General features: G+C 39.0%; 3 protein-coding genes and 2 non-coding genes across 9 annotated transcripts; 3 read left to right on the top strand and 2 right to left on the bottom strand.

Moving 5' to 3' along the window:
- Positions 1-27,687: 27,687 nt before the first annotated feature.
- NDUFS1 (NADH:ubiquinone oxidoreductase core subunit S1) lies at positions 27,688-55,932 on the bottom strand. 5 transcript variants are annotated; one of them, XM_049615069.1, is made up of 19 exons: positions 55,627-55,932; positions 51,427-51,491; positions 50,808-50,899; positions 49,001-49,108; positions 48,243-48,319; positions 47,091-47,172; positions 46,869-46,999; positions 46,241-46,426; positions 44,549-44,683; positions 43,755-43,869; positions 42,375-42,520; positions 41,531-41,659; positions 40,441-40,570; positions 37,792-37,952; positions 32,607-32,761; positions 30,478-30,653; positions 29,793-29,927; positions 29,619-29,691; positions 27,688-27,779 (listed from the first exon to the last, which is right to left on the bottom strand). In XM_049615069.1, the coding sequence occupies exons 2-19, from the start codon at positions 51,485-51,487 to the stop codon at positions 27,688-27,690; spliced, it is 2,184 nt and encodes a 727-aa protein (XP_049471026.1). In that variant the 5' UTR covers positions 51,488-51,491; positions 55,627-55,932. The 5 variants fall into 5 exon arrangements, with proteins under 5 accessions (XP_049471026.1, XP_049471025.1, XP_049471027.1 ...); XM_049615068.1 differs by having other exon boundaries at positions 55,701-55,932; XM_049615070.1 differs by having other exon boundaries at positions 55,785-55,932.
- Positions 55,933-56,366: 434 nt separating this feature from the next.
- On the top strand, positions 56,367-59,032 carry EEF1B2 (eukaryotic translation elongation factor 1 beta 2). The gene is made up of 6 exons (XM_049615073.1): positions 56,367-56,536; positions 56,986-57,108; positions 57,750-57,876; positions 58,132-58,198; positions 58,601-58,726; positions 58,834-59,032. Exons 1-6 carry the CDS (start codon positions 56,457-56,459, stop codon positions 58,986-58,988), a joined length of 678 nt encoding a protein of 225 aa, XP_049471030.1. The 5' UTR covers positions 56,367-56,456; the 3' UTR covers positions 58,989-59,032.
- LOC125912006 (small nucleolar RNA SNORD51) lies at positions 57,974-58,051 on the top strand. The gene has a single exon (XR_007454574.1). It is a non-coding gene; the product is annotated as a small nucleolar RNA SNORD51 (small nucleolar RNA).
- On the top strand, positions 58,340-58,472 carry LOC125912009 (small nucleolar RNA SNORA41). The gene has a single exon (XR_007454576.1). It is a non-coding gene; the product is annotated as a small nucleolar RNA SNORA41 (small nucleolar RNA).
- Positions 59,033-65,413: 6,381 nt separating the features above from the next.
- Positions 65,414-70,100, bottom strand: CMKLR2 (chemerin chemokine-like receptor 2). Its single transcript, XM_049615072.1, has one exon. It carries the CDS (start codon positions 69,581-69,583, stop codon positions 68,516-68,518), a length of 1,068 nt encoding a protein of 355 aa, XP_049471029.1. The 5' UTR covers positions 69,584-70,100; the 3' UTR covers positions 65,414-68,515.
- Between the last annotated feature and the right edge of the window lie 1,607 nt (positions 70,101-71,707).

Raw genomic sequence — 71,707 nt, 5'->3', positions numbered from 1 at the left:
AGGGCCGTTCCATGGACTACTAACCTTACACTAAGGAAAACAACTCTCTAACTGAAGTTACGGTTTAGGTAATGATTAGTAAACAGAAATACCCAAAAGCAGTATTAATGATTGGATTTGAGTAGAATTATAAGTGATGGTCAACCTTTGCTATAATTTCAAATGAAAAACTGTCCCTAAAGTGGTGGTTAGCTAAAACATTGTAGTAAGAAGAGAAGTCCATAGAGCCCTCAGAATAACAAGCAAAGGTCAACACGAAGATTACAGTGTTCGTTTCTGCTACATTCCTGGGTAAGGGAACTTTTGTAGACCCAGTGGGAACTTAACCACTATTTCCATGGGAAAATAAATTCCAGGTTCCAAATAGCTCATCTACAATGATGTTCTGGAACATGTCCATTAATTAGTTTGGACCTGCTACACTATGACATCTTTGTCATATATTTGTTATAGAATGCCAGAATTCAATAGTAAGGTTGGAGAAAGGGGGGAAATTCTCTCATTCAGTTAAAGTAAGGAGTAACTAGGGGCCCTTGGATGGCTCAGTTGGTTAAGCGACCGACTCTTGAGTTCGGCTCAGGTCACGATCTCATGGTTTGTGGGACTGAGCCCCGGGTCTGTGTTGGCGGTGCAGGGCCTGCTTGGGATTCTCTCTTGTTCTCTCTCTGCCCCTCTCCTGCTCACACGCCCGTGTGCTCTCTTTCTCTGTCAAAATAAATAAGCGTTACAAAACAAAAAACTTCCTATCTTCTCAGTTTGTTTAAAAATATAAATAAGGGGTAACTGTTAACACAATTCAAACAGCTGATTCAAATTCAGGTGAGGAGGATGATCAAATTATAAAACGGTAAGGCCAATTGTACACCAGGAGGAAGACCTCAGTAACCAAAAGTTGTATTTTCACCTTAGCTGCATACATTGGTGTTTCTGTTTTATGCATATCTGGGTGCTATATGAGCTTACAAGTAGGTGTTTGCTTTTTTTTTTTTTTTTTTTAAAGTTTATTTTGAGAGAGAGAGCGAGGACGAGCCGGGGAGGGGCAGAGAGAGAGAGAGGGAGAGAGAGCGAGAATCCCAAGCACGGTCTGTGCTGGCAGTGCAGAGCCCAACACAGGGCTAGATCACACAAACGCATGAGATCATGCCCTGAGCCAAAATCAAGAGTGGGTCACTCAACCGACTGAGCCATCCAGGGGCCCTGCATTTTGTTTTATTAAGGAAAACCAGAAAGAGAAAGAAATGGACAGAAGTAGATACGATTCTACTAAAAATTACCCAACCTCATTCTTCTATTAGGTCATTGCTGTTTTTTTCCCCACGCCGCAAGCCACGGCCATTCTTGTCTTCATGCCTCCGTTCTGAGCTCTGCCAGTTAAATCCTTGAGTTTTCTAGGTTTTGTTTGTTTCGTTTGTTTGTTTGTTTCCACATGTGTTCCTCTTGTGCAAAAGGGCCTGATGTGGTTGGGAGTTCAGCCATCAATCAAGGCTATCTGGTTCAGGAACTTGGCTTTACCACTTTCCTTGGTAGTGTGATCCTGGGCAAGCTACTTAACCTCTCCGTGTCCTCCTTTGTCAAAATGAGGATTACAGAGTTGTGAGGATTCAGTGGCATAGTGCATGTAAGGCCCGAGGCAGGGTCTCCTGCACCTAGTAAGTGCTATGTAAAGGTCAGCTGCTCTTTTTGATTGCTTGCCAATAAACACTTTACAGGCAGTACGGCTCAAGGTCAGGGAGAACTGTTTTGTTTTTGTTTTGTTTTGAAACACTACCAAGACAGTGGGCTTAGCAGCACTAGACACAAGTTGACCTCAACACAGAAAAAGATCAAAGACTATGATTATGGTATACCAAATACCTGCATTAAAATATAAACAGTCCATTGACTTTTTTTCCAGATAGTGTTGAATACCCAGGTAAGTGACAGTCTGCAATAAAGAATTTTAAGTTTAGCTGAGATTTTTGGTGTCCTTCAGACTCCATCAAAGTGTTAAGAAATATAAAATGGGGTACAGGAAGAGTACACACAGAATGCACAACAGGAGAATATGGTCACCATTATTAACCCCTCCATTAGCCATCCTAAAGAATGAGAAATGCATTTCAGCTTCAATATGAGGTATTGAAGAAGAATTTGCTGACAATGAATCATAAAAAAGATGATGAAACATCTTCAAAAAGAGCCATCCCACAAAGGACCGAGTAGATGTTTGATGTGTAACATTTCCAACTAACTTGTTTTAGCGGGCAGGTATTCGTTTTAAAATGCAAATACAGTTCAGGGTTAAAGTGTGGGGTTTAGATCAGAAAACCATGTGTGAATCCAATAGCTAATATTTATTTACTAGCTATGCAAACGGGCAAGTTCCCTAGTCTCTCAGACCTCAATGCTCTCATTCTTAACACCATTGCTTGAATAAGATGATTTATAGGACCATCTGTGGTATAATATCTGACACCTAACAGCCACTCCACAACTGTCCATTCCTATTTCTTTTCTCTGAATTCATAGAAAGCAACTGGAATCAAAGTAGGACTTTCATTAGAAAATGGAAAGGGGCCAGAGGGCGCCTGGGTGGCTCAGTTGGTTAAGTGGCTGACTTCAGCTCAGGCCATGATCTCGTGGTTCATAACTTTCAGCCCTGCGTCTGGCTCTGTGCTGACAGCTCAGAGCCTGGAGCCTGCTTTGGATTCTGTGTCTCCCTCTCTCTCTGCCCCTCCCCTGTCTCTCTCTCTCTCTCAAAAATAAAACATTAAAAAAAATTTTTTTTAAGTATTGAACAAATACCACATTAATTAGAACCCTATTTACATATTTATTATTTGCTTGGAAGATTTATGTGAGATTTCTCTTTGAAGTTATTAGTGGTCTTGATGAAATGAAAGTTTAATTTTAAAAACCATGATTGAACTATACATTTTCACAGCGAGAACGGATTCAGCCAACACAAAGCCACAAGTGTTTTATTCACTCAGCTATGTGCCAGACTGATAGGCCTTTACCTAGAACTTGGCTCCAATGGAAAATGATCACAGGGGTCTTCCTTTATAGGGTACTAGGTGATATAATGCCAAGAGAACTCACCTCAACTCTGTGGCATATTGTGTTTGAAACAGGGAACTTAAGAAATCAACTTCGCAGCTAATGACCTACTAAAAAGAATAGAATGATAGAACGGAAAATATCCAGAGTCATTGTGGTCAAAGTTTATTTCACGGAACCGTTCCCTTCAGTTACATGCGCACGTATGTGCTTTTATGGTGAACCTGAACAAAAAGTTTTAGAGCTACTGCTGTGTATTCTGAGGCTGAAATTTGTAGCGTCCTGCAGGGGATAAGTAGTGAACCAGACAGGCCTTGTCCTCGTGGGCTTTACAGCTGAAGCGTAGGATAAAGGTCTGAACTGGCCTAGATTGAAGACTATAGGGAGAGGTGGAGCCGGAGAGGCGCATGAGACCAGTGGGCTTAAAAATATTAAGTTTCTTTTTCTCTTTTCTCAACTGCTGGCCAAACATTCTGGGGGCAAATCTGCTGGCTGATGAGAGAACACGTGACCCTGGATAGGTTATCTCATGAAAATGCAGTTTGTCCACGCAGTTTAGCTTGCCGTATCTCAAAGACGTTGTGTGGTCAAGGATGAAAGAAAACCTGGAAACACTAGGACTTCTGTGCTTGGAAAATATGAACAGGGTTGTGATTAAAGTCACTGAAGGAAGTAGATCAGCTGAACATTAAATCGTTTACATAAAGTCAAAGATAACTAAAATCTCAGGTGAAGTATTTAAGACTAAAAGGAAGTATTTTTTCACCCAGCAAGCTCTGACCATGTAAAACTTAATTCAAAAGGCAGAATTTGTGGGGCACCTGGCTGGCTCGGTTCAGAGATTGTGTAACTCTTGATCTTGGGGTTGCAAGTTCAAACCCTGCATTGGATGCACAGGTTACTTAAAAATAAGGTCTTAAAAAAAAAAAAAAAGATAGAATTTATTGCAAAGGTTAACTTTGTAACAGTTGAAAATAGGAGACTCAGCCCAAATTGGTTAGCCTTCCTTCAATTAGGGAAATATTTATTGAGAGCTTGCTGGGCACGGCACTCGGACTCTGTGGGGAAGTAGAAGATAGTACATAGTTGGGCACAGGGAGCTTACAGTCTAGCTGCAAAGATAAATAACATCCTGGAAGCCCTGGAGACAAGCAAGGGCTCACAGTAGGGAACCAAAGGGGCAGAGTAAGGAGAGAAGGCCAGGTCCAGGCCCTACTGGGTAGCTCAGTGACCCTGGGCTGCTCTCAGAACTCTGAGCTTCTTTCGCTCCTTCTAAAAACCTGCGACTGTGCTTGTGTACGTTCAAGAAAAGATGTGAAAATCTATAGCACAGTCCTGGCACATGGAAGATCCTAGATGAGTGTTTGTTGAACCTAAAGGGAGAGGGTTTTTATTTATCTGGGACAGAGGAAGTGGTATGAGGTAAAGCAAGAGTACTGTGTCTTACAGTATCACAAGAGTGTGCTGAAAAATAGAAATTAAAGACGAAAGGTAGGGCCCGAGTGAGAGAACTTCGAAAGCCAAGCTGAAAAATCTAAACAGATACAATAGGCAATAAAGAAGCATTATTTGTACTTAAGCAAAAAGGATCTTCTGCTATTTAATTATTCAAGGAATACCTATTAATCATTTATAGTGTGCCGGGCACTGCAGTTAGGATACTGGGAAAACAGTAGCCCCTGCCCTCAAGTGGCTTCACTCTGGCAAGAGAGAAGAGAATTATTGTTTTAGAGATGTTTTAGTTTATACAGATCCCACTCTAAAAAATGTAAGTACCATGAAGGCTAGGGTTTTTTCCTTTATTATTCTTATTTTTTATTTTAAAAGTTTTTTTTAATGTCTTATTTTTGAGAGAGAGCAAGAGTGGGGGAAGGGCAGAGAGAGAGGGAGAAGCAGAGAATCTGAAGCTGGCAGCACAGAGCCCAATGCAGGGCTCAAACCCATGAACTGTGAAATCATGACCTGAGCCAAAGTTGGACACTTACCCAACTAAGCCACCCAGGCACCCCTTAAATTTATTTTTCTTTATTCATTTTTAAAGTAGGCTTCATACCCAATGTAGGGCTTGAACTCATGACCCTGAGATCTACTGACTGAGCCAACCAGGCACCCCTCCTTTTTTTTTTTTTTAACCTTTTTTGTTCACTAAGCGTCTAGAAAAGTGCCTGGCACAAAATTTGCACCATAAATATTTATTAACTTAATAGTTTAGATTTTGAATTCTTAAATAGTACAATGTCTTCAAGACTATTACATAATTAAGACATGGCTATTTGAGGGCACCTGGGTGGCTCAGTCGGTTAAGCATCCAACATCAGCTCAGGTCATGATCTCGCGGTTCACAAGTTTGAGTTGACAGCCCAGAGCCTAGAGCCTGCTTCAGATTCCGTGTCTCCTTCTTTCTCTGCCCCTCCCCTGTTCGTGCTCTGTCTCTGTCTCTCTCAAAAATGAACATAAAAAAACGTTTTTTTAAAGATATGGCTATTTTATAGGTTGAATGAGAAGAGTTCTGAGGAAGCAAATGTGGACTTTCAATCTCACTAAGAGTCCCAAGGTGATTAGTAAAATATCTGTACAATTCTAATGATGCCAATATATTCCAATTGTCCATATTATAGTGTAGGCTAAAAAATCTGGGAGCAGTGGAAAGTATGCTACTTTTTTCTATTGGCTTATTTCTCTTGTACATTTTTTATTGCCAAAAAAACCTTTAAATGTATGCATACTCTATTTTTAAATGATTAATGCCACATCATATTGAAAACTCTACAGGTTAAAAAGTAATATAAAAGATCACCTGAAATAAAAACAAACATACAAGAGAAGAAAAATATGGTTTTATGGGGCACCTGAGTGGCGTAGTTGGTTAAGTGTCCGACTCTTGATCTCAACTGAAGTCATGATCTCACAGTTTGTGAGTTCGGGCCGCACATCGGGCTCTGCACTGATGGTGTGGAGCCTGCTTGGGATTCTGTCTCTCCTTCTCTCTGACCCTCCCCTGCTTGTGCTCTCTTTCTCTCTCAAAATGAATAAATAAATAAATCATTTTTAAAAAAAGAAAAATATAGTTTTAGTTACAGCCTTTTGTATGGAAACTCTGTAGCATACTTGAGGAAAGATCTTTAAGTATTCCCTTCCCCCATTTTGTAGGACATAATCAATTATTCCATCTGCTCTTCTGGGTAACTTAGCATCTGCTAATTGACTAACATTCTTCCCTGAGTTTCCTGTAGCCATAGATGGTTCTAGAACATAAAAACAAAAGATATCTAAGAATAGCTTTCATAATACAAGTTTCCTTTAAATTATAGAGGAAAAAGGGAGGGGGTGGAGGGATGGGTTAAATAGGTGATGGGGATTAAGGAGTGCACTTGACGTGGGGAGCACAGGGTGATATATGGAATTGTTGAATCACGATATTATACACCTGAAACTAATATGATACTGTATGTTAACTAACTGGAGTTTAAATAAAAACTTTAAAAATAAATAAATAAATAATAAAGTATAGAGGGGGGAAAAAAAGAATCATTTTAGTTTTCCCAGAGATTTTATGATGTTTTAAAGTATTAATATATAAAGCAGAAGCAATTAAGCAATTTAATACCAACAGAATTTATACTTCAGATGGGGGAAGAATGGATCATCTCAGTTTGTGGTCAGATACACAGATGCTTCCTGTTAATCTGTCCAGAACGATGTTAACATTAACCTCGGAGGAGGCCGTTAAGCCAGTCTTGAGCTGGAAATGGTAAGCATTGTGTTTCTCTCTATGGAGGAAGGAGGGAAGAATTATGTTACCTAAAATGTACAAGCAGCAAAGTTAGAATACTTTATACAGTTATCACTGATGATGTGATAAAGCATCATTCAATCCACACCATATGTGTCCATCTCTCTGAAATAAAGCTGACAAAAAATTATAGGGGAAGAGACTCATGATACCATACTTAGAAAGCTCATGGAGGGGCACCTTGGTGAAGCAGTCAGTTAAGCGACTAACTCTTGGTTTCGGCTCAGGTCATGATCTCATGGTTCATAAGTTTGAGCCCCGGGTCCTCTGCACTGACAGGGCAAAGCCTGTTTGTGATTCTCTCTCTCTCTCCTCCTCTCTCTCCCCACCCTCCCCCTGCTCATGCTTGCTCTCTCGAATTAAATAAACTTTGAAAAAAAAAAAGAAAGCTCTTGTAAATACTCCATGTAGTCCATTTGTCCTTTTTTTTTTTTTTTTTTCCTATTAGAAGGGGGTTTCTATCTTGTCTGAATCAAACTGCTTGAATGGTGTGTTACTGAATTATTTTTTGGTTGCCTCTCTTTATCCTGACTTGAATTCAGAAAATTTCTGAAATGTTCATTCTTTTAAACCGTAAAAGGATTTTGTGTATTTGTTGTTTATGCCAACTCTTTAATTTGAAATAAAAAGAAAATTCAAAGAGCAAAGCAATAACCGCAAAAAGCCTCCACAATGTACTAAGTTGTCCAGATTTTCATTTTTGGATTATATCCATTCATAGTATTTGCTTTCATTAATCTGTATCAGCACATCAAAATCATTACAATGTTAAAGCACACTAAGTCTTCCAAAACATACCAACTCTTCCAAAATTAAGCTTTCTTAAAGGAAAATAGAACTACTAAAAAACAAACAGTAAGCGACTATTTCAGCTAAGAATCTGTTATTTATTTTTTTTAAAGTTTATTTTGAGAGAGAGAGAGAACATGAGTGGGAGAGGGGCAGGGAGAGACAGAGAATCCCAAGAGGACTTCATCATGACCTGAGCTAAACCAAGAGTCAGACACTTAACTGACTAAGCCACCCAGGCGCCCCTCAGCTAAGAATCCTAAAGTACCACTACAAACTCACTGTTTGTAACAACTGGAGAAACCAAGTTCTAGCAAGTGATTTGTTTCCGGTTACATAGCCTAGCCAGTTCTAGAGAGAAATGACTGTGTTTTGTTGTAGTTTTTGTTGTTAACTGCAGATTTCACCAGTTTACCACTAAAGTCCTTTTTCCACTCCAGACACTCAGTCTTTCCTTGTCTCTCATGATCTCAACTGTCTTGAAGAGTACTAGTCAGGCATTTTGTAGAATCTCTCTCCATTTGGGTTCCTCTTATGTTTTCCCATGATTAGATGAGTTAATTTATTTTAGGCAAGAAAATCTCGTATGCGATGTGTCCTTTTCAGAGCACCCTATTGGGGCATGATGTTGAGATATGTTATGGCTGCCTGTATAGTTTTCTTCCACTGCCAGAGTAAATCACCACAGACCCAGTGCGGTAAGACACCACCCGCTTATTATCTCATGGATTCTGGAGGTGAGAAGTCCAGGCAAGTTGAAGCTGGGCTTCCTGCTCGGGGTCTCACAAGGCCGAAACTGAGGTGTCAGATGGCTGCATTCGCATGTGGAGCTCGTATCCTTCTTCCCAGTTCATGCAGGTTGTTGGCAGAATTCAGCTTCTTGGTTATAGAACTGACCTGTCTTCTGGCTATCTGGCAGCCAGGGATCACTTTCAGTTCCTAGAGGCCACTCTCAAGTTCTAGTTGTGTGGTGCCTCCACCTACAATGGTAGCAGGAGCACCTCCCAGACAATCCCTCTCACACCTTGAATCTCTGACTTCTAGGCCAAGATTTAAAAGACTCAGAAAGGGGCACCTGGCTGGATCAGTTGGGAGAGCATGGGACTCTTGATCTCCGAATTATAGGTTTGAGCCCCATGTTGGATATAGAGATTACTTAAAAATAAAATCTTACAAAAAATAAATAAGTAAAATAAAAGGCACATATGATTAGGTCAGGCCCCAACCCATCATCTCCCTTTCTTAAAGTCAACAGTGTCACATAACATAACCTCATTACAGGATTTAAATCCATTATATTCACAGCCTGGAGGCAAGGCATATATATCAAAGGTAGCAAGGACAGAGGAAGTGAGCAGACATCTTAAAATTCTGCCCGCCACACTAGTGATTATTGATCTTGATTACTTGGTTAAGCTTCTTCTAGATTTCTCCACTGTAAAGTTATAATTATATAAAAAAAATTGTAATTTAAATATATCATGGGAGGGGCACGTGGGTGGCTTGGTCGTTTAAGCATCCAACTTCCACTCAGGTCATGATCTCATGCTTTGTGAGTTTGAGCCCTGTGTTGGGCTCTGTGCTGACAGCTCAGAGCCTGGAGCCTGCTTCAGATTCTGTGTCTCCCTTTCTCTATGCCCCTCCCCTGCTCATGCTCTGTCTCTCTCTGTCTCAAAAATAAATAAAAAACAAAAAATTTAAAAAATAAATTAATAAATAAATAAGACAAAAAATTTTTTTTAATGTTATGGGAGACTACTTTGAACTATGTAAATATTCTGCTTTTCCTCAAACTTTCTCACATTAATTTAATTTTTTCCCCCACATTAACATTCTTCAATGGAATTGTCCACTCTCCTCCATTTATGTATTTATGTATGTATTTATTTTATTATGGACTCATGCATATATATTTATACTTAATTTGGGGAGTTATAATCCAAATTATCATTATTTTGTTGTTCAACTTCCAGCTTTAGCCATTGATACCTTTTTCAGGTAGTGTCTGTACCCTTTTGACATACCCTCAATCTTTTTTGAGCACTTCTTCACTTTCTGATACCAAAAGATGCTCTAGATTCAATTATATTTTTTCCTACCCCAGCCCTGGAATAAATCACTTTTCCAAGGATAACTCCAGTTTTGTTTTGTTCATTTTTTCATTTTATTTATTTTTAAAGTAGATTCTATACCCAACATGGGGCTCAAACTTATGCCCTAAGATCAAGAGTTGCCTGCTCTACCGACTCAGCCAGCCAGACACCCTAAGATAACTCCAGTTTTAATCCAAGAGAACTAGAAGTAAATTTCAGTTTGTACTGACTACAAATTAGTGTCTCCGTAAGTTAGGTGCAGATTAATGAATGTATAATAGAAACTTGCTGTCCTAACAAAGTGCCACAAATTTAGTGGCTTACAAAAACATGGTTTAGGGTCACCTGGGTTGCTCAGTCAGTTAAGTGTCTGACTCTTGATTTCAGCTCAGGTCATAATCTCATGGTTTGTGAGATCAAGCCCCACATTGGGCTCAGCACGGAGAGCATGGAGCCTGCTTGAGATTCTCTCTCTTTTCTTCTCTGTCTTGCTCTCTCTTTCCCTCCCCCTCCTTTCTCTCTCTCTCTCTCAAAAAATAAACTTAAAAAAATACAATAAAATGAAAACAACATAGATTTTTATCTTACAGTTCTGTGGGTCAGAAGTCCAAAATGGGTTTTACAGGGCTGAAATTAAGCTATCAGCAAGGTTGCATTTCTCTGGAGGCTCCAGGGGATATAATCTGTTTCCTTGCCTTTTCCAGCTTCTAGAAACTACCTGAATTCCTTGACTCATGATCTCTTCCTATATCTTTAGAACCAACAGCACAGTGTCTTCCAGTCTCCTCTGTCTCTTGTCCTTCCTCCTGTCTCGCTGTATTAGGATCCTTCTGATTACATTGGGCCCCCACTCAGATAATTCAGAACAATCTCCCCATCTCAAGATCCTTAACTTAATCATACTTACAAAATTGATTTTGCCATGCAAGGTAACATATTCATATGTTCAGGAAATTAAGACACAGACATTTTGGGAGCCATCATTCAGCCTACCACATGAATATATTTAGACTAATTAATATATATGGGCTAATGGGACAATCAGGCCACATAAATCAAGCAAAAGGGAAATATCTCTTTAATAACAGGTCCCTTTTTATTTTTTCATAGCTCAGTAAGTCACTTTTTTAAAAATTGCAGTACGGGGGAGTCTGGGTGGCTCAGTCGGTTAAGCATCCGATTTCAGCTCAGGTCAAGATCTCACGGTTTGTGAGTTCAAGCTCCGCATTGGGCTCCATGCCAACAGCACAGAACCTGGAGACTGCTTTGGATTCTGTGTCTCCCTCTCTGTCTGCCCCTCCCCCACTCACACTGTCTCTCTCTTTCTCTCTCTCTAAAAAAAAATAAACAAACGTTAAGAAAAAGTACGAAAACACAAAATAAAATGTATTTAAAAATTTTTTTCAATAAAAAGTAAAAATTGCAATATGTTTGTAAATATGTCTAAATCCTTCATAAAAGTAAATGTCGGTAATCTTCCATTGGTAGGACATTGGTTTTGATTTGTCCTCCAGCAGGAGTGAAGAACTCTTGCTGATCCATCTATCTGTCTTCCTCCTCCATTTGCCACCAAGAGCACAGAATTTTACAGGATCATACACAGTTGTAAAAGCAATGATTATAATTTCCTATGATGCATTACTCTGTGGACCAAAGAGCTTGATTCATATAACCTGTATGCACTTTGCTGGTTGGGAATTACATTGCTGGAACTGAATGAAAAAAAAAAAAATTAAACATTCTCTTCATACTCTTGGCTTTAACTGTGAATTTACTTTTTATTCATGTATTTATTGAGCTAATGTTTGAATGCCTGACTGTGCAAGGCACTGCAATAGGTACTGGTGATGACTACTACTGGGCATGTAATTTCATGATTCAAAATAGGGGATATTGCTTTTAGTAGCTAAACTTCAGGGAGTAATCCAGGTATCCAATATTTATATACTTATTTTCTGTCTGGAAGTTACTTCTAAAGACAAGGTTTCCCCATTCTTATTACTTTGAACTGACTAGAAATAAAATTTTTGATATAAAGCATTATGTAGAAAAAGCCATAAGGCTTTCTACTCTAGTCCTAAACTATAGATGGGTTGCATACTAAATCACAGACTTCTAAACACACATTTTTTTTTTTATTTTATTTTTTTTTTAAGTTTATTTATTTTTGAGACAGAGAGAGACAGAGCATGAACGGGGGAGGGGCAGAGAGAGAGGGAGACACAGAATCGGAAGCAGGCTCCAGGCTCTGAGCCATTAGCCCAGAGCCCGATGCGGGGCTCGAACTCACGGACCGCGAGATCATGACCTGAGCTGAAATCAGTCGCTTAACCGACTGAGCCACCCAGGCGCCCCATAAACACACATTTTTAAAAAAGTAATCTCTACACCCAATGTGGGGCTCAACTCACAACCCCAATATCAAGAGTTGGATACTCTACCAAACTGAGCCAGTTAGGCATCCCTAAGTATACATTTTCTTTCTTTCTTTTTAAAGGATGAAATAACAACTAACACTTATTAAGCACTACTCTTGCTTAGTGCTTTATATATATTATTTAGTTAACTCTACGAGGCAGGTGTAATTATCCTTGTCATTTCCATTTCAATAGGTAATAGTAATAGAAATGACATAGCTGATAAGTGGTCAAGCCAAGATTCAAATCTGGGCAATTAACTGATTCCAGAACTTTCTTTCTTAACACACAAATCAGTGTGTACATTAAAAAAAATTTTTTTTTAACATTTATTCATTTTTTGAGAGAGAGAGAGAGAGACAGAGTGCGTGCAGGGGAGGAGCAAGAGAGAGGGAGACACAAAATCTGAAGCAGGCTCCAGGCTTAGCTGTCAGCACAGAGCCTGACGCAGGGCTCAAACTCACGAGCCGTGAGATCATTAGCTGAGCTAAGTCGGAGCTTAACCAACTGAGCCACCCAGGTACCCCACAAATTAGTGTGTACATTATCACATAGTGCTGCCACCCAGTAAATAGTGTTGGATATAATGACTGCCCCAAAAAGAGTGAACAGAAATTTTAGAAACAGCTTCAATGCTGCAAACGCTTAGTAAATCAAAGTCTTGTTGAGTACACACGCAATAACTAGAACTTAAGTTCATCATTGAGTTCGTTGTCTATTCGATAGCATGACTCAGAAAATATAGGTCCCAGCACAGTTATTCAGAATAAAGTAGAACTTCATACTAGTATCTGTTTTGCATTGGCAATTACTTTCCCATAACTGAGGAGGACTGCTGTCGAGTTGGGTATTTGTTGATTTATTTGTTATGATTTATTCAAACATTTATTTGAATGCTTGTGTCCCTTCAAAAATTATATGTTGAAATCCTAATGCCCAGTGTAATGATTTTAGGAGGTGGGACCTTTGGGAGGCGCTTCAGTCATGAGGATGGGGCTTTCACGGATGGGATCAGTGCTTTTATGAAAGAGACCTCAGGAGCCTTGTGCTCCCTTCTACCTTGTGAGGCACCGTAGGAGGTGGCAGTCTGCAACCTGGAAAGGGCCTTCACCAGAACCTAACCATGCTGGCACCCTGATGGTGGACTTCCAGGCCCTGGAACTTTGAAAAATAAATTTGTTCATGAGCTACCCAGTCCGTGGTATTTTTTTATAGCAACCCCAACAGACTAAAACAATATTATTTTTCCAGTTCTTGGTAAAATCCTGAAACTCTTGAGTATAAAAATTTTGGCTGCTTAGTGATAAATTCTTTAAAAATATTCTAATCTGGGGCACCTGGGTGGCTTAGTTGGTTAAGTGTCTCAGGTCATGAGCTCACAGTTCATGAGTTGGAACCCGTGTTGGGTTCTGTGCTGACAGCTCAGAGCCTGGAACCTGCTTCAGATTCTGTGTCTCCCCTCTCTCTCTGCCACTCCCCCCCTTGCATTCTGTCTCTCTCTCTCTCAAATATAAAAAAATTTTAAAATATATATATATATATATATATATATATATATATATATATATTCTATCTATCCCTAATTAGAAAGAATGTTTTTCATGTTTATTTCTACATTTGAGTACATACATGTGTCATTCATAGAAAGGTATAGTTTTCTATTCCAAAACACCTAAGTGTAAAATATTTTCATATTAGGAGTCTGGGTGGCTCAGTCAGTTAAGTATCCGACCCTGGATTTTAGCTCAGGTCATGATCATACAATCATGAGGCTGAAATTGGGCTCTGCACTGGGCATGGAGGCCAAGATTCTCTTTCTCCCTCTGCCCTTCCCCTGTTCATACATGTGCTAAAAATAAATAAATAATATTTCCATGTTGAAGTTGGTAGATATTTCCTAACTTAGTTTAAAAAATATATAAATCTAGGGGTGCCTAGCTGGCTCAGTCAATAGAGCAAGCAACTCTTGATCTCAGGGTCGTGAGTTTGAGCCCCAGTTGGGCATAGAGCTTACTTAAAAAAATAAAATAAATACACACACACACACACACACACAAAGTTGGAAAAGGGGGAAAATGGATTCAATTTATATCCACATTTGTACAAATATTTGAAATATGGATACACTCAACAAGAAAGAACATTATTCAAGATAATTGAAAGTTTTAGAATAAAATAGAAGATGAAATTTATAAAAAGTGACTTATATAGTCCAGTAAAATACACATAATCTAAGATATAATTTGAAAGTTTTGTCAGCATATATATGACTACATATGACTAATTTCTACTAGATTGCTAATCACTTGGAAGTGATTCACAAATAGGGTTGTCTATCAACAAATTTAAAGAAATGGAAGATAGTATCCTGAAGGACCAATAAATTATACAGCATAAGGGTTACTAGTTAATAAATGGATTATTTTTCTACATTTTTCTATTTTCCAAATTTATAGAGAGGCAGTTACTCAACATTTGACAACCTAGATAACTTCAGACTCTGCTCTGGGTGATTTGCTTATTAGTTTACCCAAGACCAAAATTTAAGACCTTAAGCCATATTATGAACATAGTTCTCCTAAAGAAGACATAGATATTCATTATTTAGGGGAAAAACAAAGTGCTAAAAATTCTTTTCTTTTTTTTTTTTTTTTTAAAGGACGTTTGTATTAGCTTTGGAAAATTGATGACCAGCATTGGAAACTTTGTTCAGGGCACTTGGGTGGTTCAGTCAGTTAAGCATCCAACTCTTAGTTTTGGTTCAGGTCATGATCTCACAACGAGCTCCATGTCAGGCTCTGCACTGACAACAGGAAGCCTACTTGAGATTCTCCCCCTTCCTCTCTCTCTGCTCCTACCCTGCTAGCTTGCTCTCTTCCTCAAAATAAATAAACTTAAAAAAAGAAAGAAAACTTTGTTCATTAATTTATTCATAAAATATTTATAGTAAGCCTACCTGATAAAAGTATACTAAGACTTATACAGATGGTCACACACAATAAATGGTTGAGAAATTATTGTCTCTGCCCGAGTTTCTAATGCACATGTATGAGTGAAGCACATGTATGCATTTAGTGACCCAAAAGATACCAGATCTCAATTTCCTAATGGGCCCTATAGTTCTCTCCCCTGGTTCCTAGATAGGTATCCCTCCATTATAAGTGTTCTTAATGATACATATGAACAATGTATACATTCATATTTGTGTCTCTAAACCCATACGTGGGAGATAAAGTAAGTAGTACTTAATGTCCCCATTTTACAGATCAAAAAAAAAAAAAATCAAAGACCTTGTCATTTATTTATTTATTTATTTTTTATTAAAAAAAAATTTTTTTTAACGTTTTTTTAATTTATTTTTGAGACAGAGACAGAGCATGAACGGGGCAGGGGCAGAGAGAGAGGGAGACACAGAATTGGAAGCAGGCTCCAGGCTCTGAGCCATCAGCGCAGAGCCCGACGCGGGGCTCGAACTCACGGACTGCGAGATCGTGACCTGAGCTGAAGTCGGACGTTCAACCGACTGAGCCACCCAGGTACCCCAAAGACCTTGTCATTTAATTCAATCACTGAACTACCATGACCCAGGCCCCAGTCTAGGGCTCTTCGGCTTGCAATTTACTTGTGTGCACTCCTAATCAAATAACAGCAATGATAGGAGGAAAGGACCACTTAGATAATCACTCCCTCAGATAAAGGACTAAGATGACTTTCTAGTACTTCTGCTAGTAAATTTTTATTTTATTTTCTATTTTATTTTTTAATAAGATTTATTTTATTTACTTATTTTTAAATTGTTTATTTTTGAGAGAGAGAGAGAGAGAGCAAGCAGGGGAGGAGCAGAGATAGGAAGACAGAGGATCCAAAGTGGGTGCTATGCTGATAGCAGGGAGCCCGATGTGGGGCTCCAACTCATGACAAGATCACTAACCTGAGCTGAAGTCAGATGCTCAACCAGCTGAGCCACCCAGATGTCCTGCTAGTAAAAATTCAAATACCGTAAGAGGACAGCATGTTGCCTCTGATAAAAATGCTGCCTCCCCCAAACAAATGATACATTTGGAGGAGAAACTTTTCCTGTTCAAATAAAAGTGTGTTGCTCTTTGACCTCATAATGTCATTTCAAGGAATTTGTCCTTACTGATATACTTAGAAAATGGGGCACCTGGGTGGCTCAGTCAGTTGAGCATCCACCTCTTAATTTCAGCTCAGGTCATGATCCCAAGGTTGAGGGATCAAGCCTCACATCAGGTTCCATGCTGAGCATGGAGCCTGCTTGGGATTCTCTCTTTCTCTCCCTCTATCCCTCTCCTGTAGTCGTGCCCTCTCTCTCTCAAAAAAAAAAAAAAAAAAAAAGTAAATATTTATGTACTAGGGTATTCATTACTGCATTATCTATATTAAAAAAAAAATCTGGGGCGCCTGGGTGGCGCAGTCGGTTAAGCGTCCGACTTCAGCCAGGTCACGATCTCGCGGTCTGTGAGTTCGAGCCCCGCGTCAGGCTCTGGGCTGATGGCTCAGAGCCTGGAGCCTGTTTAAGATTCTGTGTCTCCCTCTCTCTCTGCCCCTCCCCCGTTCATGCTCTGTCTTTCTCTGTCCCAAAAATAAATAAAAAACGTTGAAAAAAAATTAAAAAAAAAAAAATCTAAAGGAATCTAGAGAAAGGCCTAAATATCCCATCAACAGGGAAGAACTATAGCATAGTGGTTAAGAATTGCCTAGATTCCAATCCCATCTGCACAATTTACTAGCTATGTGATCATGGACAAATTACCCCACTGTGCTTTTGGTTTACCAAAAGCTAATAATAGAATTTACTTCATTGGGCTATGATATTTAGAACAGTGCCGAACCCACAGTATATGCTCAATACATTTTAGCTATCATTATGGATAGGAATTGGGATAAATTTTGGTAGAGGCACACAATGGATGACTAAGTAACTAGTAAACTAGTAAAGAGAACCCTATATACTCTACTTAACCAGAAAGCAATCTCTGCCAACTTAGTCTCCCTCCAATGCCTAAGAAAAAAATTTAGCTAAACTTAAGTTGGCTAAACTTAGCACATATATACTGAAGAACAAAGAGTAAATTCTTTGAACTCTGGTGGAAAAAGCATTTGGGGGTTTTGGAGAAGGAAGGTGAGAAGCTTTGGAGAAACTGGAGTGTGAGGAGAGAAGAGGGTAGCCAACATTTTTGATGCATTAGCTTTGTGAGTGGGTTCAGGAGAGAAAAGCGACCAGGGAAAGAACTAGGGGCCTTATTAGAAATTGAGATTGGTATCTTTTTGGTCACTAATTGCATCCATGTGCTTTACCGCATCAGAAACTCTTAGCAGAGACAATAATTTCTCAACTGTTTATTGTGTGTAATCGTGCTGAGTCAGAGAGTGAGTCAATGCAGCTCTCTGGGAGGGAGGTACTCACATGGGAAAAGGAATGACCTCTTCTGGGCAGATAGGCCAGTTTAGGAAAATTCCTTGCCCATGCCCTAATCATTGTATCTTGGTGCCCGGGAAAAATTACCTATTATTCCCAAGAATGAGCAGTTGAGTTGTTCTACTCACCCTTGAGGATCAGGCATAATAACTCAAGTTAACATCAGATGTTCACATATACAGAGCACGTTGGGTACTGCCCAGGGAATAAAATTGAATAGGCACAGTTCTTGCCTAGTAACCTTAATTGTCAAGCTATTAAGGATATTAGCAGGCGACTGTTAAAAGCACAGAAGCTCCTAATAATCTCTTTAGTAGTTCACCTGGCAGAAAAGTTTCCTACCCCTCTTAGGGTGTTTTTCATTTTCCTTGTTAAAATTGCTTTTCTTGGGGCACCTCTGTGCTGACAGCTTAAAGCCTGGAGCCTGCTTCAGATCCTCTGTCTCCCTCTCTCTGCCCCTCCCCTGCTTGCACTCTGTCTCTCTCTCTCTCTCAAAAATAAATAAACATTAAAAAAAATTTAATTGCTTTTCTTGCACAGGAACTTAATGAACTAAACCATAAAACATGAATGGAAGAACTAATTCTCATCAAAAAGTTCACAGTAGAATAAGATGTGGATTCTTAAGACTCAAATATATTATTGAAAATGATTACGTATCTCTTTTCTGGCCATCAATAGGTTTATACAGGGCACCTCATGTTCCTAAAACCATTCCCTTACAAGATATTTGTCCTAATATTCCAGTTTCAGATGAGGGTTTTACCAAAGGGCAATACATTTTCTATACCGAGTCACAGTGAAGGAAAGATGCAGAGTACAGGGGAGGACAATGATAAATTGGAACTGGTAGAAAATGCATCTCAAGTATAAGTGGGAACGACATGAGAGGGAAATAATAGGTAAGAACACTTGAGGCAAACCACTAGAGATAGAGTGAAAGGAATATGGAACACATCTCATCTCCTATGGAACAAAAGGTTTAAAGGGAGATGGACACGCACATTGGCTGGTAAAGTGGATAAAGGAGAGGGCATAGGTCACAAGAGTGAGGACACACACAGGAGTTACTGAGGAATAACCCCAATTTCCCAAGGGAATGCTGCTGCCCAGGGATACACTACCCTTCCTTATCATTCCCTCCGGGTTTGCAGGTACAAAACAAGCCCCAACCCATCAAGAGGTGTGGCTGTTTAGTTCTTGCTTCTAAGTAAATAATACATTTCCACTTCATGCTTTATGGGAATTGTAGTTTGAGATTTGGGGAGCTAAAGGAAGGCATATGTTATCTTATTACTTAACTTTATCTACATAATGTTGCCCTTCAGATAGAGACCAGGTTGCTTCCAGTCTTTTTTTTTTTTTTTTTAATGTTTATTTTTGAAAGACAGAGAGAGTACGAGTGGAGGAGGGGTAGAGAGGGAGACACAGAATCCAAAGCAGGCTCCAGGCTCTGAGCTGTCAGCACAGAACCCGACTGGGGGCTCGAACCCATGAACCATGAGATCATGACCTGAGCCAAGTCAGACACTTAACCAACTGAGCCACCCAGGCGCCCCAGGTTGCTTCCAGTCTTAAAAAAAGAAACGAAACAGGCAAAAAATGTGTGGCCCTTATTCTTCTTGACAGGGGAAAAGGAGATTAATGAAATTTAGTCATGCTTTACTGCTCCTTTTAGATTTCCAATATTATCCCAGGCCTTTCCAGCAGCAAAGTAGATGCTTCTATTCTAGAACAATGGGGTGAGGTCACCCTATCCCTAGGAATACGAGGAAAATCCCAAAATCTTGGAAGAGTTTAAAGATCTCAGTATGCTCAGTTCCTGTCCTAGTTTGCCTTTGTGATTACAAAACTTTCTTTTTTGGGGGTGTCTGGGTGGCTCAGTCAGTTAAGCATCTAACTTTGGCTCAGATCATGATCTCATCGCTCCTGGGTTCAAGCCCTGTGTCGGGCTCTGTACTGACAGCTCAGAGCCTGGATGCTGCTTCAGATTCTGCTGCCCTCTTTCTCTGCCCTCCCTGTCTCATGCTCTGTCTCTCTCAAAAATTATAAATAAACATTAAAAAAAAAAAATTAAAAACCCAACTTTCTTTTTTTAATTCAGAAAAAAATTAATATACAGTAGACTGTTGGCAGAGAGGTTACTTATCCTGCTGAATAATGTAGTAAATCCTTTAAATGGAAATGGAATGGAAGTCCCTAGAAAACTACAGTTCGGGGTCCATTGTGGTGCTCAAACTGTGATACTAAATATGTCACCTGAGGAACACTACTTTGTTTGGACCTAGTACTTACCAATCTATAGCACCCCAGCCTGGACAATCTGCAAGCAACCTAACAAAGACTCATTTCCTCCTATAAATAACCTTAAGCCCACAAAGAACATTTCAGTTACATATGCCAAGGATCCTGAGCTATATTTAAAAGCTTAAAGAATTTGAGCCAAAGGGAAGGGCCTCAATGCTATCTAGTATATAACAAGACACTTACCAACTCTGTAATGGATACAAAAGTACTAGAGTTGTGTATGTAGTAAGTAATTAGAAAATAGTTATGGATTAATTGATATATTATAGAAACTTCATTTTATAGTTGTTAATGGTCTCTGGCTTTCCTTCTCTCTCTCTCTATTTCCCTCTTCACTGCTGTGGTACAGACTCAGGACCTATGGCAGGAACTAATTGTCCCTCAATATTAACCCTTGTGGCAGTTTTAATTCTTTGACACTCCTCCCATGGGATGTATGTTTCCTCCTCCTGAATCTGGGTGCACTCTAAGACTGTGGACAGTGGAAGTGATGCTATAGAACTTCCAAGGGTAAGTCATAAAAAACCTTGCGGCTTCCTCATTGGTCTCCAGGAATGCTCTTGCTCTTGGAGCCCTGAACACTCTACGATTATCCTGAGACTGTCATGCTAAATAGGCCACAAGAGATGCTCTTGAAGACAATCCCATCTGAAACTGTCCTTCTAGCATTCCAGCCCAGGAGCCAAACTTGTGAGTGAAGACACTATCTGGGAACGGAGTCTTCCCGCCACAGGTGCTCCAGCCCCAAGCTGTTTCAGTCATCTTGTAGAATTCCATTCATCCAGCTGAGGATCCAGCCTTATGGAACACAGATCGATCACCCCATCTCTACTGTGCCCTTTCTGTACTTTGCACTCATGGAGTCATCTCATAAGCATAGTAAGATAGTTGTTGTTTTATATAATTAAGTTTTAGGGTAGTTTGTTACACAGCAAAAAATAACTAGAACACCATCTCTTAGAATCTTTGTTTTAGGGGCACCTGGATGGCTCAGTTGGTTAAGTGTCTGACACTTGATTTGGGCTCAGGTCATGATCTCATGGTTTGTGGGACTGAGCCCCACATTGGGCTCCATGCTGACAGCATGGGGCCTGCTTAGGATTCTCTCTCTCTGCCCCTCTCCTGATCCTGCTTGCTCTCTCTCTCTCTCTCTCAAAACTAACTAAATTGGAATCTGTTCTAGTTAGGTAGATGGCTTTAGTTGGGTATATTTCCCAGCCTCCTCTCTTGCAGATGAATGTGGCTATTAAGTCTTACCTATAATATATGAGTGGAAATGATGCAATTTCTACGTCAAGTCAATAAAATGTTAAAAGGCAGGGTGCCTGGGTGACTCAGTCGGTTGAGTAGCCAACTCTTGATTTAGCTCAGATCATGATCCCAGGGTTGTGGGATCCAGCCCCACATCAGGCTCCACGCTGAGCGTGGGGCCTGCCTGAGACTTTCTCTCTTTCTTCCCTTCTTTCCAATTTACACACTCTCTCTCTAAAAAATAAAGTAATAAAATAAAATAAAACTCCACTTCCTCTCTCTCATCCATCCATGTCTTGCTGGCTGAAACAGTGATAATTGGAGCAGCTATCTAGGATACATAGATATTCCGGATGGCTATCACAGACTGGATTCCCCACGTAGCAGACTCTGAGAAGAGTTTAGTGTACAGAATATTTATTTAATTTTTTTTAACGTTTATTTATTATTGAGAGACAGAGAGACACAGAGCATGAGCAGGGGAGGGGTAGAGAGAGGAGGAGACACAGAATTCAAAGCAGGTTCCAGGCTCTCAGCTGTCAGCACAGAGCCCAACACGGGGCTCAAACCCACAAACTGTGAGATCGTGACCTGAGCCGAAGTCTGTTGCCCAACCAACTGAGCCACCCAGGCACCCCAGTGTACAGAATATTTATTAAGGAGTTTCCTGAAGGTCAACACCTGTTAAGGAGGGAAAGAAAACAGGAATGGGCAGAGGGAAAGGCTGAGCTGTAGTGCAGGCCCAATGAAAATCTCATCCAAACCCACAAAGAGCTCAGAAGCTAAGATATAAGAAAGCCCTTTAGAGTTGTCCTCCAGTGGATCTAGAAGGTCAGGCCTTTACACTCCCACATGGGTCAGTCATTGTATGTGAGTCATCCTACCATATGCTTTTGCTAGGTTATAATTACAGCATATTAGTGATCTATTATTACATAACAAAATAACCCAAAACTTAGTGGCTAAAAACAACAAACATTTAGTACCTCAGTTTCTGTGTGTCAGGAATCTGGAAGTCTATGGGTTATAGCCATCTCAACTGGGGGCCAAAGGATTCAGCTTACTCAAGTGGTTGCTGAATCCTTAGCTGATGACTGCTGGTTCCTTAGCACATGGTCCTTTTCATAGGCTGCCTATGTGTCCTCTCAACACGGTAGGTGGTGATCTGAGAGGGAGAGAATAAGAGAACATCCAAGATGAAAGCCAGTCTTTTAAAAACCTAATCTCAGCAGGGACATCCCTACTGATTACAAGTGAATCAGTAAATCCAGCCCACACTTAAGGAGAGGGGATTACATAAGGACATATGGGCATGAATCCCAACAGGCAGGGATGGTGGGGGTCATTTTCAAGGCTGCCTACCACACATAACATGCGCATAATTTTGTATCCTATTTTTAGTTGTCATCGACTTTGATGTTTTGTTTCACTACATATTCATTAAAAAAAACCTTTTTTTTAATGTTTATTTTTGAGAGATACACTGCGAGCAGGGTAGGGACAGAGAGAGGGGAGACACAGAATTCAAAGCAGGCTCCAGGCTCTGAGCTGTTAGCACAGAGCCCAACGTGGGGCTTGAACTCGTGAACCACAAGATCATGATCTGAGCTGCAGTTGATACTTAACTGACTGAGCTACCCAGGTGCTGCTACATATTCTTCATTTAAATAAGAGTGTTGGGGTACCTGGGTGGCTCAGTTTGTTAAGCACCCGACTTCGGCTGAGGTCATGATCACACAGCTTGTGGGTTTGAGCCCCATGTCAGGTTCTGTGCTGACAGCTCAGAGCCTGGAGCCTGCTTCAGATTCTGTGTTCCTCTTTCTCTCTGCCCCTCCCTCACTCGCACTCTTGTCTCTCAAAAAATGAATGTTAAAAAAAAAAATAGTAAAAAACCCAGCTGTTTCTAATTAAAAAACCTGCCTCTAATTTGTCCTTAATTCTCTATTTCCACAATTACAAAATGCATATGTAATACTAGATTTCTTTCTATAGTCCTTTCCAGATCCAAAATTATATGCTTCCAAATAAATGTTATTCATCTTGTGATCTCTTTACATACCAATTCAAATTAAATATTATAAACTAATGACTAGTCGTAAACCACACATTTGCCATGTTTTTCAATACCAACATATGCTTTGTAGTGTAAGTTATTTTTGAAATATTAAGATGTCAAAGATCTTGAATATCAGTCATAGGTAAATCAATCTTCAAAGTTTTTCAATGGTAAAATTCACAAATACTTTAAGCAAAAGGTATTTGTTTCCAAGATCCTTGTTCTCTTAAAATCTAGACCTGAGATCTAGTCATAGTGTTCTCATTAACATGGTCTCTTAGGCTAAATTAAACAAAATAAAGTACTATGCAATTAAGATATTTTAAAATATTCGTTATTAAAAAATTATTAGGGAGTTACTAGCGATCTTCATCATTATTAAAAGGTGGCCATTTTTGTCTCTCTATATTTTTTTCCAATAGATCTTTATCAGATTTTTTCCCACTCGTTTCCAAAAGTTGAGTCAATCACTAACAAGGTCTAGGCATGCTAAGACACGACTAGCCTCACCAAATGTCCTAAAAAAATAGCCTGTAATATTAATGTGTATCATAATTTCTATTTGAACCCTCATTTTCACAGCCATACAAGACCTTTGCTACCAACAGATTTGTAGTATTACCAGGGACATCTTAACAGTAGTCATGACATGTTAACATTAAAAAAACAAAAAAACAAACAAAAAAAACACCTCTTAGCACTGCTTTCTTTTCTCATGTGTTGAATAGTGGCAGTGTAATTGGTTAGAGTAACAATAAGGCTGAGTTTATATTAGCTAGAAGTTTATGTTGGCAAAAGGATCCACTGGCCTCCTTTGTGCACATCAATAGCTCTGACCCTCTATTACCTTACTATCTATCTTACTACCCTTACTTTACTAGCAAGTATTTTCCCCCTCTTCTGATAGCATTGTTTTTATGGTTTTGCTCTTAGAAGTAATCTCTTTTAAGGGTTAGAACGCAACAGTCAGTAAATCTTTCTACTTGACTGGTAAAAGTTCTATCAAAATAAGCAGAGTTCTACATAATAAATTTCACAACCTTGGTGGACGGTCTGTAGTAGCAGTGTTTTGTTGATTAGGTTGACCTTGGATAAGTCAATTTAATTCCTTGGAGCCTTAGGAAAGGAATGCATTTCTTTAGAAAAATGTAAGCTGGAGGTTATATTAGGCATGACTTTCATAATCAATAGTCTGAGTTTTTCACTTGATTCATTTAGAATGGAACTTTTAATTTTAGGATAAAGAACTTCCATGGGGGTGCCTGGCTGGCTCAGTCAGTAGAGCGACTCCTGAACTCTTGTGAGTTCAAGCCCCATGTTGGGCAGGGCACAGAGTTTAAAAAAAAAAAGAATTCCCACGGATGGTTCACTGCAACCTCCTGAAACTGAGCAAAAATTTTGAGTACGTGTTTTCCTCTAATAATGGTCTTCAGTTATTGAGCACATTGAACATTTACTATGTGTCAGGAAGAAAGCTAAGAGTTTCATAGGTTTTCTGAACTACTCCTCAAAACAACTCTTTGAGGTCAGAAGTAAATACAATTATTCGATTTTTATCCCCGTTTTACAAACGAACAATATTAAAATTTTTCTAAATACCTTTCCAAAGTTGAACTAGATCTGTCAGACCTGGCAAGAAGTGGTGTTTAAACAACTCAGCAACAAACAATAATGATTGTATACTGAGTATTATTAAGAAGGCATAATACTTTTTATTAACGTATTTGTTATAATACAATTCACAATAAATTTGGGGAGCATTCTGTATGGAGCTTAGGCATTAAGATTCTTCTTGTACATGTACTCAATTTTCATACTGTCCAAAAGGTTTACATTTGAGGCAACATGGGACAATAAAAATATCTCGAATTTAAACTCCCTTACCTTTAGTCTGTAACTCTGTAGCTTTAGGCAAGTTACTTCATATTTCCTGGGTCTCAAACCTATTAGTTGCAGGTTTTTTTGTGAAATTAGACATAACGTACTTCAAGCTTTAGTGATACATATTTAGAAGGTCCTCTTTTTTTTTTTTTAATTTTTTTTTTTTTTAACGTTTATTTATTTTTGAGACAGAGAGAGACAGAGCATGAACAGGGGAGGGGCAGAGAAAGAGGAAGACACAGAATCAGAAGCAGGCTCCAGGCTCTGAGCCATCAGCCCAGAGCCCGACGTGGGGCTCGAACTCACGGACCACGAGATCGTGACCTGAGCTGAAGTCGGACGCCCAACCGACTGAGCCACCCAGGCGCCCCTAGAAGGTCCTCTTTAAATGATATTACTTTTCCCATTGCTTCTTAGCTTCCCTTTTGGCTAAGATCAAGTGTAACTGAGTATCATTCTTCCTGGATATTTTCAGACTGGTTTCTTCACCCAAAGGGACTTGGCCCTGAGCCTTTGTAGACCTTCTCACTGCTGACCCTTTCATTACTTAGAATCATAATTCCATCAGCCAGGTTAGTCTCACCTATATATATTTCTTTTCTATCTGGGAGCTCTTCTTCAGAAAGTCTTTTTTTCCCTAGCAACCACCCTTAATGTTTATGTCCGCAATAACCTTACTATTAAGCATTACACGATTAATAGGCACTCATCAGACAGACTTGCATGTTTACTTTATGTAAAAACAAGCCAATTTTACAGAGCACTACTTACCCCAGACAGAGTATTCTTTAAAGAATTACAAGTTCAACACGCACTGCCTAGATGGCAGCCCAAGGATTCTGGACCAATTTGGTTATATGTCACCTCTTCTCCACTTGAACACAATGTTCCCTCACCAACAAGCCTATGAAATCTACTAACATTCACTGAAAAGTACTGTGTAAAATACAAAACAGCATATGCCACATATGCCCCCTCGAGGTCAGCTACAGTGCTAAGGGGACAGAAAGGTTGTGCTGAATTCAAAGGCTTTAAGCAAGAATTTGTATAATTTCAGGCAACTTAGAATTTTAAGTACTTTAAGCAAAATACATTTCTTAATGTTTTACTAAAGAAGATAAACAGTTCTGAAAAAGCTCTTACAAGGTGACACATTTTGTACAATTTTTAAAGATAAAGTATCGATGACATATTATTATTTTCAAAATCTTATTGTATCAAGAATATTGCATCCTATAATTGGGCTAAGTCTTTAGTGAAAATAGGAATAAGGATTATAAAACAAAAGGATTCTGACCACAGATTGTGAAAAAAATTTAATAAATTAGATTATCTCCTAGGTTAATTGTAAAATTTTTACTTACTTTTTAACAATGAAAATTATGAAAGCTGTCAGTTTTTCTTCTATTATTGGAATAATTTAGTTCATTTAAGACTACAGATGGTGTTAATATAATGAATATGGAACTTCAATAAAGACCTAAATTATATCTCTTCACTCCTTCACTCTAGTGGTGTATGTGTGTGTATCTCTTACACGAAGAAAAATGTCACATAAATCACCGTGACACAGAAACAGATTCAAGAGAAAACAGAAAAATGGACTATATATTAAGCTTCTCAATGCTAATTCTTAGAAGTAATAACCTATAGCATCTGTATTAATGGGAGGCAATTATGTGTAGCAGGAAAGAACAATGGGCTTTGGAGTCAGAACTAAGCTTGAGTCCTCGACTTTGCTGTGACATTGGGCAAGCTACCAAATACCCCTAGGCTTCAGTTTCCTCATCTGTAAAATGAGAGAACACTATCTCAGTGAGTTGTAGCAAGGACAAAACAAGACAGTACACATAAAACCAGAGTGCTTAGCATACAGAAAAAGCTGAATAATCATGATCTACCATTATTATGATTAATTATAATTGTTCAAATACAATTCTGATGTAGGATTATATTATATATATATTTTCTATTTACCCAGCTTGACAGAATGCTTAGATCATTAGCACTAGAAAACAGTGGCTCCTAACGGAAGGACCATTTTACAAACATAAACGATCAATGAAAATAAACAAAAACTCCTATTTTAAGGATTTTCTTTATATGTGTCACAAAGATTACCAATGCTTTTTTTTTCTTTTAAAATTTTTTTCAACGTTTTTTATTTTATTTTTGGGACAGAGAGAGACAGAGCATGAACGGGGGAGGGGCAGAGAGAGAGAGGGAGACACAGAATTGGAAACAGGCTCCAGGCTCCGAGCCATCAGCCCAGAGCCTGATGCGGGGCTCGAACTCACAGACCGCGAGATCGTGACCTGGCTGAAGTCGGACGCTTAACCGACTGCGCCACCCAGGCGCCCCAGATTACCAATGCTTTTATGTGAAAGAGCATCTGTAAATATGTTCATTAAACTATTTAACAATGTTTACATACAACACATAAATGTTTTTGAAACCTCAAAATTCACTAATAACCGCAATATCATTTTCAAATAAGCATGGTACAATCTTAAATATTACATCATTCAGATTATTTTTTAAACAGATAAACCTGTAGGAGATCACTCCAACATAATTGTCCATTAATTATTTGTAACAAAACAGGGTTCCTAGTAGATGTTTCAGCAAATGGATGGCTCCTCTACTGCTTGGGCACCTTCTGTGACAGCTTTGACACATTTGGCCATTGTCTGTGAGGCTCTGCTAATTGAGTCTGAAAGATATTTTAAAAAGTGCATTTTGATAATACAATTTTTAAAAAAGCACACAGTAAAACTTTCTTGTTGCACATATTCAGGAACAACAAAAAAAGACTATAAAACCCTATTGAACTATATGTAATGTGAGAGCAACAAATTCAGAAGTCCCTTATTAGCTAATAAATGTTTTTAACAATTACTCCTAGGAATGATTAAATACTTATATATAAACAGCCATGGAGTGTCTGCGTGGCTCAGTCAGTTAAGTGTCCGACTCTTGATTTTGGCTCAGGTCATAATTTCACGGGTTCATGGGATCCAGCCCCACCATGTCAGGTTCTGTGCTGCCAGCACAAATTGGTATTCATTCTTTCCCTCTCTCTCTCTACTTGTGCATGCTCTCTCTCTCTCAAAATAAGTAAACTTAAAATAATAATAATTATATACACTCATACAACGTGCTAGTATGCAACATTAAAAATATTGTAGAAAATTATTAAAGACAGGTAAAACATGTACAAAATACTATTATTGAAAAAAAGTTTATAAAATAGTATGTATACTAAAATCCACTGAATTGTACACTTTATGAGTGAATTTCATGGTATGTGGATGATATTTCAATAAAGCTGTCAACCCCCCTCCCCCCCCATAAATGAATTATCATATCTTTTGTTTAAATAAATATATGTGTATATCCCTGGATGCCGGACAAAATGTTAAAAAAATAAATATAGTTATTTTTCTGGATAGTGGGATCATAGTAATTGTTTGCTCTTTGGGCTTAAGTATGTATTCTATAACAAACATAACTAAAAAACAATTAACAATAATCTTAGATACAAACTTAAAAAATTAAAAAATACACTATCTGCTTTGATAGAAAATTATTTAAAATCATTTTTAAATTACCTCATAACACATATATTATATCAGGTGTTATTTTATACCAAATGGAAGATTTGCAGTAAATAAGTTTCAGTAAGTCTGCATTCCTTAAAAACATTCCTAACAATATACATCAGAAGCACTGTTTTTTTTTGTTTGTTTGTTTGTTTTATTTTTTTATTTTACTTTTGAGAGAGAGAGAGAGACAGCGTGAGCAGGGGCGGTGCAGAGACAGTGGGAGACACAGAATCTGAAGCAGGTTCCAGGCTCTGAGCTGTCAGTCCAGAGCCCGATGCGGGGCTCGAACTCACGAACCATGAGATCACGACCTGAGCCCAAGTCAGATGCTTAACCAACTAAGCCACCCAGGCATCCCTAGAAGCACTGTTTAACATGAGTCACATTCAAATGTTTTGATATTTCTACTGTATTTCTCAGAAAAACCTTAGCAATTCTGGCTGTCACTTACAAAAATGCTTCCTAAATTAGTATACAATGATTTTATACACAACAGTAAAATTTTATATTGAAAACATGCTTACATTTCAAAAAAAAAAAAAAAAAAGAGAGCGTAAAATCAGATGATACAAATTACATTACTTCTGATGTTTGAAAATTTTCAAAGATTAAATAAAAATATCAAATATTCTTAATAACAGGTTGGAATCTTTTTTTTTTTTTGGCATTTATTTATTTTTGAGAGAAACAGACGGAGAGATTGAGCGGGAGAGGGGCAGAGAAAGGGAGACAGAGGATATGAAGTAGGCTCCGCACTATGAGCACAGAGCCCAATATGGGGTTCGAGCTCATGAACCATAAGATCATGACCTAAGCCAAAATCAAGTCAGCCGCTTAACAAACTAAGCCACCCAGGCACCCGAAGACGTTGGAATCACGATGCTAAATTAGGTGATCTTCTACCTTCCCACCTTCTATATTTGGCAGGCATGCTGACAAATGCATACCTGTCATGTAGAAGTCTTTTATTGTTAGCTGAGGTGGAACAAGCGGATCAGCAAGAAGTTGCTGGTTCACTAGCTACAACAACAAGAACAAAAAAGCATGAGATCAATAATAGAATTGAAAACTAACACCAGAGGATACATTTGTATGAAAACTGCATACAGGCAAGTTTTTACCTTGGAGAGCTCATTTGCTTGCTGGAAATAATTGGCTCCTTCGACATCATCATATCGGACAAGATTAGGAGAGACTTCCTCCAATCTGTTCCTTACTTGATCCAGAGTATCATATGGAAGAGTCATACCTGCAATCTATACATATCAGGTCCCCAAAATTGACACAAAGCTTTAGTACTTAAAAATTCAAATCATACATAATTGCAACTATAGTGAAATAATGTTGTACCAATGAAAATTCTATTGGCGTTCATTAGCATGTATATTGTGGTTAAGTGGAGAACACAATGGTCAAAAATTTTAATTCATAAACAGCTATCAGCATGTAATTTCTCTTTAGAAATTAGACTGATTATGAAATAAATCATTAAAGAGATAATGGTATGCTAAATCTGAATGCTTTTGCTAACCTGATACTGATCATAAACAAAATCTACAGACAACTGTGTATAATTTTAAATCTCATGATGCTTTTCTTTTTTACAATAAAAAGAGTTAAAAGCAGTATTTTTAGGCAAAAAATAAGCCAAAAATAAAAACACCAATATCAAATTCCCATTTTCTGAACATATTTTTCCAACAGAGATTATTCAAATCATCTCTGCACTTCAGACTTGGATCCGCTTTGTCTTTGACAAGCTAACAAGTCAAACTTCCCATTAGCAACATCACTAAGAACAAATACCTCAGAGAGGGCTCTTATAATTTTCCAGTCTTCTCTTGCCAAGCCAGGAGGTGTCACTGCTACCCTTGTCTGCTGAGCTCGGCCTTCAGTATTGACATAAGTGGCTGACTTTTCTGTGTAAGCAGCGCCTGGGAGAATAACATCAGCTATTGGAGCTCCAACGTCTCCATGATGTCCTGTGAAAAGACGGAAAATGCAAACCATATTTTAGCAAAAAATTGATTAGGTACCATACATGAACCCAGAAGATACCCTTTTGTAAATCCCATTAAGAATTTAAAGTGTTAAAAAACAAAAAATAATTACAAAATTGTTTACCAAATTACAATATACAAAACAATATAAAAATTTTTTGGAATAAAAAGCCCACATTTCAACTCCCTTCCCAAAGAAATTACTGATAAGCATTTGCTATGTATCTTCCCACATAATTTTTTGCAAATACAGAAATACACATAATACCGCACATATATGGGCAACTAGCTATATTATTTCTCTTGATAATTACAAACTAGAAATGCTCAGGTATATGTAAGTGAAATTTGGTAAAGTAGATGGAAATGGTGGAGGAACAAAAATGTAGGACAGGAATGACAGTGATAATACTAAAAACACAATAAACAGAAAACTATACAAAATAGCTTGCTGAAAAACTGAAATAGTATAATGAAAGTTTTAATAGTTTAACAAAACTGTTAGAAGAAAAAAGAACTTGAGTTAAACGAAATACATAAAATATTTAGTCTCATTTTTGTACATACATAGAAAAATACATGAAGCACACATTTCAAAACCATCATCAATGATTATCTCTGGATAGGATTAGGAGATGGATGTAATTTATGTATGTTGCTTTAATTTTAACAAACAAATAATACAAAACATTATATAATGCTTTTTACGTGCCATTGGCAATAAAAAGCCTATTAATAAATTTATGGTGTTTGTGTAAAATGAAGTAGAGAGTTATGTAATACTTTTCCCTGTAAAATATCCAGGAACACTCTGGACTCCATCTATTCCAGGGAAACTTGATTACATTTATGAGTAAGAGTTCAAGAAAATGAGTCAAATACAAAGAAGCCAAAGGAGTACTGTCAAATATATTTCATTAAATGTTCTGTAACATAACACTCATGATTTTTTAAACTTTTTATACTGTTTATATAAAAGTGCTTTCCTCTAATTATATAATAATGGTAAACATTCTTTGAAAAGCAGAATTTTAGTGCTACATAATATTTCACTGTATAAATAAACCATAATTTAACCATTCCTGTTACTGAAGCATTTAGGCTTCTTTTAATTTTTTGTTATTAGGTATCATCAGGTAGTAATTTTTTTTTTAATTTTTTTAAATATTTGTTTATTTTTGAGAGAGAGAGAGAGAGACAGACAGAGAGAGACAGAGTGAGAACAGGGGAGGGGCAGAGAGAGAGGGAGACACAGAATCCAAAGCAGGCTCCAGGCTCTGAGCTATCCGCATAGAGCCCAATGCAGGGCTTGAACTCGTGGAGTGCAAGATCGTGACCTGAGCTGAAGTCCGATGCTTAACCAACTGAGCCACCCAGGACCCTTAAGTAATTTTTTTTAAAGTGATCTCTACACCCAACATAGGGCTTGAACCCATGACCCTGAGATCTAGAGTCAGAAGCTCTACCGAATGAGCTGGCCAGGTGTCCCAGGTAATAATTCTTTTTTTCTCCAGGTAATAATTCTCAATTGCAGTATCAACTATGTAACTAATAAAACCTATGATTTGGTTTTTAAAAAATATTGAGGGGCGTCTAGGTGGCTCAGTCAGTTAAACATCTGACTTCGGCTCAGGTCAAGATCTCACAGTTCATGGGTTCGAGTCCTGCATAGGGTTCTGTGCTGACAGCTCGGAGCCTGGAGCCTGCTTCGGATTCTGTGTCTTCCTCTCTCTCTGTTCTTCCCCTACTCATACTCTGTTTCTCTCTCTCTCTCAAGAATAAATAAACATTAAAAAAATATATTAAAAAAATATTGGGGCGTGTATGTAATTCTTGAACGGAAAATATTCAATCCACTAAATATATTGCCATACAGTTTCTAATCTACACAATATTCGATTCTCTTCTGTTTCTGGTATCACAGATGCTACTTACCTTGATAAATAATGAAACAATCCTTTGGCAAATCCTGTCGAGTGATACAACCTCCATCTGCTCCCAGGAGAAATAGCACTTTGGGAGGGCTTTTACGAATTGTTTCCACCCCAGGTTTATAGCCAAGGTCCAAAGCAGCTACTTGGCTTGCAATCCTGTAAAACAATCAGATTTTTAGCACACCTGCAGTGTTATCATTATAAAAAATTAAATGTGATTCTTGAAATGATACTTAATCTCTTTTCTATTCAATGCTGACAAAGACCTTCCCTTATCTTCTTTACCCATTTTAAATAGATGTCAAAACCAGAAACAGCAGTTTTTTACTGTTTTAAGAATGGCAAACAAAGAAACAAGGTGCTTAGAATTATTAGAATAATTGTGGAAACATTATGCCAATTGAAATTACCCTAAAATTGGCTCTTAGTCAACACAGTAAGCCAAAAACTGTCATTAGATAAAAATTAGACGATTTTGAAAACCGAAAGGTAGAAATTAAAACACTACCCATAAGACTGTAACTTGGAGAAAACTATAATTAGTTCATGGGTGTATGTCCTTATGGAGTTCTTTCTATGAACATATACTACTCTTATAAGCAGAAAATAATCCTTTAAAGAACAAATCTGAAATAACTATACTCTGAACAACTCAGTCTTTGGTCTAATTTGCTAATGTTAACTTTCTTTCTAGAAATAGTAGCCATTCTGAGGACCTACTATATATAAAGCAGATTGGTGTTTTACCTATTTGTTGGGGGAGGAGAGCAGGTCAAACCAACTCCTACCAGATGCTACTACTCTGTCAAACTCTGACTGGATAACGTCAAAAGAATGAAACGTTTTTAAAAAAAGTGTAAGATATATATAACGAAAACTACAGAACAACTTTGAAAGAAATTAAAGACCTTACTAAATGGAAAGACATCCCATGTCCATGGATTAGGAGACTTACTACTGTTAAGACAATACTCACCAATTGAACTTATAGATTCAGTGCAATCCCTATCAAAAATCCCAGCTGAATACTTTACAGAAACTGACAAGCTGATCCTAAAATTCATATGGTTTGCAAAGGATCCAGAATAGCCAAACCTATCATGAAAGTAAACAAAGTTGGAAGACTCCTACTTCCCAATTTCAAAACTAATCCCTGTGCCCCAATAGTATTTTTTTTAATGTCTTGATACCTCTCTCTCAAAGATCTGAGCAGAGACTCACATTAACTTATGACAGTCTACCTCATCCTGGAAAAACAAACTCAGTAAGCCTAAGTTTTGCCTTTGCAATAAAAGATACGTCCTAATAAACTAAAATGAACTTTCAAAAAAAGGAAATCTTTTAATAATGAAATGAAAAACAAGGTTAATAAATTAAAAATTACATCAAAGTCAGTGCTCTCTAGAATGAAAACCGACAAAATGATGGAACAAAAAAAGACATTTTCTCTAAGGGTGCCTGGGTAGGTCAGTCGGTTAAGCATCTGACTCTTGGTTTCAGCTCAGGTCATGATCTCACTGTTAGTGACTTTGAGCCTCGTGTCGGGCTCTGTGCTGGCAGTGCAGAGCCTGCTTTGGATTCTCAATCTCCCTCTTTCTACCCCTACCCCACTTGTGTTCTCTCTCTCAAAAGTAAATAAACTTTTTTAAAAAATGTTTATTTATTTTTGAAAGAGAAAAAGAGCGCAAATGGGAGAGGGACAGAGAGAGAGGAGACACAGAATCCAAAACTGTCAGCACAGAGCCTGACACAGGGCTCAAACCCACAAACCCCAAGATCATGACTTGAGCTGAAGCCAGCCACTTAGCCAACTGAGCCACCGAGGTGCCCCGATAAATAAACTTTTTCTAAAAAAGGCATTTTCTCTAAACCCAGAGAAAAAGGAAATGAGAAAAATTATGAGGGAAAAGAACCAAAAGTCTGAAGGCCACCAATGCATAACAAAAGAAGCTTCTGCATGAGAGCAAGTAACTAAGTAAACCAGTAACTATGATATTCCCAGGCAAAGGTAATGACAGCTGAGTGTCACCACTTATATTCTGGTAGAATTTTCTTTAACATCAAAAATAAGGAACCCTTAAAAATCAAGAACCAAAGGGCAAGCAAGCAGACATGTACACCTACACAAAGTCAGGTCATTCTCAGGGACAAAACTGAGATTACAGGAGATTCTCTTTAAAATGTTAAATGAGGGGCGCCTGGATGGCGCAGTCGGTTAAGCGTCCGACTTCAGCCAGGTCACGATCTCGCGGTCCGTGAGTTCGAGCCCCGCGTCAGGCTCTGGGCTGATGGCTCGGAGCCTGGAGCCTGTTTCCGATTCTGTGTCTCCCTCTCTCTCTGCCCCTCCCCCGTTCATGCTCTGTCTCTCTCTGTCCCAAAAATAAATTAAAAACGTTGAAAAAAAAAAAAAAAAAAGTAAAATGTTAAATGAAATGGTGAAAAATTACTGACTATTAAAGGAAAAAAGACTGTCACCTTTGTACTTAGCCAGGTGTTTATCTGTGAGAAGGAACCAGAAATACATTGTTAGACATTCAGGAATTTTTTTGAAGTTATTAATTTTGGTATCCATTCAGAAACACAAAACTGTATGAATAAGGACATGGATGCAAGGGTGAACTAAAAATAAGAAGTAAAAATTGTGACCAGAAAGGATCCAGAGGTGTTGGTTAAGTGTCCAACTTTGGCTCAGGTCATGATCACGTGGTTTTTGAGTTCAAGCCCCATGTCAGGCTCCGTGCTGACAGTTCAGAGCCTGGAGCCTGCTTCCAAATCTGTGTCTCCCTCTCTCAGCCCCTTGCCCACTCACACTCTGTCTCTCTCTTTCTCTCTCAAAAGTAAATAAACATTTAAAAAAATATATAAAATATAAAGTTTTTCAAAGTGTTTACAAGATTTGCAATGCCAAATCAAACCAATAAAGGAGAAATATAACACTGAAATTAATGTTTTAGAATGTATGAAAATACTTCTAAATGAAAACAATTTGCCTATCATATTTAAAAGTGGTTAGCTTTAATCCTTAAACAAATTTGAAAAGTAATACGTGGGGTGCCTGGGTAGCTTGTAGGTTAAGTGTCTGACTCTTGATTTCAGCTTAGGTCAGGATCTCAAGGTCGTGATATCAAGCCCTGGGTTGGGCTCTGCGCTAAGTGTGGAGCCTGCTTGGGATTCTCTCTCTCTCTCACTTTCTCTGATATTGCATTATTTTTAAAGACTAGCGCCTCCCCCAGATTTAAAAAAAAAAAAAACAAACTCAACATGACTCTTCATCAGGGAAATACAAATCAAAACCACAGTAAGATACCACCTCACACTTGTGAGAATGGCTAAAATTTACTACACAAAAAACAAAAGGCGTTGGAAAAGATATGAAGAAAGGGAAACGAACACTCTTGCACTGCTGGTGGTACAGCCACTCTGGAGAATAGTACGGAGATCCCTCAAAAAAGCCACTCTGGAGAATAGTACGGAGATCCCTCAAAAAACTAAAAGTAAAACTACCCTACAATCTAGCAATTGCACTATTAAGCATTTACCCAAAGGATAAAAAAAAATACAGATCTGAAGAGGTACATGCACCCCAATGTTTACAGCAGTATTAACAACAATAGCAAAACTATATAGAGAGCCCAAATGTCCATCAGCTCATGAATGGATAAAGAAAATGTGGTGTCAGGGCGTCTGGGTGGCTCAGTCGGTTGAGCATCCGACTTCAGCTCAGGTCATGATCTCGCGGTTTGTGAGTTTGAGCCCCGCATCAGGCTGTGTGCTGACAGCTCAGAGCCTGGAGCCTCCTTCAGATTCTGTGTGTCTCTCTCTCCGTGCCTCCCCACTCACACTCTGTCTCTCTCTCCTTCAAAAATAAATAAACATTAAAAAAAAAAAAATGTTTTTAAGAAAATGTGGTGTGTGTACGTATGTGTGTATACACACACACACACGACAGAGTATTACTCAGCCATCAAAAAGAATGAAATCTTGCCATTTGCAATGACATAGATAGAGCTAGAATATATTATACTAAGCCAGATAAATCAGAGAAAAATGACTATCATATGATTTCATTCATATGTGGAATTTAAGAAACAAAACAGATGAACATATGGGAAGGAGGGAGAAGAGAAGAAAGGGAAATAAACCACAAGAGACTTTTAACAATAGAGAACAAACCAAGGGTTGATGGAGGGAGGTAGGTGGGAGATGGGTTAGATGGTTGATGGGGATTAAGGAAGGTACTTGTATGTAAACGATGAATCACTGAATTCTACTTCTGAAACCAATATCGCACTATTAACTAACTCAAATATAAATAATAAAATATAAAATGAAATGAAATGAAATATTAAACTAGGGGTGCCTGGGTGGCTCAGTCAGTTGAGCATCCGACTCATGATTCCGGCTTAAGTCATGATCCCAAGGTTCTGGGATCAAGCCCCACATCGTGTGGGGAATCAATCTCTCTCTCTCTCTCTGCTCCTCTCCCCTGCTCACTCTTGCTCTCTCTTAACGAAAAAAAAAAAAAGACTAGCATCAATTTACATGTTAATAATAACGAAATAGCTAAAAATTTATACATATTCATGATATTAAACAGCCATTAAAGTTTATAAAAAATTTCTAATTACAGGAGGAAATTTTATCAGGTAATGAAAATTGATCAAAACTAGGTTACAAAACTGTATACACAATATGATTTCAACTATATAACTAGAAAAATATTTACACAGGAAAAAAAGGACCAGAAGTAGCAACAGTAATTATCTGTAAATTGTGGAATAAGGATAATTTCCATTTTTGTACACCTTGTTCCTTTCCAACTTTCTAAAATAAATTTGCATTATTAATATAGTCAGAAAAAAAACTTTCCTTACATTGAGTTCTCATGTTTACATTTTTATCATTTAATTGAAGTCACAGGACTTGTTGCAATTATTGGACCAAGGTATACTAATAGGGTACAGATTTTCAAAATTTTGTCAGCACTGCTTTTTCAAATATTTTAAATATTATTTATTATCTCAGGTTCTTCTCACACAGAAAATAAAGGTTTTAATCTATTTTGCATCTGCTACAGATGCTGCTAAATATTAAGCTGTTTGTAAGTCTAAATGTGACAATGTAACAGAATACATGTACACAAATTACTTGAATTTTACAGTATATAAAACAATTACTCAACATACCTATGAAGGATATTCATAACTTTCCAATCACTGGTAACACCACTACTCATCCGAATCTTTTGAGCAATGTTGGAAACAGCTGCAAGAATTGCTGCCCCATCATTTCTTTGGAGTGCAGAACTGCCTAAAACCACCACTGGTTTTTTAGCTTCATGTAATACCTATTTAAAAAGAATTTTGATTAAAAAATCTAAACAATCAACTAAATCTAATCAAATTTGCATCTACGATACGTTGTGTCAAATTTTAGTTTCAATGCAGAATGCCTTTGATTTTTACTAATCAACATATAGACATACATCCAACCAGATTTAACCAAAAACATGTTGCCAATGCTACGGTGAAATGGCTAAGTGAGAATCAGATAAAACAGACTTTCTAAAACTAAGTACTGAGAATGAAAGACTTTCCCAAATATCCTTTGGTCAGAATGATTATGGGTATGTCCAAGAAAAACTGGGCAACGTCCCTACAGACATTTAGTTGGTACCATCTAAGAGGAAAAACCACACTCAAGTACCATGCTACAGTCTATCTAACCACCATGCCCCAGACAAGGAGGAAGAGGTAGGGAAAGCAACCATCACTAGGATTACAACGCAGAATAGCTAAGACTTTAAGGGCTCTGCTTCCTGAATGTCAAAACATGAAGGGAAGTGCATGCCAAAAGCAAAGGAAACAACAGATTTGGTGGAGGATAGAAAAATTAAAAGCTGAAGACTATATAGCTCACTCTCCTGTCCACCTTCTATATCATTCCTCAATAAATAAGCGGCCCAAAGCAAAGAATCAGCATGAAAATTATGCCTAACATACTAGGGGAGGACATTTATCACAAGAGGAATTTCCCAAGAAAATGTGAAGTGTGCAGAGAAATAGTTTTCAATAGCCTCAAAGAAAATGAAAAACACGCTTTTTCTCGCTTGAAAAGAAAGGCTTAGAAAGTGACAAAACAGAGAGTATTATACAATAGAAGGACATTTTGTCACAGAACTCAGGAAAGAACTGAAAGAGAAACAAATTAGCGATGAACGTCATTCCAGAAACAATAAAAAACAAAATAAAACAGGACTTCAAAAATAGGGACAAGAAAGACAGGCAATACAAAATCATATAAAGCAAACTGAAAAAGAATAAAAGAACAAAGGAAAAATGACAGAAAAAGACACAAAAGGGGATCCAGTATCTGCTTTGTTGGTTCATTCTTTTTTTGTTAGCAGCACATCTTAACTAATAGAAAACAGACTTAAATCTAGTATAGAAAAAAAACATACTTATCATCTTCTGGGGCATGGAGATAGGAATTAGAAAAGAGGGACACTTTTAAGTAAGTATTTTTTTAATATTTTTGATCACTGCAGTTGTAATCATGTTTTTCCTATTCAAAACAAAGGAACTGGGCTTAGCTGCCTTGTCCCACTTGACTACACCTAAAGCTACACCATCTTGGAACGATAAGGAGAAGTGCACACGCAAACACACAAGGAAGCAAAGGCACAGAGGATAGTAAAGCAGGAAGGAATGTCCTTCCATGATGACATCCTTGGACAAACACAACATCTGTCAAACTGCCTACCCTCCAGAGCCATTACATGAAAACCAGAAACTTCTTTCATTTTTTTAACAATCAGCACTCCACCATACACACACAAATACTAAAGTAAAAAGAACCTTGAATCTTCACAATAAAAGGTATACCATGTCCCATAAAAATGTGACAGAGAACCACCATTAAGATATTCTGGTGAAGTTATTAAATTTCAAAGATAAAGATCTAAGTATAAAGTATCAAAAAAAAAAAAAAAGTTTCTATGGGCGGCTCAGTTGGTTAAGCGTCTGATGCTTGATTTTCGCTCAGGTCATGATCTCACAGTTCTTGAGATCAAGTCCCACATGGAGTTCTGCGCAAACCCCTGGTTGGGATTCTCTCTCCTTCTCTCTCTGCTCCTCCCCTGCTCAAGCTCTCTAAATAAGTACCTAGACAGTTAAAAAAAAAATTAGGACAGGGGTGGGGGGAAATATGACTGACATCACACTTCTCCACAGTAACAAAAGGCCTTGTTTATAAAGTTCACAAAGAGAAAAAAAAGAGTGTGGCTCAAGAACTCTATATCCTGCCAATGCTCTCTTCAGGAATAAAACAGACACTCCCAAGCAAGCAAGAACTCAAGGTATAGTGTACTTATGAGCCCCTCTTGGAAAAGTAAATTAAGACCTATAAATATCAGACAGCAATGAGATAAATGTAAATAAAGTGCTCAGTAGGGAAGGACTGGTGAAATTTAGAATAACTCTTGCAATAAAGAAAGATTTCCTAAAGTTTAATTGTTTCAGGTTCACTTCAATTTCTTTTCTGATAATTTCAAGTAAAATTAAACCATGGTACATAAAAACAGCATGTATAACACGATCTCGTCTTTGTTTGCCTATCCATCCATCTTGCTCTATACATGAATAGAGATGACTATGATGGTTCATCAATACTTGTTTGGGTTGGTGGAATTTGGGGTAATACTTTACTTTCTTCCATTTTCTTTTCTGTACTGGTGTAATTTTTAACAGTAATCACACATCGCTATTATAAAACAGTAACTTTTTAAATTAAAAATGCAAAATTAACAAAGGTAGGTACATATAACTTGAGAGCACCTGGCTGAACGGATGGTTACCCAAAGCAATCTCCTGAAGAATTTTGGGGGAATCTCCCAGATGGTCATATCTGTAAGTGAGATCCACTGGGCTGCCAATAAGGGCCACTTTTAAGTCATTATGAAGCCAGCTGAAATAAAAACGACAAACTTTTAGAGCTAAATTACTAAATCAGAATAGTCATCAGTCTCATCAATGCTAGGGTCTACATTTATGTTACAAATGTTAAAAACACAAAAACACTCACAGAACACTTAACCTTAACAGATACAACTTATTGTGTACCTTTCAAAATAATAATGCTATTAAGAATACACACCAAGGTAAGTCAGTGAATTAATTTGCTGTTAGGAACCCTACGCAACCTATAAATAAAACTTTTAATTTTAGAATAAATGATTTATAATTTTTATTTTGCCTTATCACAGCAGAGCCAGTCATCTCCTAATTATCCATTAAGGCCACTTTAATATAGTTCCTGAAAATAAACTACATCATTCATATTTATTCTGATAGGCAAGTATAGAACCAGCTCTTCTAAAAATAGTTACAAATGCAGTGACCACATATTGTTTGTCTGAGACAGTGCTGGTTTTCATCTGTTACCCTGGAGTAATTAATTCCCCCTTTCACTCTCAACAGTATCACATTATAGACAAATTATACCAACCTATTTATAAATCTCTAAAATATGAAAAGATGGAGGTATTCTACAAAATACCTGGCTTTGCTCTTCAAAAAAATGTAAAAAAAAACAAAAAAACAAACAAAAAAAACCCTGGAGAGTCATGACACTAATTGCAATGTGTGACTTAAACTGGATCCTGGGCAGGAAAAAAAAAATCATCAGAAAAAATTATAAAAGAAATTATGGAAAAATTGGTGCATCTTGAATTATTTCAAAATGAGAAGATAAAGTAAAACGATCAGCAGGAGAAGAGGGAAGGAATGGACTGATTAGAAGCAGCCCTCCAATTATCTTCTGGAGTCTCATTCCGACTAACACTATTAGGAATCAGCTAAGTAGTCATTTTTCAGATGTAAAACAAATTATTATATAACCAGTTTTTAAACCCTGAATATTACTAACCTCTTTCGAATTCTAGCATTAAACAGTGGCGCCTCAAAACGCGGATTTGTACCAACCAGAAGGAGAACATCTGCCTCTTCCACACCAGCAATTGTAGTATTAAGAAGATAATTAGAACGCAAATCTGTGCTAGAAATACAAAATTAAAAATGCAGGTTTACTAATACACAATGACAATCCATGCAACATTCTCATGTCCACAAACCCAAGGTATTCCCAGACAAAAAATTCTTAGGAAGTATTTCTAAATTACATCAAAGTTTCAGATACTTATTATTGATAACTGGATTCTCTAATAGTTCCTGGCTTGACTTTGGCCTATATATGTGAAAACAAATTGGTGGGTATGATGGAGAATCCAAGTGGTCACATATCAGCCATATGTGTATTTTCTCTTTTTTAAATTTATCTTTTTAAGTAAACTCTACCACCAATGTGGGCTTGAACTCAGAACCCCAAGATTAAGAGTCACCTGCGGGGCGCCTGGGTGGCTCAGTCAGTTGAGCATCTGACTTTGGCTCTGGTCACGGTCTCAGAATTCATGGGTTCGAGGCCCGTATCAGGCTCTATACTGATGGCGCAGAGCCTGCTTGGGATTCTCTCTTCCTCTCTCTCTGATCCTCCCTGACTTGCACTTTCTCTTTAAGTAAAAAAACTTAAAAATAAAAAACAAAAAAGAAAAAAAAACAGGAAAAAAAAAAAAAGAACCACTTGCTCTACCAACTGAGCCAGCCAGGCAGGTGCCCAGATGTACTGATTTATACACAGCTTGTCACAACAACAACAACAACAACAACAACAACAACAACAACGCAAGCCTAGATGCTAGATTCATACTGCTCACCCAGCTCCTGCAGTGGGGAAGACCTCTTCAGTGCACAAGGTGTCAGAGTCCACTCTATTAAGCAAATCTTTGAGAGCTACCAGGGCTTCAGCATCCACCAAGCCACCTGCAATTGCTGCCACATCCTTGCCTTGAACACTCTGCAACTAGAAATGGACGCAAAAGGTATCACCAAAACACCTCCGTTCAGCAAAGACCACTGCTCAGAACACAAAGCAATAGTTATCTGTAAGTATAAAAAAAAAGCAATGAACTTCTGACTTAAAAGGTTTACACTAATTATTAATATAAAAGTGAGAAGCAAAGGTGTAGATGAGGCTAATAATACCACCAGCTTGGAGGGAAGCTGTTTTATATTAGAAACAAAGAGGTCTCATAATGAAGTTTGGAGAATGAAGAGTGAGGAATTACAGCTAAATACAATTTCTTCTGAAGTATCCACTGTTCCCTCAAGTCCTTTGTGTATGTTGCCTTTGTCTCTGGCTAGAAAGCCATTCTCTCCACTTTTGCTCTGGCAAGTTTGCATTCATTCTTATTTTTTTTTTTAATTTTTTTTTTTTTATGTTTATTTATTTCTGAGACAGAGAGAGACAGAGCATGAGATGGGGAGGGGCAGAGAGAGAGGGAGACCCAGAATCGGAAGCAGGCTCCAGGCTCCGAGCTGTCAGCACAGAGCCCGACGCGGGGCTTGAACCCACAAACTGTGAGATCATGACCTGAGCCGAAGTCGGTCACTCAACCGACTGAGCCACCCAGGCGCCCCTGCATTCATTCTTAGATTTTGCCTAAGTCACCTTACGTAGGAAGGCACCCCTGATACGCTAGTCGTGGTTAGGCACCCCTCCCACAGGCTCTCTGAGACATGATTTCCTGCACAACTAACTGCAGCAGCACATGATACCTGACTGACTCTGCATCTTTCCTGACTACAAAATTGTGGGAAGTAGGGACCACATATTAGTGGTCTCTATAGCCCTACTTCCAGCATGATATCTGGCATTTGGTTCTTTTGTTTTGTTGCATTTTTTGTTTTTTGATTTTAGAGAAGAGAGAGCAAGTGAGCACAAGTAGGGGAGAAAGGGGCAGAGGGAAAGAGAGAGAGAACCTTAAGCAGGCTCTACATTCAGAGCAGAGCCCGATGTGGGGCTCGATCCCACAACCCTGGGATCATGACCTGAGCCACAATCAAGAGTTGGATGCTCAATAAAGACTGAGCCACCCAGGCGCCCCTCTGGCATATGGTTCTTAATAAATGTTCATTAAATGGAAGGCAATCTTGGTAAAACAAAAGAAGTGAAGAGACATACATGACCCCTCTTTGTTACAAAGATGTCCCTTAAAAATTACAAATACTATTTATTCTATATTTCAATTTTTTACCATTCCAGCTACACGAGAGAGTGCATCTTCCCAGGAAGTGTAGGTTAAAAGCCCCTTTTCATTTCTGACCATTGGCTCGGTTAGTCTTTGACGTTTTAGCCCATCATAGGCAAATCTAGGTAACAGAAAATACACCATTTACGGAATCTTGCTAGAGGCAACTATAGTTTTCAAGTTTAAAATATAAAAGAAATGTTATTTAAATACAGTACTGGTTAAAGTGTCAAACAGAATAAATACCTGAATACAAATAATTACTTCAGGTCTTTTGAAGGATGAACTAATAAATTATTTTATGAACACCATCTGAAACTAAAACATCTAAAAAGTTTGGGTTCTTATGATTTGTTTTCAGCTACCTGAATACTCTTGAAATTGTAACACATAAAAATCTGACAGCTAAAGAAGCCAATCATTTAATCACTTTTTCTTTTTTTTCTCAAATCACTTTTACTTATAAAACTTGAATACCTCCAGATATTTTATCAAAATTATCACGTGCAAGCTCTAACTTATATTTAGCTTCTTTTCTCCAATGAACAAACTGGAATAGATTAAATATATTAATCCTCTTCAATTTTTCCAACTGGGAGGAAAATGGTATTTGTCAAACTTAGTAAGAAAGCCATTGATATACCTAGGACTATTAACATTAGTTTTGTCCAGTTCTCTATACAAATAATCTAGATTAACTAATTTACAAGAATAAAGACAGTCCCTTAAAATTAAAGTGACTATAAAATTTAGTTTAAGTCAACTGCAAAAGTGAAGGAAAACAATGTAGTAGCACATACCTGGTTTTATCAGAGATCCACTCTTCATTGATGTCCTCATGCATCCTTGGCAAAATCCGCATCACCTCTCCAGTTCTTGTGCTTACCACAATATTACTTCCAACTGCATCCATTACATCAATGGATTCCGTCTTTCTGAGAAAATAAACACCTATGTTTACCACATTTATTTTGGCAATAAGGACAAAGTTTCTGTTACCTGGTTTCTCAAAAACAAAAAAATTTACGATGACTTTCCTTTCTGAATTTCTAAAATTAATGGGACTCAGAGAAACTGCAATAAAAAAAAATACCCTCGTATTTGAATACGTCACATTAATTCCTACTGTAAAAATAAAGCTTTAATAATTGTTATCTAGGGGCACCTGGGTGCCTCAGTCAGTTAAGAGTCTGACTCTTGATTTCGGCTCAGGTCATGATCTCATGGTTCGTGGGTTTGAGCTCCGTGTTGGGCTCCGCACTGACAAAAATTTCTTAATCCGGGCTGTCAGCGTGAAGGCTGCTTGGGATTCTCCATCTCCCTCTCTCTGCCCCTCCCCCACTTGCACTTGCATGCATGCGCACGCTCTCTCACAAAAATAAACTCTAAAAGAACAAATAAATGAATAAAAATAGGAACTGTTAAATAATACAAAAGCCAATGGTAAGGGCTCCAAATGGACAAATTTGATTATCAACATAAATAGCAAGAGAGTAAGATTTTTGGGTATGGCCAATTAAAAAGTCTGATAAATCCTCCTCACAAAAAGCAAAAATAAAGCTGGACAAAATTAACAAAAAACAACCAATTCAGCACTTTGGAAATCTTCCAAAGGCAAACACCATCATGAGAAGCTTTTATGTGGGGCAAAACTACTGAACTTCAAGCAAGAAGCATAGAAATCAGTGGTGGTGTGTCTTGGGGCCTGTTCTCATCCCCTTCCTACCACCTGAACAGGAGGCTCTGCCAGGCTCAGGGAGGCTGTGGAGATGGAAGTTTCTTTTCTGCATGCATTATGGGAGTTTCAGGAAGCAAAAGAGAAAAATCCCTACTTGAACATTTCACCTATGTACTGTGCCCCATCCCCCCATCTTTTTATATACATAAAATACATGGCTTAAAACACAGAATTTTGAGATACTCCCACATATTCTAGTGGAAGTCTAAATATGGGGGGCAATTTAATGATAGGCTTTAGAACCTTAAAAATACCCAAATTTGTTGCAACTACCTACTCCATTTCCCAGTTCAGTCAGAAGAATCAGAGATAATACGCGAAAATTTATGAATAACAATTTTTATCATAGATTTACAACTATATAGAAACAAACTAAAATGTCTAATAATAGGAACTGATTAAATAAAGGATGATATAGCCACATGTCTGAAAACAATATACAGTGAGAAGAGACTATAAATTTTAAAACATCAAGACAATTTTACTCTTTGGAAGAACAAGTGAATAAAATAATTATGTGGTTAAGTACTTTGGAATCAATCTCCAAGAAAACTATAATTAATTTGCCAGATCATCCTATCCTTTAATCTATCTACTTACTTTCCATTAAGAGGGTTTTACTTAAAGCAAATACATAAAACCTTAGCAGACCAAAACAATTAGAATACAGGAAGAAAATGAATCTTAAATTTTTTTGAATACTAGCCAATTAAAGGATAAAAAACAAATTGTCAAAAATTACAACACTGAATACCTTGTTTCCCAAGGGCGGGCAGTAAAAGCATAGGGCTTCGAAGTCAGGGCACCTACAGGGCAGATATCAATGATATTTCCAGACAGTTCAGACATGAACATCTTTTCAATGTACGTGCCAACTTGCATATCATTTCCTCTGCCTGTTGTTCCCAAATCATCTACTCCTGCAATCTCACTTGCAAACCTGCAGGATAAAAATATACCATCAAATGGTAAAATCCAGCAAAATTATCTCCTTTCCTATGATCACAGTGAGATAATGATTTTCGAAACACCAAAAAGACACGAGTTTATTTTCAATGGTGAGCAAAGTCCTTGAATAAAAAATTGTTCAATGCTTGCATGTAATTTAATCACGGCATAACACAAACTGCACAAATCATAGGTATAGCTCAGCAAGTTATCAAGGAGTTAATGCTTGTATATTTTTATTTGTAAATTCCACAGAAGTTGATATTCACTGAAAGAGAACAATTCATTTTATTGGCTTATGCAGAAAACATTAAAAACATCCCTCTTCTCCTACCAAAAAAAAAAGTTGCCTTTTTTCTCTAGTATCGTTATTCCACCAAATTTTGTGACTATTATCTGAATGATATTGCAGAAGACAGAAGGAAAAACATTACCTGATGCAGCGAGTACACTGTATACATCTAGTCATGATAGTCTTTACCAATGGCCCAATATTCTTGTCCTCCACAGCACGTTTCCCATCTAAAAATCTGCTCCTATCATTTCCAAACATCATGGACTGGTCCTTTAGTAGATTAGGAGAGAGTTAACATAATGCTGCTAATGAAATTAAAACCTGAGATAATCAAAAAGATTTATGAAGTTTGACAACATACCTGCAGATCACATTCACCTCCCTGGTCACAAATAGGACAGTCCAGTGGGTGATTTGCTAACAAGAACTCCATCACACCTTCTCTGTATGAAAAGTTGTAGTACACAAAATGATATAAATTTTTGGCACTCAAAATGGCTATCTAACCTTCAGGGATGTACCTTTTCATATACTATTAACTTTACTTTTATTATCAAAATACCAATGTAACCATCATTCGAGTATTAGGCACATAGTCTAAAAAATGCTTATAGAGGTCCAGGAATAAAGTATCATTAAAGAATCTAGAAAATTATGACTTTTAAAAACACAAAATTACCCAAAGTCACTAAATAGTCTTCAGAAAACATTAATTCAAAACAAAATAGGGTGCCTAGATGGCTTAGTCAATCAGGTGTCCAACTTCGGTTTAGGTCATGATCTCGCAGTCTGTGGGCTCAAGCCCTGTGTTGGGCTGTGCTGACAGCTCAGAGCCTGGAGCCTGCTTCGGATTCTGTGTCTCCTTCTCTCTCTGCCCCTCCCCTGCTCACACTCTGTCTCTCTCAAAAATAAACATTAAAAAAAAATTAAGAAAAAACAAAACACCCACACAAATGCACAGCAAAAACAAATATAATCAATGCCTATATAGTAACAGTAATACTTTACTACAATAATCTCAGTTCAATAAGCCCCAGACTCACTATTCATCATAAGTTGAACAGGTTACTATATAAGAGATTCTTTTTCAAGTTTATTTATTTTGAGAGACAGCACGAGCAGGGGAGAGGCAGAGAGAGACAGGGAGAATCCCAAGCAGGCTCTTGCGCTGCCAGTGCAGAGCCCAACATGGGGCTCAATCTCATGAACTGTGAGATAATGACCTGAGCTGAAACCAAAAGTCAGACACTTAACCGACAGAGCCACGCAGGTGCTCCTAAATAAAAGCTTTTTTTTTTTTCTTTCCCCTAAATAAGAGCTTTTAATGCTCAAAACCATAAATACCTGACTTCACCTCCTCAACATGTACTTAATTCCACTGCTCCTAGAAGTCAAACGTGCCAACTTTTTCAAAACTTGCTACTGAATTTCCCATCTATGGGCAGGTCTAAATACTGAAATGAACAATTTTCTTCTCTAAGAAAAGTTACTATGCTAAATAACATGAAAGTACCTTGCTTTCTTAGATTTCTCTGAGTTTGTCAGGATATTCCAACCTTTCATTACTGGCATGGCACAAGCTGCCACAACCTGGAATTTCAATGGAAAAATGTCTAAGTATTTGTATTTAGTTGTAATTATAAGCAACCCAACATATAAAACATTCAGCTATACATTTGAAAATAAGCCCAGTATCTTTGAAGATTCATTTTTTTACTTTTCATAGTCACGATACGATAATCTGACACTTTACATTTCTCTATGAAAAAAAAATAAGATCTTGTACTTCTAAATTCTATCCTCCTAGTCAATGCAACTCTATATAGAGACTCTGAAACAGAACATCAAATAACTGTGTTTTGATTAGCAGGTACTACTGAATTAAAACTTAGAGGACAAAATGTCCTCTTCATTGTAATCCCTTTCTCTAGTGAAAATGGCCCGGCATGAGCCCTTCCAATGTACTGCCTGGCAATTCCACATCCTAGTTGTCACACAGCCATTTGGAAATACTACTGCCAGCTGTAAGAAGTCACCTTTAATTTCTCAATCTGTTGTAATTATATAGTGCTTGCATTTATAAAGCACTTTCACCAATGCATTTCCAGTTTTGAAATGAACAGACTCAACTGCACAAAATAATAAATTTACAGATACAATTAAACAGGGCTAGGTTTCTCCACTACAACAATGATTCTAAGTAAAATTCGCTGCAAGATTTAAAGTTTTCTACCTTCTACAGCATGGTGTGGAATTTTAGGTATCAAGTACCTTAGGAGCTTTCTCAATTTCAACAAGGCACATCCTACAGTTTCCAGCAACAGACAATCTTTCATGATAACAGAATCGAGGGATCTGCATGCCAACCTTCTCACAAGCCTAGAAGACAAAGTAAAAAATTCTTGCATTAGAACAATCTGACCTCATCCTTGCTTTGCCTAAAACAGAAAAAGAAAGGCTATAACCACCTGCCTTATTACTCCTATCTATAAACATCTATACTTTTATACATTCTTCATCCCTAAAGAGATTTCCCTCCTTCTTTGCTCTTGACTCCTGCTCCTGTCTGCTCTCAAGCCTGCTCTAAGGCCTCAGCATGCCTATACCTTATGGAAAAAACTGAATAAATGAACCTCAGATTGTGCTGAAGGTCTGACTCCTCATTTCCACTCTGAACCATTGTCCATAAAGACACCCCTTCAAACTCTGTCCCCGTGGTTTCATATGTGGACTTCCCATGTACTAGATGCAGCGGGTATAGTAATAAGCAAGATCTTGTCCCAACCTTCATACCGGTTCACATTTCAAATGATTATACCCAAACCCTCATCTGGAGCCCTGACAGTTCACCACTTCTCCAAGTTTTAGACTTAAATAGTTCTGTGCATGGATACGCTCTATGGACAGCTAAAATTCAATCTATTTGTGTCCCCTATGATACATCTCCAAATAAGTTAACAAAGCCAGAAACCACAAAAATTTTTCCTGCTTTTCATTGTGCCTAAAGGCCTATCAACTCACTCTCACTGAATCTATCCTTTTATTTTCATTCCCATTGCCACTATCTATTTTAGGCCTTTAATTTTCAGTTCTACTAATGCAAGATACTCTTCCCTTGTGTCTCACACCAGTCTTGTTATTCTCCAAACTAACATCCTCTATGGTCCCTGCGATACAGCTTAACTGCCATGAAAACTACTGATAGGTCAAACTATAAGCTCTTTAGTATGACATATATCTTCTTTCATTGCTGAATCTATTATAGTAATTTGATTTCTTGTTTTCTCATCTTCTATATATACCTTATGTTCTAACAATAGCAAACTATTTAAAGCTTCTTTGTCCAAATATAAACACTTATCCTTTACAAATCTCCTCAGGGAGCACCTTAGATATCCCTAACATCTCTATCACTTCCTATATACCTGGCAAAAATACTCTCCACTGTACCTTGAACATATACTGTTATGTATTTATTGTTTACAGGTCTATGCCTGGCAGATAGTCTAAAAATGACTGCTAAATGAATAAAGAGCATTTAGTTCTTGGTAACTTGCAGACAGAATGAAGTATCACTTCTTCAAGACCAATTTTGTTAGTTCTGAAGGAATCTGGAGAAATTATATATTTAATGCATGAATTCATTTACCTGCTTTGTAGGACACATTCTTAAAAAATATTACTAAAAATAGAGAAATCACATGAAATGAAAAGCATCAAGCAGGTTCACAACAAACAAAAATTATCTTTTCCCCAAACTTACCTAAATTAACTTGTAATTTATTTTTGGTAACTTCAAATTTTAAATGGGTATATACTTGGAAGGCAGAAGTGAAACAAAATAACTGCCATAATTCACTGAAGAAAGTCAGAAACGGATAAATGATAGCTCACTTTGAAATGCCAACATTTTAAATCCAACTTACTTTCATATAATTTTACTGTCTATAGTTCTTTTATGAGCATTTATCAAGGAATCTTAAAAATTTTTAAAGTAAATAAAGAGTGTAACAGAAATAAATTGATACAAAAAAAACCACAACTTATACAAAAATAAAGAATTGGAACATATGCCTACTTGGAGTACGGTAGTTCCTGGTTCCACCATGACAGACTGACCATCGACAAATACTTCAATTAAGTTGCTTGCTGCTGTGGCAGTTGTTCGAACTGACCATCAAAAATATTGAGATGAGAAATAAATTAAGAGTTGAATTCATTATAGCAGAGGATAATGGGTTAACTCTAACCTACAAGTCTAAAATTTTTCCTCATTTTACACTATTCCCTTCTATTTCTCTAGATGCAAACTGTTAGAATACTGAATTAAGACAAAAACTTTTCCAAACCTGAATACCAAGGTAGAATATGGCTGCCCACTTTTAATGGTAGTTAATTTAAAATTTTTAATACCATGGAAAGTATGTTCATGGGAATACTACTTTTCAAAAGCAGGACTGCTTTTTCCGTTTTGGGACTGATAGTTCCTACTACTTTTTATTCCATGACAACTTCTATAAACTGTTTAAAGTTATATTTTTAAAATTATTCAATTTGACTAGGGTCATTTGTTTCTATTTTATTTAAAACAAATTATGTTTAGGGTCTTTTAAGAAACATTCCATAAACCAATGAATTGACAAAGACAGTAAATACAAAAATAGTACCCACAAATGCAAAAAAAAAAAAATACTCACCACATCCTTTATGAGACTTAGAAAGGCCTACTAAGGCCCTTTTTAGAGGTATCCTTAACATATTGCTAAGAATAAAACAAAGAAGAGTTATATTATCATAGGAAATAATAAAACTCTAATTACAAACTTTTGGGTAATGGTTTTTAAGTTTAATAGCACTTTACATACATTATTTCATTGAACATTCACAAGTCCTGATATTTTTCCTCAAATTCTAGAGATGAGAATACTCAGTCTGAGAGAGAGTAACTAACTGACTTGTACAATGTCAAGGAGCTAAGAAGGAATAGCTAGTAATCAAATTTACGTAAAGGGCAGTGTTGTCGTTTTTAAAGTATAAACAATCAAATGTAAAACACTACTATGTAGTAATATAAATTTTAAGAATAAGTGAGCTTATCATTAATACTATGTAAATAAGACCTTCTGCCTTCATTTCGTAGCAATACTCATTCTAACATTCCATGTTCTTTTTTTTTTTATTTATTTTTTTTAATGTTTATTTATTTTTGAGACAAAGAGAGACAGAACATGAACAGGGGAGGGTCAGAGAGAGAGACACAGAATCCCAAGCAGGCTCCAGGCTCCGAGTTGTCAGCACAGAGCCTGACGCGGGGCTCGAACTCATGGACCGTGAGATCATGACCTGAGCCAAAGTCGGACGCCCAACCGACTAGGCCACCCAGGCGCCCCTAACTTTCCGTGTTCTAAGCAGTCATCTACTAAATGTTCCTGAGATTCTGAGATGGCTCAGAAGTCCAAGCCTTTTAAGTATCTGGAGAGCCATTTTCTGGGCTTGGTACAATTATTTTACAGATTTGCAATTATAGGTCTGTTCTACCCTCATTGGATTAATGAACTTCTTGAATCTTTGTATCTTTGGTGCCTATTTCCAAGGCTGATACACAGTAAGCTCTAAAATAGTGGTTCTCAGGGTGCCTGGGTGGCTCAATCAGTTGGACAACTGACTCTTGGTTTTGGCTCAGGTCATGACCTCATGGTTTGCGGGCTTGAGACCTGCGTGGGGCTCTGTGCTGACAGGGTGGGGCTTGCCTGGGATTCTCTCTCCCTCTCTCTCTGCCCCTCCTCTGTTCGTGCTTTCTCTCTCACAAAATAAATAAACTTTAAAAAATAAATAAATAAAGGGGCGCCTGGGTGGCTCAGTCAGTTGAGAGTCCGACTTTGGCTCAGGTCACAATCTCACGGCTTGTGAGTTCGAGCCCTGCGTCAGGCTCTGTGCTGGCTCAGAGCCTGGAGCCTGCTTCATAGTCTGGGTCTCCCTCTCTCTCTGCTCCTCCCCCACTCATGCTGTCTCTGTCTCTCAAAAATGAATAAACGTTAAAAACAATTAAAAATAAATAAATAAATAAATAGGAGTGCCTTGGTGGTTCAGTCAGTTGAGCATCTGAGGCTTGATTTTGACTCAGGTCATGATCTCACCGTTTGAGATCGAGCCGGGCATTGGGCTCTGTGCTGACACCTCAGAGCCTGCTTGAGATTCCCTCTCCCTCTCTCTCTGCTCCTCCCCGATTCACACTCTTTCTCTCTCTCTTTCAAAATAAATAAAAATTTAAAAACAAATAAATAAAACAGTGGTTCTCAACCAGGTACAGTTTTGTTTCCCAGGGAACATTTGGCATCATCTGTACACACTGTTGTCACAGCTTGGGGGGAGGTTACTAGCATCTAGTGGGTAGAGGCCAGGGTACTACTAAACATCCTACAGTACACAGGACAGTATCCCGTAATAAATCTTTGTTGAATTACTGAAAGAAATAGGAATGAATTATATAAATAACACCCATTAAAGACATACGTAAGCAAACAGAATGTTAACTGAACTTTAGAGTTTTCATCCATTCATTTGATCATAAGGGCTTGGAACTGAACTTTTTGTCTACTCACTTGATCAAATGGGCTAAGCATCTAAACTATAATTTTTCACTTGGAACTTCTAAAAATGGAAATTATGTGATCAGAATGTATCAATGTAGGGGCACCTGGGTGGCACAGTTGAGTGACAGACTCTTGGTTTCCGCTCAGGTCATGACCTCATGGCTCATGAGATCCAGCCCTGCCTGGGGCGCTACACTGACAGCATGGAGCCTGCTTGGGACTCTCTCTCACTCTCCCTCTCCCCACGCGCGCACACACACACACACACACACACACGCTCTCTCAAAATAAACTTAAAAAAAAAAAAGTATCAACATAATGACTTTCAAAAGTAAAGAGAGAAAACAGTATGTATACATAAGTTTTAAGCATAAAGTTTCACATATCTATTATAGAAGAGGTATAACAAGCTTTCTAATTCAGACTTGTTAATTCATAAAATTCATTAATTCAACTTGTGATACTGAATTTGCAGACATGAAGGCTACCACATACCAATGAGTGATTTTTGATAAATCAGAGTTTCTGCTTAATGTACAGATCAGGAAGCAAACAATACTTCCTAGATTATGTGGTATTAGGAGTTCAGTAAATGTCAATTAGAACTAAATTCAACATAGACAGAAATAGCCACTGAAAATCAGTTTCAAAGTCCTCTTCCTTGGTACTCCCTCTCTGTACCATAGGCACACATTGTGTACATAACTTTATTATTCCACCTACTAAACTGTAGGTTAGTAATTGATTTTAGTACCTACTAAACTGTAAGCTCCTTGAAGAGGAATAGTGCAATTTGGTCATTTCCCTTTTCCGAAGACCTAGCCCTTGAAAAAAATAACCATCAAATAATCTTGTCAAGTTCCAAAATGAGTAAACTCTATCTTATTAAAATCTATTGCAATATAAAGGTAAATCTGAATTTGCTGAATTAATAGTGACAATGAAAATCAATAATCAATATTTCACACAACGTCAACACTTTCTTACTATTATTTTGTCTCCATACAATATAAAAGTATTGCCCACTTTAGCTAGGAAATCAAGCAGCAATAGGTGGTCTCTTGAAAATCCAGCAGGGAATAGTGCATAGCCCCAACAAAAGACAGTTTCACAAAACTTTATTTAATCTGTACTTTACATGTATTTATCTACCGCGTGGGAATGGAGATAATCGCCTCCAAATGGGAAAATGTTAATGACCAATCATTTCTAAAACTAGACTGGACAATTTTAGCATAGGAACAATACAATATATTCCCTACCATATAGCCTGCATCCACGCACTTCTCTCCAAGGTACCACTCTATTGGAAGCCACCATCGTCTTGCCTGAACTATTATAAAAGCCCCCCCAACAGGTCTCCTGCTTTCTACACTGTTCCTACAGCCTCTCCCATCTTCCCACAGGCTGTGGCCTCGGACTTCAATGCATTCCTTCAGAGCTTTCTGGCCTCTCCTTGTCCTTCTAATTCGGGCTTAAAAGCCATTCTTCAGGGAAACTTTCCTTGATCAGCCTGTCCTAAATTCCCCAACTACTCCCTAGTCCTATCACCCATTTTATTCTTCGTGGACTCGGTTCTAGTTCATAGCAGACGTTCGAGAACTATTTGCTAAATGAATTCTATGTCTAATCTCTGGCCGAAACTTAACTTCCACTTTCCTGGAATTAAAAAGTGCAGGTGCTCTGACAGCCTTATAGCAAACACCCTGCTTAACGATGCACACGCAACTCGGTGGAAAGAACATTCCGTAAAGAAACAACTTGAAGTTTATTCAGCAGACACGATTCACGTTACATTTTCAACGCCCTCTATTCGTTCTCGAGCGGAGCTGGGGCGCGTCCACGGTCTCCCGGTACGCGCGTTAGATCCCAGGAACTTTTAAGCAACGAAGCGGTGTTATCCGCAATGCGACCTGGGGCAAAGCTTTTAAATATTTCCTAGTTTCCCCACCAGGGAAAGGGATAAAAAATGTTCCCCAACGCACTCAATGGACAAAAGCAAAAACAACAAAAAACCCCCGAGGAGTGGATGGTGGCTAAGGCAATAGCGGCCAACAACGTACTGTATCAAGTACGTGTGAACTCGGTGGGGGCAATGCTCAATCCGCGGGCCTAAGTCAAGTACATAGATCCTCTCCCGGGGAACAAAACGGCCTCGGCTCCACAAAGGGGAATGACCTGCATTTCCCTTGCACAGTGAAGGTCACCCACAAGCCTGTCTCCAGGCCAGCGCTCCCAGGGCTTCCTACTCCTCCACCAGCTTTCTGCTCCGAAAGACCAGAGACCATGGCTAACAGCCCTCACCTGCCGGCTCTCGGGGGTGCCGGAGGCGGGGTGAGACGCGGCACCCAGTCAAGGACAAGAGTAGAATGAGTCACCTGGGCCAAAGGAAACAGTCTCGTCAAGAAATCAACTCCTGTGGCAAGAGGCACCTCAGCCTTCTCACCCAAGCACGACCTCACCTTCCCCCTGGAGCCGCCGAAGCCGCTCTGCAGAACTGTCTGCACCGCACCAACCCCCTCAGAGAGACCCGCTTGCTTATTCAATATGGCGGCCTCGGCTGACCTCGCCCGCCGGGCCGGAGAACGGGAAGCCAGGAGGGACTAGAAGCCCCAGATTCGACAATTTCCCCGCTCAGGTTGAGTTCGGCAATTTCCGTCAGCTGGCCAGGGGGCGGGGCGAAGGGCCAGTCGGTTGGAAGGGGCGGGAGCGGGGGCGGGGTGGGGGTGGTACAGCTTGGAACCGCAGTTCCGCCGGAAGTAGTCATGCTCCTGAGGCCCGGCGTTTTCGGTCACTTCCGGCACTTCAAGGGGCGGTTCCTGTAGTGTTCCGGGGCCGCGCGGTACTTATTCAAGAAACACCCTTTTGTATGAGTTTATTTCTAAACACAAAGGCCTGCTAATAGCACGTGGGCCGTTCAATTCAGAGCCACCCAGTTTTACATTGAGGATGAAGAGATTAACGTACTTTGACCTTTAACCTTCGGCCCCGTGCGGCAGAGGGAAACGCCTACGTCTCTATATAAGGCCTTTTCCGGCCTCCGGCGGCCCCTTTTCCCTTTTAGCGCTAGGCGCTCGCTCCCTGCGCTCGTGTTCTCCCCCCGCTGCTGCCCCGTTCCGCGATCCGCTGGCGCCATGGGTTTTGGAGACCTGAAAACCCCCGCCGGCCTCCAAGTGCTCAACGACTACTTGGCGGACAAGAGCTACATCGAGGGGTGAGGACAGGCTTCGGGCCGGGGTCGGGCTCCTGCGGTCGGGCCACGTGGCGCGGCCTCTGCCGCCACTGGGGGAAAGGCAGCGGGGCTGCGAGGGGTGAGGGATTAAACGTGTGCTTTCTTTCCGTTGACGGGGTTCAGCCGGGTTTTCCCGCGGGTTTACTCGGTTAGCGAGTGTAAGCCTGTAGGTCTGGGTTAGAGGTTAACAATCTTTGAGGTCCACCAAGTAGCAGGGATTTCTCGGGATAGCGCAGAGGACCAAACACGTGGTCCCTGATCTCAGGGAGTTTACTGAAAAACCGGGCAGCTTGGGTTGCCAGGTAGCAAATGGTCCAGTTCCCAGGAATAAGTTAGACAGGGGTGGCGTTTGTCATTTATTTGCTGGCGTTGGTGGGTTTTTTTTTTATTTATTTTAAAGGAGAGTGTAATTATTTTTGCGTCCGCGGCAGGTATGTGCCATCACAAGCAGACGTGGCGGTATTTGAAGCAGTCTCCGGCCCCCCACCTGCCGACCTGTATCATGCCCTACGTTGGTATAATCACATCAAGTCGTACGAAAAGGAAAAGGCCAGGTAAGATTACCTTGGTATTTGTCTGAAGAGCAGGATGCTTCCTAAACTTAAACCCAAGATTTAACACCTGACCACATGGGACCCAGGCTACTTTAGTTTTGTTGGGATATTGTGAGCTAAGTATCTTTGTGACTTGAGAAGGCCAAGAGACTGAAGTCCTCCGTTTTTTCACAGAACAGGTAGAACATGGACAACAGCAGTTCAACTTTTCCCCACACTGCCCAGACAATGTGCCTCGACCCTGACCTGGGGGGCCCACCTCTGGGGTGAGAGGGTGGCTCATTCATTCAGTACTTGGCCATTCTTCTGAAACTGCCAACAAGGGTGGAAGTTTGGGGAAGTGGACTCCAGTTCACTAAGAATGGAACTGAGCGTACTTAATGAAATCTCAAACTGAAATACTCATACTGAAAGAGTAAATCCTAGTGAGTATTGAATGTAATCCCGTCTCACATGCTACTAATGTTTGTTGGGTGAGGAGGTAAAGATGCAAAAGTGTTTATCTGGGAGTGGTTAGGGGTAAATTCGTAGTACAAAAGGGTTCTATTGATAAATAGGGATGGAAACAAGTTCTGGTGTATGGTCTGAAAAAGAACATCGTACCCACCTCATCGTGATCGAACTTAAATTCTTTTTTGAAGCCTTCCAGGAGTGAAGAAGGCTTTGGGCAAGTATGGCCCTGCCAATGTGGAAGACACCACAGGAAGTGGAGCTACAGACAGTAAAGACGATGATGATATTGATCTCTTCGGTTCTGATGATGAGGAGGTATGACCTAAATGGACACGTATGTCGAGCTTAGTTGTAGGCTCTGGTGAAATTGCCTGGATTTGAATTCTGGTTTCACCACTTGGTTACCTACCTGACTTAAAAATGATGAGTAAAACCAAATCACCATCTTTCGGCTGAGCTCGTGATGGATTTGCTTTTTTCTGATGAGACTGGTCTTTGTTGGGGTTGCCCGCTAGCTTTTGAGCTGAGGAACAACTAGCTTTGTGAAATGAATTTAATTTTTCTTCATAGGAAAGCGAAGAAGCAAAGCGGCTAAGAGAGGAACGCCTTGCACAATATGAGTCAAAGAAAGCCAAAAGTAGGTCATCTTATAATCTGTGCTGCTTTAATTTTATAATAATGTGAGTAATTTCATTTGAAGCTTGCTCGCCAAAATAATTTCCTCCTTTGTTGAATAGGTCAGTATTTTAAAACCCGTGTGGGTGGCTCTTCATAAAACTTCCACAGCTACTGGTCTGCAGCCGCTCTTACGGTAGCAGTTGTGGCATTCCTCTGTGGGAAAGAAACTGTCACACAATTAAATACCTCTTTCTTAGCACGACAGAAAGTGGGCATGTGAGTGACAAACAGATGACTTCTGTGATTTTGTTGGGCTGAGGAGATGACCCACCGGAAAACAGATGACGATTTTAAAAATGTCTTCGACTAAAATGAAAAACGTAATTGAGTGTCTGAGTAATGCTGTTTGTGCTCTTTTTAGAACCTGCGCTTGTTGCCAAGTCTTCCATCTTACTAGATGTGAAACCTTGGGACGATGAGACAGATATGGCAAAACTAGAGGAGTGCGTCCGGAGCATTCAAGCAGACGGCTTGGTTTGGGGCTCTTGTGAGTTCGGTCTTTACTTTCTGAAAATAGCATCTGGAGTTTGCATAATTACCACCTTTGTCAAAGAACAGGCCTTTTCTAAGGTTTTTTTCTTGATGGTCTTTCAGCTAAACTAGTTCCCGTGGGGTATGGAATCAAAAAACTTCAAATACAGTGTGTAGTGGAAGATGATAAAGTTGGAACAGATATGCTGGAGGAGCGGATCACTGCTTTTGAGGACTATGTGCAGTCCATGGACGTGGCTGCTTTTAATAAGATCTAATGTTCGTTGTAGACAATTGCCCTTGAATAAAAGCTTGAAGACAACTGTTGACTCTGACTCTTACATGGGGTGGTTTTTATGTTTTTCCCATTTTGAGGGAAGAAACTCAATGGATGTGTAATTCAAAAATATAAATTTGGGTCAGCATTGTTAGTATTTAGCCCAAATTAGTAGAAATGAACTCGATCTTAGTATAGTTTCTGGACCCAATGCGCGAGGGTACCACTTTAACCACAATATTGCAAGTTTCCTATTTGCCTTGTTTTCAAAAGAAACTCTATAAACTTCACTTGTGGAAATTTTGGATTAAGAAATTTGACGAGGGGTGCCTGGGTGGCTTAGGTGGTAGCGCGCCCAACTCTTGATTTCAGCTCAGGTTGTGATCCCAGGGTTGTGGGTTGGAGCTCCATGTTGGGCTCTGCCCTGAGCATGAAGCCTGCTTGAGATTCTCTGCCTGGGTGGCTCAGTTGGTTAAGTGTCTTCACTTCGACTCAGGTCGTGATCTCATGGTTACTGAGCCCCAGTAGGGCTGTCTGCTCTCAGCATAGAGTCTGCTTTGAATCCTCTGTCTACCTCTCTCTCTGTGCCCCCCACCGCATGCTCTCTCAAAAATAAACGTTTAAAAAAGATTTTCTGCCCCTTTGCCCTGCTTGTGCATGAGTGCAGGCACTTTCTAAAATTAAAAAAAAAAGATAAATTTTTTGCTAGATTTTTAGCCCTGCAGGTTTATAATGGTTCAGACCTTGGGTACTTTTGCAGGGAGTTAACCAAGTTAATACCCAGGCTGGTTTTCCTCAGTGGGGATGTTGGGAGTATTTTAATGTTTGCTGGAATACTTAATGAAACATTGGAGAAAAGGGAATTAAGTGTTGAGATGGACCAATGACTTCATTTGCAGACGAAGTATAGTAAAACCTTGGTTTGCGAGCATAATTTATTCTGGAAACATGTTTACAATCCAAAGCACTTGTATGTCAAAGCAAATTTCCCTTTAAGAAATATTGGAAACTCAGATGATTCGTTCCACAACCAAAAAACATTCATGTAAAAAGGGTTACAGTACTGTAATTTAATACAAAATACAAAGAAAAATTAACTTGCATGTACCTTTGAAAACCCTCATGGCTGGTGTGAGGGAGGTGAGAGAGGAGGGTTATTGTGTAGGATGACTTTCACCATCACTAATGAATGTTGACTACAGTACAGTTTTTTTATTTTGAAAGAAGGATCAGAGCGAGAATCCCAAGCAGGCTCCCCCCCGCCCCGCCGTAAGCACGGAGCCCAGTGGGGCTCGAACTCAAAAACTGAGATCATGAGCTGAGCTGAAACCCAAGAGTCAAAACACAATTAACCCACCAAGCCACCCAGGCACCACAACTACAGTACAATGTTGAGAGACTTGTCATATACGTATTTAATGTAATTGGCAATAAGGCAGCAGAGGGTCTCTATCTGTAGGCAGCCTGACCTAGAATGAAGCAAGGCATTCCTAAGCTTACTCTTGTATGGACAAGCAAAGGACTGCCCAGAGGTAGAGGTGCTTTGAAGTGACAAAAAAATACACTAGTGCCAGACACACTTCCAATGAAAAATTGATTTCTGCCAAACACCGCAGCCTGAGAGCAAGCATCTGAGCGTGGGAGACAATCACCCACGGTCCGCAGCGAGAAAGAGAACCATTGGTTTAGTTGTGATTTGACGTTTGGCACCATATACCACTTGTATTATAAGACCTTGCTCGTTTATCAAGTTAAAATTGAGAAATGTTTGCTCATCTTGCAGAACAAGTTAACTCGCAGTACAAGGTTTTACTGTAATTTGTTGTCACCTAAGGATCTTCAAGTCGGGGGTTACTTGAGACTGAAACTTCACACAATTAACAAATTCCACTTGAAAGCAGTATGATCAGAGATGGGGTGTGCAGTGTTACTAAAGGGACACCTGACCCGGGGTGTGCAGTGTTACTAAAGGGACACCTGACCCCGAGGAAGGAAATCAGCTCCAGGGAAAGATTCCCAAATTTGACACAAATTAGAACAACCATTCATCAGGCAGATGCTGCAAGTTGAAAACAATGCCTCGTTGACTGTTAAGGGAGAGCTTGTTTTAAGGGTTTTTGGCAGTGTGGTTTTTGAGTAGCAGTGTGTCTTGGGAAAGGTGTTTACAGGTAATTGATTCCCAGGCTGTGGTTCATAAGCCTGGCTTGGGTGTGGAGGTGGGGACCGAGTGGCACATTTTACTTGGATTTGGAAATATGAGAACCTGTTGGGAAGGGACTTCCATACTGCGGTCTTGCTGCAGGTAAATACTGAGATGAAGGCAGTATGTCTAAGTCAAGCATACTTGACTTACTGGAATACCGGAAGCACCCGGGTCATAGTTTGGAATATATGCAACCTTTGGCCTTTTTTTTTTTTTTTTTACCGTAGTTTTTATGAAAGAGTTTAGGAATTATATCTTGAAGTCTTATTTTTGTGGTCCCTATAGACCAAAGAGATGAAATGATATGTTTGAGGTCAGAATTTTCCTAGCCAAACCAGACAGTGCTATTCTTTTCCTCTCAGTTGGATTTTCTTTATATGGGAGACCACTTGGGGCGCCTGGGTGGCTTGGTTGGTTAAGCCTCCGACTTCGGCTCAGGTCATGATCTCACAGTCCGTGAGTTCGAGCCCCGCGTCGGGCTCTGTGCTGACAGCTCAGATCCTGGAGCCTGTTTCGGATTCTGTGTCTCCCTCTCTCTCTGCCCCTCCCCTGTTCATGCTCTGTCTCTCTCTGTCTCAAAAATAAATAAACGTTAAAAAAAAATTATATGGGAGACCACTTTACATGTGGGAAATTGTTTACATTCGAAAGAAAATGTATTTAATCAGTACTTCTACGTATTGATGACTACAATCTGCACTAAGCAGTATTTCTACCCTCATGAGGAATTTTCCAATTGTCAGTGTTATGAGAGCCAGCAGAGGGCAGTGCTTCATTTTCTGGAGAACCAGAGCCTGGAGATTATGGAACTGTTGCTATGGAAAGATCGAGATGTAGCAACTGGTGAATAGTAGCCCCAAATCATTCACAATCGTTGACATGTTAAAGGGATTGAGCTCAGCCAAAATGTAACATATTGATAAAAACTAATGATTAAAAATTTGGTTAAAAGTAAAAGGAGTTAGTCAATTCAAACTGCAGCTGTCTTGCAAATCTCAAAATGATAAACGTGACTTTAAAAATCTTCACAGCCTCAAATATTTTTATTGGTATCTTTTAATTTTTATTTTAAAAAATAGTACAGTAGCATAGTTCAGAAATCAAGGGGTTATACAGTGAGGTCTGTCTCCCTACCCCCCCACCCCCAGGCCTCCTGTTTACCTCCATAAAAGCAACCAATATCAATGTCAACAAGTCCTTAGGTCTTTCCAAAACTAGTCTGAACATAGAGTAACTGTAGCATACAATACAAGGTGTTCTGCACCTTTTACTTTGTCCATCGAAATAGACTTGGATGTCTTGGAAATTATATCTTGGATATTCCATATTGTATTTATAAAGCTTCCTGGTTTGCTAATAGTTACATAATCCTTTGTCTCATAGCTTATTTCACTGGTCTGTTTATTGGAGCTTTCGATGGCCTTCAGTTTTCTGCTGTTAGAAGCAATGCTCACATTTCATGTGAGCCAATATACTGAGCGACCTGTTTTTGAGCCATGGGGCGCAGAAAGCATATGTATACATAGAAAATGAGATATTTTTGTTTGTTTCTGACTTTGGAGAATTAAGATAAAAGAGGCCACCTTTTTTTTTTTTTTTTTTTGACGCCCCAGAAGTGATTGCAGTAACTCAGACCATATTTATTTTTCATGTTCAGCATCCCTAGCACAAGGCTGGGAACCGTGTGGCAATTCAAAATGATTCATTCAGTATCCTGTCAGATGCTATAAAAATACAAAAGAGTTAAGAAAACTACAATAGGGAGTTGTCTCAAACACATAAAATTGTTAAAAATTAGTCATTATGTGATTAGGCAAGTAATCCAAAAAAAAGTTCAGAGGGTCAGGGAAGGCTAGAATTGAAAAGTTTTTTTAAAGAAGTTGGGACTTGAGCTGGATGGACCTTGATTGGTAATTTGTAAAAAAAGGAAACCCACACACACAAAAGAAAGAAAACACGTGAAAATTCCGGGGGGGGGGGGGGTAAAAAGCAGAATGATAAAGGCAGGAATAAGAATGGACAGTGACACATTTGGGAGGCAATTAGATCAATCTGGCTGGTTTTTGCAGTATCTGTTTGGTATTAGGGTGGGGTCAGGTTGTACATTCAGCCTGGCTCCTGTGAGGGCAGCGTGGGGCAGAGACTTGAAGGTTTCCAAGCCAGATAATGACAAAGGCAGACAGCTTTGACCTGGAGATGGTGTAGATGGAAGCTTCTGAAGCAAAGGGCTGTTAAAACCCTAACATAAGTGAAAACGGCTAACTTACGGCATGTATACTCAATGAAATACTTTATGGACAATATAATTAAAAAGTAACAGACGCTAGCAAGATTAAAAAATACTGGAGTTTTTCCCTATTAGGAAAAGATAGGCTTGTGGACAAATACAAATACAAAAACCTTGGTGTTCATGTTTGGGGATATATGTGTACTCCCCACCCCCCACCCCCCCAAACAAATACAATTTAGCAATGGCAAATTTTTTGTCCTTACAATAAAAAAGTAAAAAAAATACATGCCTCATATACATTGTCCATTTTGAACCCCCTTGCAAGCCTATGAGATAAAACAGACGCTGTTACTACCATTTTAGATGAGGAAACAACTCTGAGCAATGATTTGCCCGACGACTCACCTAGTGAGAGAGAAACTGAAACGCAGGTCTTGGCCAGGTAACGTGTTGGAAATAGAACGACGAACATTCTTCATCCCTGCTTTTAGACAATTTAATCCTATTTCATTGATGTGACCCTTGCTGCATATCCTCAGTTAAGGAGAGTGAGAAGATAAAGTCACATAAGGGTACATTTAAAATGGATATTGAGACTGCTAAACATTCTCTCATTACGTGCTCTGTATGGATAATAATAGTTGCATTCCAGAAATGTCCCAAATGACCATCTGTTGTTTGGAAGGCCACTGGCCTGCATAACTTCAGTAAAGTAAAAATCAAAGGAAAATGTCCAGGGACTTCTCAAATTCATCCCCAAAAGAACTGCCCATATGTAAGATACTATTCAAACCTGACACCAACTTGTAAAACTTCTATCCACCCTCCGTCCCTACAAAATGGGAATATTCTCTTTTTTTCTGATCACAGCCTGTTTTCCAACCTCTGTACATCTGCCCTTAATGTGTCACCTATCTGAAAATGCCTCTTTCCTCATCGGCACTTTAAAAAATTGCAGTCATTCTTCAAGATGCACTTCAAATACCTCTTTCAAGATATCTTTTATTCTGCTTCTGACCCTTTGCAGCCTCCGGACGCAGTCTTTTATAGAACTTCTATACTGTCTTGTTTTTAAATTCGCTGTGTAGCTCCCCTATGATTCCTAGGAGATTTTTACGTTCATCCAAGAGGAAAGGATCTAATATTTACTAAGCAGTTACCGTGTCAGAAGGTGCCAAGAATTTCATTAATACCAGCTAATAGTGATCAAGTTATTTATAGAGCTAAGTACCCTTCTAAGTGCTTTACCTGCATCAACTCATTTAATTTCCACAGCAACGTAGCAGGTACCACTATTATCTCCATTTTGAGATGGGAGAAACAGGTCCAGAGATTTGAATTAATGTAGCCACAAGGTCACAGAGCTAGGATGTGTGAGGGCCTTACTTCAAATCCAGATACCCTACTTCTGGAAGCCCTGGGACTTGCCTTCTTCAAACAGCTTCTATCCATTGAAGAGGCAGGTCTGACTCATTGGGTCTCTGCCTCAGTCCCCGAGAGCCTGGATCCTTTACTGTCCTGCCAGCTAGGCACTGAACTCCCTCACTCCCTTCCCTAATTGTTCAGTGCCTGTCCTCTCCTCCAGCCTCTGTCCTTTTAGTCACTCAATCCTGCTCCTAATCATTAGACCCCCGGAAAGCTTCACTAGTCAGATTCCAACTATCCAGGGAGGAGGCTTGGAGTCCCCAGGCCCAGGCCCAATGCTACTTCCTGGATCTACCCTCAAACTGAGAATAAAAAATTAACTCCTGTTTCTGCTGGGAAGTACTTGTACTGCTTGCTACTCTCCCCTAGCAGATTCCTGTTACTATCAGCGATTATCAAAGCTACTAACACTAGAGTTTTTAGCCTGGGATCTAAGAACGCTATTTTATTAAATTTTTTTTTTTTTAACATTTATTTATTTTTGAGACAGAGAGAGACAAAGCATGAACGGGGGAGGGGCAGAGAGAGAGGGAGACACAGAATCGGAAGCAGGCTCCAGGCTCTGGGCTGATGGCCCAGGCGGGGCTCGAACTCACGGACCGCAAGATCGTGACCTGAGCTGAAGTCGGACGCTCAACCGACTGAGCCACCCAGGTGCCCCTAAGAATGCTATTTTAAAAGCCTGTTTCTAGGGAAGGGCTCCTGGCTAGCTCAGTCTCACATGCGACTTGACTCTTGACTGTAGGGTTGTGAGTTCGAGCCCCATGTTAGGTGTAGAGAATTTTTGTTTTTTTAAATTTTCTTAATGTTTATTTATTTTGAGAGAGAGTGCACAAGAGAGCACGAGTGAGCAGGGGAGGGGCAGAGAGAGAGGGCAACACAGAATCCGAAGCAGGCTCCAGGCTTTGAGCTGTCAGCACAGAGCCCCCCCCATGGGGCTTGAACCCACAAATTGTGAGATCGTGACCTGAGCCAAAGTCAGACACTTAACCGACTGAGCCACCCAGGTGTCCCAGATTACCTTTTTTAAAAAAAGCATGTTTCTAGGGAAAGGACCTGAAACTTTCATTAGATTCTAAAAATGAATTCAGCATCCCTCTAAGACCTTTGTAGACCTTCTTTAAAGCATTTTTCTTTTTTGGAAGCCCTACCTTTCATATCAAACACTGAAACATATTGAAATCCCATATTAAATGTAAGTTTTTATATAATTACAAAATATTTCATTTGGCCGACATAAAGGTGTATTTTATAGACGTATAATTATTTATTAATTTTGACTTTTCAAGTTTCTCTTTTTGTATTCTAGAACCAATACTATTTTTTAAGATCTCAGATTTTTTTGAAGTTTATTTATTGAGAGAGAGAGAGAGAGAGAGAAATCCCAAGCAGGCCTTGAGCTGTCCTGATGCAGGGCTCAAACCCACAAACTGGGAGATCTTGACCTGAGCCTAAACCAAGACTTGGATGCTTAACCAGCTGAGCCACCCAGGCACCCAAAGATCTCAAATATTTTTATAGGCCCTTGGTAAGCTCCTGCTTACCAGGTAGTAACATCTCCTGCTCCATAATTTCCTTCTGCCCTTGGTTGCCTAATCCTCTCCCGCGTTCTCACCCTTCCTTTCTCCAACAGCCTTGAGAATCTCTCCATTTGCTCGAGCTAAGGATGAGCCTATAGAGTTCTCTTTGTCTTGGATCCTCCAGCTTTTCTCCTGATCCGGAAATCAAGGCCTATCCCTTGAAGGCAAGTGGAATCTCTTAACCCCTCGTGGTACAGGGGGCAGACACTGACAATGAGTACCTTTCTTCCTACCCTCCCTCCATACTGGGTAGGGCAGAAACCATGAAATTTGGGAGTGACAGGTTGGGATATGCTGAGCTATGCCACACATTTTGGGGGAATAATTTCCAAATCCAGATCTGATTGTTGTATGGGCCAACAGTAAAGGACAGAGCCAATGAAGATCTGAGACTAGCATTTCCAAAAGCTGAGAGATGAAATAAAAAAGGATACTGACTCAAGAAATAATACATCTCCTCCTCCCAATTTTCAAAATAAAATCCGGAAAATATGGAAAGTTAAATGCTTTTAAAAATTGCAGTGAGTAACAGAGTTTGTATTCATAAAAGACAAGGATACCAGCAGAGACAAGGGACAGGAACAGGATCCTCAGGAAACCCCAAAATCAAGCAACCCCAATGTTTGTTCACTTCTATACTGGGTGCTCTTTCCTCTCTGAACAATCTACACTTTTCTTGGCTTTCTTCTGGCACTTATTACTGTCTACCTTGTTCTGGCATTGTTTTCATGCAGGTTTGATCTCTAGACTTTCTAAACTGTTAAGTGCCACATGCCTCTGTATACCCCTTAGACATTCACCTGTTTGCTAAAGGAATAAATGGATAGAAGGCAAAATACCATTACCGTCTAAAATGCAACAGATTTGCACCATGAAGAGGTCACTCACTGACGTAAAGGTATACTTCATTGGTCTTGTACTGGTGCCTACATCAATACAGTTATAGGAATAGAAGGTAGAAATATATCACTATGTCGTCACACATGCTTTCTTTTTCTGAAATCTTTCTGAGATTGGGCTGGCCTACCTACTATCTAGATGTCAGGGTTTTACGTTTACAGCAATGTCATGCATACTTGCACATACCCAGAGTTTTCCAAAAATGTTAAGTATACTGATACCACGAGGGATTAAGGATAGGAGCATATCCCCATTGACAGGTGGGGTCACCTCCCCTTGAACCTGAACTGACCTAGTGGCTACTTGGACCGAGAGAGTACAGTGGACGTGGTACTGCATCAGGGGTCGGACATAGACTTTAAGAGGCCTAGAGATGTCCACCTTGGCTTCTTAGGGCCCTAAACTGTGCCATATAAGAAGTCTGACTACCCCAAGGTACCATGCTGGAAAAGCTGTGAAGAAAAAAGAGAAGAGAAGAAGGGAAGAACAGACAGTAGGGCAGAGAAGACAAGCTGTTCCCAACCTCAGCCACTGGGGTCATCCCGGTCCAGCTAAAGCTCCAGACCTTGTGAAGTGGAGAGATGAACCATCTCTCCGTGCCTTATTTGAATTTCGGACTCAGATTTATGAGATATAATAGTAATAAATTGTAATTTTAAGCAACTAGCTTTTGGGACACTTCACTAGGCATTAATAGTTCACAATGTGTTAAGCTACTATAACCATTACTTTAATTTATAAATGTATATACATAGATTTCATGAAATAAAGAAATTAAGTACATGCTGCATTTTTAAGACACGTCTAATAGGTTCCTTGTGCAAAACTGAAGTGAGCTTAAGCACATATTTTAACACTTTTGAAATGAGTTAATCATATATTTAATATTAAGATTTAGGACTTCCAAATTACTAAGATTTAAAAAAATAGCTGATACTGTGTCACCAGTGGTGACTAATCCAATATGGTATAATTAGCAAAAATGACAGATAATTTAAGTTGCAGGGGGGAAAGAAAATGAAGATCTTTCCTAAGGTTTATACCCACACAAAAATGTAATGCCAATAAATTGACTAAAAATAACAACAAAAAGATAAGGTTAGTTCTGTACCTTGGAACCAAATAACCTGAAAGCATTTGTCAGGGGACCCACATAAAAGCTTTGCACTGATTTGTGGAAGAGTGATAACTCACTGAGCTGTTTCCAGGAGACACAGGTTCTTGGTCTCAGAGTTCCTGAGCTGTTCGCTCACCGTGCCAGAACAGCTGACTTCCCACAGCGTGTGCTTTAGTATCTCAGCAACCGAGGCCCGAAAGCGAGTTTGGAACTTCTTACTAATTAGGACGTAGAGGATGGGGTTCAAACAACTATTGAGGAATGCCAAGCCGGTGGAGAGGGGGATGCCGGCCTGAAGCACATGGTGGAAATAGCTACTGTGGTGGATTGTAAGCTCCCAAATGCTAAACAGGTGATAAGGAGTCCAACAAATCAAAAAGGCCATGACCACAGCGAGGATGGTCCAGAAATGCTTACTGGAGACCAGGATGCTTCGCTTCTTCACCTTGAATATGAGACACAAGTAGCAAATGCTCATTGCTAGCAAGGGGAAGAGGTACCCAACAATAAATTTCACCCAGGTCAGAACATGGTGCCTCACGAAAGTAAGGTCAGGATCATACTCGTGGAAATTGTTATAGCAGAGAGTGTGGTTATTGAACTCCAGAGTGTCCCGGAAGTATAGGGCAGGACCACCCATTAGAGAAGCCAAAAACCAAACGAATGTAATAACTATCAGGGAGTTCTTTAGGGTTCGGTGCCGATGAGATACGACAGGATGGATCAAGTGGATATAGCGGTCCAGACTAATCACCGTCAGGAAAAAAACACTAGCAAACATGTTCAGCTGGGCAATGAAGGAATTGGCCTTGCACAACAAGATGCCAAAGGGCCAGTGGAAATTCATGGCCACGTAGGAGATGTACAGAGGTAGGAAGAGAAGAAAAATGAAATCCGCAATAGCCAGATTGAGGAACCAGAGAGCGGTGACTGTCTTCTTCCACTTGAACCCCGTGAACCAAATAACAGTGGCATTTCCTGGAATACCCAAAATGAATGCGACACAGTATAACACCAGGGAGATCCAGTGAACAACGCCCAGGTGGGCTTTCTCCTCCAAATCAGACTCTGAGGAGTAATATTCCAGGGTATAGGAGTAGTTCTCAAATTCTTCAAATAATGTTTCGTCTAGATCTTCCATGACCTTGTCAAGTGGAGAATGAGGGTATCTCTAGAAGCAAATTTTAAAAGAAAGAAAACAATGTTTAAAAGCAGAAGAAATGTTCAGTGAATAAGGAACGCCAGGCTAAAAATATTGCATCTTATGAACTGGAAAAAGTATATTTTGGGATAAGATTTGTGATTATATTCCAGACGTCCAAATCTTGGTGAACCTCGAGTTTGCTCCGATTACTCTCAAAGCTGTAAGAATTGATTTTTGTAAAGTATTCAGTAAATGCCAAATTGAAACGATGCAAGTGTAATCCCTCTCTCCGTAAGACCTATAGGCCTGACTAGAGAGAATCTAACATTCAATAGGCATATATTAGGTTCTTACTCTGCACGATTATTTTATGGAAGGTACAAAAGAAAACAGATGGATACTTACACGGTGATGACTTCAAATCCCTTAGTGGTACCCTGACTTCCCAAGCTATGGACAGAGTTCCAACTGCTTCATCAATCCACCCACCTGGATGTCACAGACAAGTGCTAGAGATTTTAATACCTTATTTTGTATCCATTGATGTTTTGATTCTATGTTTATGAATGCAAATATGTCCATAAGAATTATATCAGTATGGAAGGCTTTTCAACCAAAAGGTATCCTTGGGAGTAAACTTGACTATGACCATTTAGTTTCTGTATCAATTTCCCATAGAGTGCAGCTAAGCTTTACTTAAAATTTTGTTTTATTGAAATTCCTTTGAAGTAATTTGAATTAATGATCTTTTACATTTACAACAAAAATCTGATTTTTCTTTAAAGTTTATTTATGTATTTTGAGAGGTCGGAGGGGCAGAGAGAGGGAGAAAGAGAATCCCAAATAGGCTCCGTGCTATCAGCACGGAGTTTGGGTCTCAAACTCACAAACCGTGAGATCATGACCTGAGCTGAGATCAAGAGTCAGAGGCTCAACCAACTGAGCCACCCGGGAGCCCTGAAAAAATCTGATTTATTAATCATTTTATTTTGTTTATGTTTGTCCATACAAAAATGTGTCTATTATAATTTCACCCAAACTTAAGTTCTCTTTCATGAGCTTTTCTCCCCCCTCCTATCAAGGGTTAAGAAGATGGAAAAGGCATCTTTTCAATCAGAGTAAAGTTTTGCTGGGTGCGATTTTAACAACCTCAATTTTATTTCTTGTTATTTCTGTCTGTTATATTCAAAATCAAGTAGAAAAAAAGATGAATAGTTGCATTTAGTTCATGGAGCTACAATCATGAATGGGGCAAATATATAAGATCTGGGATTACAGTAGGGTTAGAATGAAGAGGTCAAAATGTCCCATGTTGCTCAGAGACATCTCACACTCCTGCTAACGCTGAATTTATCATCCCACCTAAAATTGTCTGAGGAATCTGGCAGGGCATAATTAAAAAATAAAAGCAGGGGCACCTGGGTGGCTCAGTCAGTTGAGCATCTGACTTCGGCTCAGGTCACGATCTCACAGCCCATGGGTTCGAGCCCCGCGTCAGGCTCTGTGCTGACAGCTCAGAGCCTGGAGCCTGCTTCAGATTCTGTGTCCCCCTCTCTCTCCGCCCCAACCCTGCTTGTGCTCTGTCTCTCTCTTTCAAAAAAGTGAATAAACATTAAAAAAAAAATTTTTTTAACTAAAAGCAATTCATTAGCATCCTCCCAGACCCAGCCACCCTTCTTTATTTTTCAATATTCAGCTCAAATGCCACTTTTTCCTAGAAACATTTCTTGACATCACCTTCCCCCAGATAATTATAATAAGAAGAACTATTATTATAAATAATAGTCAATGTTATTGGGAATTGTTTTGGTGCCAGGCATGTATGATATAACTTGATTCTCATAAGACTCTTATAAAGTGGGTAAGTGGTCCTATTACTATTCCCATTTACAAGAAAGGATACTGACGTTTGAAGAAGCTTAGTGAGTTTCTCAGGATCACACAACCAATAACCAGAGAGTCAGGATGTAAATTCAGATCTGTTGAAAACAGAGCCTGAGCTCTTAGCTACTACAACAGTGTATGACACTGTGCTCTTATTGTACTTAATATACTATATTGTCATTGGTTTATCATTGATTTCTGCCCTACCAAACTCTCAATTCCTTGAGAACAATGCCT

The sequence above is a fragment of the Panthera uncia genome (assembly GCF_023721935.1).
Source record: "Panthera uncia isolate 11264 chromosome C1 unlocalized genomic scaffold, Puncia_PCG_1.0 HiC_scaffold_3, whole genome shotgun sequence".
Taxonomy (NCBI): domain Eukaryota; kingdom Metazoa; phylum Chordata; class Mammalia; order Carnivora; family Felidae; genus Panthera; species Panthera uncia.
Note: the sequence above shows the minus strand (reverse complement) of the source record. Positions and strands in the feature narration are given on the sequence as shown.

Excerpts from the sequence above, each read along its gene's own strand:
- CMKLR2 (XM_049615072.1), bottom strand. The coding sequence starts at position 69,583 with ATGGAAGATCTAGACGAAACATTATTTGAAGAATTTGAGAACTACTCC.
- NDUFS1 (XM_049615067.1), bottom strand. The coding sequence starts at position 51,487 with ATGTTAAGGATACCTCTAAAAAGGGCCTTAGTAGGCCTTTCTAAGTCT. Across the intron at positions 48,320-49,000 it reads AAATTGAGAAAGCTCCTAAG|GTTGTGGCAGCTTGTGCCAT; the intron begins GTACTTGATACC and ends TTGAAATTCCAG. Across the intron at positions 47,173-48,242 it reads GAGAAATCTAAGAAAGCAAG|AGAAGGTGTGATGGAGTTCT; the intron begins GTACTTTCATGT and ends CTTTTCATACAG.
- EEF1B2 (XM_049615073.1), top strand. The coding sequence starts at position 56,457 with ATGGGTTTTGGAGACCTGAAAACCCCCGCCGGCCTCCAAGTGCTCAAC. Across the intron at positions 56,537-56,985 it reads GACAAGAGCTACATCGAGGG|GTATGTGCCATCACAAGCAG; the intron begins GTGAGGACAGGC and ends CGTCCGCGGCAG. Across the intron at positions 57,109-57,749 it reads TACGAAAAGGAAAAGGCCAG|CCTTCCAGGAGTGAAGAAGG; the intron begins GTAAGATTACCT and ends TCTTTTTTGAAG.